Source organism: Martes martes (genome assembly GCF_963455335.1).
Source record: "Martes martes genome assembly, chromosome: 4".
Lineage (NCBI taxonomy): Eukaryota > Metazoa > Chordata > Mammalia > Carnivora > Mustelidae > Martes > Martes martes.
This window is the reverse complement of record NC_137891.1, coordinates 164,992,286-165,054,577: the sequence shown is the minus strand read 5'-3', so window position 1 is coordinate 165,054,577 and position 62,292 is coordinate 164,992,286. Positions and strand designations below refer to the sequence as shown.

The 62,292-nt window shown below is 40.7% G+C and overlaps 1 protein-coding gene and 2 pseudogenes across 7 annotated transcripts; 1 reads left to right on the top strand and 2 right to left on the bottom strand.

The window, feature by feature from the left end:
• Nucleotides 1–7,894: 7,894 nt before the first annotated feature.
• On the bottom strand, nt 7,895–53,737 carry SFPQ (splicing factor proline and glutamine rich). Of its 5 annotated transcripts, none has more exons than XR_013966789.1 (12): nt 52,823–53,737; nt 51,919–52,107; nt 51,268–51,569; nt 51,073–51,168; nt 50,005–50,201; nt 49,816–49,900; nt 49,365–49,482; nt 48,977–49,025; nt 48,776–48,897; nt 39,919–39,966; nt 38,365–38,451; nt 7,895–8,884 (listed from the first exon to the last, which is right to left on the bottom strand). XR_013966789.1 is itself a non-coding variant. In XM_080802907.1 (11 exons), exons 1-10 carry the CDS (start codon nt 53,627–53,629, stop codon nt 39,943–39,945), a joined length of 1,989 nt encoding a protein of 662 aa, XP_080659033.1. In that variant the 5' UTR covers nt 53,630–53,737; the 3' UTR covers nt 38,312–38,451; nt 39,919–39,942. The 5 variants fall into 5 exon arrangements, 2 of the variants coding, with proteins under 2 accessions (XP_080659033.1, XP_080659032.1); XR_013966790.1 differs by lacking the exon at nt 7,895–8,884 and adding an exon at nt 30,701–32,311; XR_013966791.1 differs by lacking the exon at nt 7,895–8,884 and adding an exon at nt 36,293–36,983.
• On the bottom strand, nt 8,224–9,072 carry LOC308342470 (ER membrane protein complex subunit 2-like; annotated as a pseudogene). Its single transcript has one exon. The product of its transcript is annotated as an ER membrane protein complex subunit 2-like (transcript).
• Nucleotides 10,652–15,185, top strand: LOC308341719 (large ribosomal subunit protein uL6-like; annotated as a pseudogene). Its single transcript has 2 exons — nt 10,652–10,692; nt 14,630–15,185. The product of its transcript is annotated as a large ribosomal subunit protein uL6-like (transcript).
• Nucleotides 53,738–62,292: the final 8,555 nt, after the last annotated feature.

Sequence of the window (62,292 nt, the reverse complement as noted above, 5' to 3'; positions counted from 1 at the left end):
ATATTACAGAGCAAGATGAAGCTCTCTTGCAAATCTTTTACTGATAGCATTCCTCTTCTGTTTTCCCCAGAAGCAATGATTTTTGTTGTGCTTCTTTCCATGCTTGTTTAATTTTTATTTTTTTAGTTTTTTTTTTAAATTAACATATAATGTATTATTAGCCCCAGGGGTACAGGTCTGTGAATGGTCAGGCTTACACACTTCACAGCACTCACCATAGTACATACCCTCCCCAATGTCCATAACCCAACCACCACCACCACCACCAACCCCACCCCCCCAACCCTCAGTTTTGTGAGATTAAGAGTCTCTTATGGTTTGTCTCCCTCCAGATCCCATCTTCTTTCATTTTTTCCTTTCCTAGCCCCCAAACCCCTACATTGCCTCTCAAATTCCTCATATCAGGGAGATCATATGATAATTGTCTTTCTCTGATTGACTTATTTTGCTCAGCATAATACCCTCTAGTTCCATCCATGTCGTTGCAAATGGTAAGATTTCATTTTCTTTTGATGGCTCATGCATGTTTAATTTTGTACTTAAAAGATAGCCTTGTTTTGTATTTATAAGCTTTATATAAAACTCTAGGTTGCATTGTACATACCTTTCAGAAATTTGCTTTTTTCATTCAATGTTGTCTTTGAAATTTATACATGGATTTCATTTATTTTAGCTGCTGAATAATACCCCATTATATGAATATAGATGTTCATCCTTTCTCTATTTAAATGGACATATTATACTCTTTGATTTTGTACTTTTATAATACTCCAATGAACATTTTTATATGTGGTATGCCTTTGCACATTCAACAAATATTTTTGAGCAAGTACTGTATACCAGACACTTCTAGCTGCTGGAGACCCAGCAAAGAATAAAATATGGCCCTGGCTCCAGTGAAACTCAGCTTTTTAATGTGGTGATGGATGATAATACAGAAAAGAATATAGGCTCCACTAGGATAAAATATGAGACTTTGGATGCTGTGGCCAGTAAAGGCCTTACCCAACCACCTATCCCTGGCATAACGGTTGAGAAAGTCTGCTTTATGGTACTTAACTAGAAGTAGACTTGATGCTTAAAGGCTATGTTCATCTTCCACTTTAATTAAACCTCTGTTGTAAATTTGTTTCTTTCCCACCAGTATCTGAGTCTCTGTTCCACACATCCTTACCAACATTTGGTACTATCATTTTACTCTCTTTTTTTTAATTCATTGGTTTCTACTTTACCTTTTTTTAAAAAAAGAAAATAGAAGGCAGTTAGTTAACCACTAGTATTGGATGCTTCTTGTGTGTATTTCCATTCTTTTCTATTTTGTAATGAAAGTGCTTGGTACTATGAACTCTCCTCTGAAGTCACCTTTGTCTACCATGTGTTTTTCTCATTTTCATTATTTTCTAGCTGTTTGCAGTTGTGGTTTCTATATTGTCATGGAACCAGGAATTAATGTCAAGAGGTTGGGGTTTTTTTCTTTTAAATATTCAAATTTTGCTTTTTACTTCTTTGTCCCTATAAAGTCAGAAACGTAAGTCATGGACCTGAAAAAGAAAACTACAGTAATTAAAACAGCTATCTTGGCTGAATACTTACTATGTAATATAGTAGTTTGTTCAGTGCTTTACATACAATGTTTAATTTAGATCTCTCAACAACCTGTTCTTTTACACAGGAAACAAAGACACAAAGGTTATGGATCGCACAGTAAATGGTGAATGCAGGATTTGTAACCAGGCGGTATGACTCCAAAGCCCATGCTCTCAGTCACCATGCTCTACTAACTTATACAAACTATTATCAGAAATACTCCCAAATAGCACCTGGGTGGGTCAGTCATTAAGCATCTTGCCTTCAGCTCAGGTCATGATCCCGCAGTTCTAGAATTGAGCACCACATCAGCCTCCCTGCTCAGCAGGAGGCCTGCTTCTCCCTTTCCCTCTCCCTCTCCCCCTGCTTGTGTCCCCTCTCTTTCTCTCTCTGCCAAATAAATAAAATCTTAAAAAAAAAAAAAAAAGAAATCTTCCCAAATAAAAGATTAATTACCAGAAGTACATTAAAGAATAGAAGATCACATTGGGGCGCCTGGGTGGCTCGGTGACTTAAGCCTTTGCTTTCGGCTCAGATCATGGTCTTGGGGTCCTGGGATCGAGCCCTGCATCGGTCTCTCTGCTTGGCAGGGAGCCTGCTTCCCCCTCTCTCAGCCTGCCTCTCTGCCTACTTGTGATCTCTCTTTCAAATAAGTAAAATCTTAAAAAAAAAGAGAGAGAGAAAACAGAAGATCACAGAGATAGCAGTATAGTTTTTTGATTTCCCCTAATCCATTGAGGCAGAAATCATGCACAACATCTACAACAAATCTCGATGACAATGAATCCCCATTGTCCCAAAATAAGTTTAGGTAATGACAAACGCTAAGACCTGAATGGTACTGGCTGTCTGTTTAGAAAGCCATGGAGAAAAAGCAGTGGGACAACAGATAACTTTGAGAATTAAGAGATCCCCTAAATCAACAGGTTTCCACTAGAAAGCATGACAGGCTAATCAGAAAACAACAGCCCAAAAAGAAGGTCCCTACAGATGTCAGTTAGCTGGTGAATTAGAGGGGACTGTGCTAAGTTCTGAAGATGTTGGAGTAGTCTAGGTCTTTATGAACTCTTTTTTTTGTTGTTGTTCCTTATGAACTCTTGCAGCTAGCAAATACAAGCTTTATTCCCAAACAGCTCAATTAAGGAGAAACTGCTGGCTATAGACACAAAATTGATCAGAACAGGGATAGTAGGGACAAAAGAAAGATAATGTACAGAAAAATGCAGGAGAGACTCAGAAGAAGCAAAATCTCAAAATGAGGTCATTTTGTGAAAATAAGAGAATTTCATGAGCCCTGAGGCTAGAAAAGTTATTTTTATCCTTTCTACCTTCTAAAAGTACAGGAAAATGTATTTCAGTAGACGTGAATAACAGAATTGTAAAATTTAAAACAAAAATAGAGAACAGAGTTATCTTTACAAAACACAAAAATGTTTTAAACCAAGTTACATGAATTTAAGAAAACTATGAAAGCTAGAAATGAAAGGCTCAGATTAGTGGATGAAATATTTTAAAAGGTCAGTGACAATTCAGCAAAGTATTAGAAATTAAAGGGAAAAAATCACTTTAAAACTGAAAACTCGGGGAGCGCCTGGGTGGCTCAGTGGGTTAAAGCCTCTGCCTTTGGCTCGGGTCGTGATCCCAGGGTCCTGGGATCAAGCCCCGAATTGGGCTCTCTGCTCGGCAGTTAGCCTGCTTCCCCCTCTCTCTCTGCCTGCCTCTGCCTACTTGTGATCTCTGCCTGACTTGTGATCTCTGTCTGTGAAATAAATAAATAAAATCTTAAAAAAAAAAAAATGAAAACTCAGGTGCCTGGGTGGCTCTGTCAATTAAGTATCCAATTTGATTTTGGCTCAGGTCTCAGTCTCAGGGCTGTGATTTCAGGCCCTGTGCTGGGCTCCACACTGGGCATGGAGCCTACTTTTAAAAAAAGAAAAAAATGAAAACTAGACTAGAAGAGATTCCAAAATAAATAAATCACAACTAATAAATTCCTAAGAAGAGGAGCATAGAAAGGAAGAAAATGTTTTCCATCATAATAAGAGACTTAAAAAGGATTCAAGAAAAAGTGTTACAAAATATAGAAGACTTGATACCCATATAAAAGGAATCTTCAGAGAAGAAATTGAGGCAATGGAAAAGAATATTTAGAAACTATACAGTAATCCAAAGCAATAGAAAAGAACAAATACTTAAAACCAAATGCCAGTCATTTAGGTTATTTCTCAGCTCATAGACATCCAAACCACAGTTTTGGCTGGGTCTTTGTTAGCCTGTACTAATAGGGGACAATAGAAGACGCTGCAAGCATGAGGGAGAAAGGATTTGTTCCTTCCTATCTGCTTCCTGGGCTTTATGTCTGCTTGTGGTTGTGAGCATCATTTCAGAAATGTTACTTCATTCTGGAAGCATCACCTCTTTCCCTAGCAGGAACTCATTCTAGCTGCAATTTCACAACACTTACAGAGCCACTTTCATCATGCCCCCGCTGTGAGACACCAGCAGCCCCTCTTCAGTGACCTGGGTCTTAGGCCCAAGCTCAAACCAGCACAAGCATCCTTCCTCAGAGGTCTGACTCAGTTTCATGAACTCCTATCTCCTTTATTTTGTTCTCTCATTCCTGAGAATTTAAGTCACTACTTCTACGACATTTTGGTGTTTATTCTTTCAGAAACCTACTTAACTCTATACTTAATTTGTTTTCATATTCCCTCTGCTCAAATAACCAACATGGCTTCTCTGACTTTACTGGACCCTGACCAATACACTGTAATTCAAGGGAGCTTCCCTGAAATTAGAAAGACTTCATGTATTGGAGCCCAGGGGTGGCTCAGTCGGTTGAGCGCCAGACTCTTGGTTTCAGTTCAGGATCATGGAATCAAGTCCCAAGTTGGGCTTTGTGCTAAGTGGAGAGTCAGCTTGAGATTCTCTCTCTCTCTCTCCCCCCCCCCTACCCCCGATCCCTCCTCCCACTCACATGCTCACTAGCTCTCTCTCAAATAAATCTTTAAAACAAAGAAAGACTATATATTGAAAAGATAAAGTGTGTGCCTAGGCATTTGACCCAGAATAGTCATGGCCAGAAATACTTCTATTGTTTAAAGAAAAAAATTCCTTTGAGAATCCAGGCCAAAAAGCCAAGACACTTCTAAAGGAAGGTAAATCGGATGATTTTCATAGTTTTTCATAATGACATTCTATACCAGAATACAAAGAAGTAACATAAACTTACTCAGGATTTTATATCCAAAGAAATTGACTTTTTATTTATTTTTTATTTTTTAGATTTTTAAGATTTTATTTATTTGTGAGAGAATCAGAGAGAGCACGAGAGGAGGGAGAGTCAGAGGGAGAAGCAGACTCCCCACTGAGCAGGGAGCCTGATGCGGGACTTGATCCTGGTACTCCAGGACCATGACCTGAGTCAAAGGCAGTCACTTAACCAACTGAGCCACCTAGTCACCCTGTTTTTTAGATCTTTTATTTATTTATATGAGAGAGAGCACAAGCCTGGGGAGTGGCAGGCAGAGGGAGAAGCAGGCTCCCTGCTGAGAAGGGAGTCCTTGATCCCAGGACGCTGGGATCATGAGCCAAAGACACACATTTAACTGACTGAGCCACATAGGTGCCCCACGAAATTGACTTTCAAGTATAAAAACCACAGGCAAACTATCATCAATATGCAAACTCATGGAACCTTGTTTCCATGATCCTTGGACCTGAGTCATCTACTAGAGAATGTGGTTCAGATAACTAGATTGATTGGAAGAGCATTAACATGAAAGGTGATAGTTTTATCAAGTATCAAGAAGGAATAATAAAATTAGAATCCCACTCTTTTGAATTAATAGATCTAGTCAGTGATCATCTGTGGTTGCTACTGTCACTACAGGAAGCCAGGCATTCTATACTTCCCAATGGGAAGCATAGCACCAGCTGAGCACTGCATCTCCTTGGAGGTCTGAATTTTAATTCCACAGGATTCTTCCAGGCTTTTAAGGATTAAGAATTTCAACCTCTCCTCTTCTTGTCCCCCTGACCCACCCACTCCTAGTGCTAGAGGTGGTAGAAGCTCTGGAATTGCTGCTTCTATAGCACCTTAGTGTTCTCACTGTGCCTTCTTAGCTCTAGAATTCAAATAACTCATATGGTTTCAGTCTCCCGGTCGATATAGAACCACCCATGAAGTAATCTTGCCAAAATAATTCAATCTTTAACTTCATCAAGACCCTAGATCTAATACTCTGGTTTCTCTTCAGATCAAATGAATCTTTTCCTTTAAAAAAAAAAAAAAAAAAGTTAAGGGGCACCTGGTTGTTAAGCATCCACCTTTGGCCCAGGTCATGATCCCAGGGTCCTAGGATCGAGCCCTGCATTGGGCTCTCTGCTTGGCGGGAGGCCTGCTTCTCCCTTTCCCATTCCCCCTACTTGTGTTCCCTCTCTCACTGTCTCTCTCTGTCAAATAAATAAAATCTTTTTTTAAAAAAATGAAACTTCTTTAAAAAATTTTTTTTTAAAAACCTAGATCTAACTGCTCATTTCTGGAAAGACACGGGTCAGAGAAACATATTAAACATCATTAGGATGTAACCAGCAAAACCCAAATCCTGGAAGACTGTACAGAATAAACAACAGTTTAACAAAAACTTACAAGGAAAAAGTAAGATATGACAAAAGATTCTGTAGCTTAAAAGAGAAGTCGGAGTCATGTCAACAGATTGTAGTATGTGAAACTTGTTTGGATCCCACTTTAAACAAATGTGAACACTGGATATTTGATAGTATTAATGAATTGTTAATTATGAGGGTATAATAGTGACATTGTGCTTATGTGTGTTTTAAAAAGTCACTGCCTCTTAGTAGATGAAATTATATGAAATCTGGGACTTTAAAATACTTTGGTGGAGGAGGAGGAGTATATGAGGGCTGAGATGAAACAAAATTGGCCATGATTTCATGGTTGTTGAACCTAGGTGATACGTACATAGGGACTCATTGTATTGTTACTCACTTTTGTATGTGAAGTTTTCTATAATTAAAAATATTTTAAATGATGAACTATTACCCATTGGTGTTTATGCCAGGAATGTAAAAGTGTTTCAATATTAAAAAACTATAAAATATATCAAGTTAAGAAAGTAATATCAATAAATATAACATTTGTACCTGATTTTATTTTATTTTATTTTAATTTTATTTTTTTAAGTAGGCTTCACACCCAACGTAGAGCCCAATTTGGGCTTGAACTCAAAACCCTGAGATCAAGACCTGAGCTGAGGTCAAGAGTCAGACGTTTAACCCACTGAGCCACCCAGGTGCCCCTTGTACCTGATTTTAAAACATAGGTAAAATTAGAATAAAAAGCTATTTCTTATCAAAATGTAAGTAATATTAGTATTAATATATACATATAGACCTAGCCAATAATTAGAATATTAGGAGCACTGTTCCCCAAAATATCAGAAACCTACCAACTATCAACCTTATGTAATATTTTTTTTTAAGATTTTATTTATTTATTTGATAGACAGAAATTACAAGTAGAGAGGCAGGCAGGGAGAAGAGGAGGAAGCAGGCTCCCCACTGAGCAGAGAGCCCGAATGCAGGGCTCGATCCCAGGACCCTGAGACCATGACCCGAGCCGAAGACAGAGGCTTTAACCCACTGAGCCACCCAGGCGCCCAACCTTATGTAATATTTTTAAATTAGACTATATTTAGGTAATTGTAGATTCACATCAAGTTGGAGGAAATAACAGAGATCACACATACCATTCACCCAGTTTTCCCCTATGGTAACATCTTGCATAACTATGATACAGTATCACAATGGGAAATCAAACATTGATACAATCTCTTATCTAGGTGTACCAGTTTTACATGCACTTGTGTGTATGCAGTATTATCATGTATAGACTCTTGTAGTCACCACTATAATCAAGATACAAAACAGTTCCATCAATACAACAATCTTGTATGACATTCTTTTATAAATACATCCACCTTCCACTCCCCTTCTCCTCTTCCTAACCATTAACAACTACTAATCTATTTACCATCTCCATAATTTTGTCATTTCAAGAATGATTGTAATCATACAGTATGTAGCCTTTTGGGTTTTTTCATTTGGCATAAATCTTAAAATCTGTCCAAGTTGCTTTGTGTATCAACAGTTTGTTCCTATTTACCCAAGTAGCATTATTAATGTACCACAGTTTAACAATCCATGCATTGAAGGACATTTGGATTTTTTCCTGTTTTGGGTTACTAGAAATAAAGCCACTGAGGACATCTGTATACATGTTTTTGTGTGAGCATAAGTTTTCATTTTTTTGCAAGTTTAATAAATCACATGATTTTTAATGGGATTTCTACATCAGGTTGCAGTTTAAAAGAAGTTATATGAAGAGAATGATGTACAATCAATATGAATCTTGTTAAATCTCTCTTCCATGGACTTTCTCCATCTTCCTGCTTAGCAATAAAAGGCATTTTTAGGTTTATATAAACATTCTTTACAATTGTCCTCTTAACAAAAAATTAGTCTATAAGTAGCACTAGGCATTTAGTAAATAATTCACAGGCCAATAAGTTTAATTGTGCAGTTGGGAAATGTAATGTGAAAGAGCTTGAAACCTTAAGACTGGGTGATCTGCAGTGTTTCCAACATGTCTTTGACTGCCTTAAGAGAGTATTTGGTTTCCTTCTTACTTCGACCTACAAACTGATAAGCTCTGTTTATTTGACCAGCTGCCCAACTAGCGTATTTCATGTTGTCCTTTTTTGTTTTTGCACTTGCTTTTGGAATAGAAGCAATATGACTCGCTGACATGAAAAGCCCAAACAAAGCTCTCATATTTCTGTTGCTCAGTTTCAGTGCCTCTGCAAAATACTTTCTTGAAAGTTCTAGGTTTTCAAGTCCACCTCGGGTATATTTAACTTCAGCATACTGCTGACAATATAAGTGATTATGTAGATTAGCCATCATTAGCTCCTCTAAACAAAAGGTTGCCTTAGCATAGTCATGTTCATTGATATAAAGCTCTGCAAGTTCATGCCAGGCTTCTTGGCCCCCAGCAATTTGTTCCAGATACTCATTCAGTTCCCAAATGGCCTCAACGTTTTTCCCCTGGGCTTTTCAAATGACAATCAGGTGTTCTTGCAGCAGTGTTAGTTGGATCTTCTTGTAAAATTTTACCATGTAGTTGTATAGCATCATCATATCTTTCCATGGCTTCAAATCTCATGCCAGTTAGTCTCTTGACTCCGTGACTGCCAGGGAACTGTCTTCTCAACTCCTGAAGACAAAACAATGCCAAGTCATCTCAACCATAGTCTAGGGCTGCAATCATCACTTGCTCATAAATGACCCAAATATCATCTCCAAGCTTAGATCCATATTCATTCATTAATTCTTCTAAACTTCCACAATTTGCTCACTGTTTCATGAGTTTTCTTCTCTCCATTTTCTCATTTTATCTCGCATTTCTTCCCAAGTGACATCTTGGGAAGATGTCACAAAGCTCTAAAACCTTTGCCATCTCCTCAGAACCTGGAGGCAGAGAATAACTTTTCATGGTTCTAGTCTAAATGCCCAAGAATACAGCTGCTGTGTTGTATGGTAATTACACAATTAGTTTTATAAGAAACTGCCAAGCTTGGGGCACCTGGGGGGCTCAGTCGGTTAAGCATTTCGGCTCAGGTCATGATCTCAGGTTCTGGGATAGAGTCCCGCCATCAGGATTCCTGCTCAGCAGGGAGTTTGTTTCTCCCTCTACCCCTCACTCTACTTGTGATCTCTCTCATGCTCTCTCTCTCGGTCAAATAAATAAATATTTTAAGAAAGGAAGGAAGGAAGGAAGGAAGGAAGAAACTGCCAAACTTTTCCAAAGTAACTATACCATTTCATAGTCCCACCAGCAATGTATAAATAATCCAGTTTCTCTGCATCCTCAGCAGCATTTGGTGTTGTCACAACTTTGTTTTTAGGCATTCTTACAGATGTGTAGTTCTATCTCATTTAATTTGCATATCCCTGAGGGTAATGATGTTGAAAACATTTGCATGTGGCTATTTGTCATCTGTGTATTTTCCAAGATGAAATATCTCTTCATTATTTTTTTTTCTTTTTAGAGTTTATTTATTTATTTGACAGAGAGAGACACAGCCAGAGAGGGAACACAAGCAGAGGGAGTGGCAGAGGGAGAAGCAGGCTTCCCGCTGAGCAAGGAGCCTGATGCAGGGCTCCATCCCAGAACCCTGGGATCTTGACCTGAGCCAAAGGCAGAGGCTTAACCCACTGAGCCACCCAGGCACCCCATCTCTTCATTCTTTTGCCTGTTTTCAAATTTGATTGTTTGTATTATTGAGCTTTGAGAATTCTTTATATATGTAAATATTAGTCCTTAATTTTTCTATTTATGGATTGTGCTTTTGGTGTCACAACTAAGTTCTCTTTACCAGACTGTAGATCCCAGAGATTTTCTCCTATTTTTTTTTAAAGATTTTTTTTTATTCCTTTGACAGAGAGAGAGAGAGCAAGTGAGCACAAGTGGGAGGCAGAGGGAGAGGGAGAAGCAAGCGCCCCACTGAGCAGGGAACCCAATGTGGGGCTCAATTCCAGGACCCTGGGTCATGACCTGAGCCAAAGACAGCCTCTTAACCAACTGAGCCACCTAGGTGCCCCCTAGGTTTTTGTTTATAAAGGTTTTAGACTTTAAAAATAAATAAATAAATAAATAATAAAAAAAATAAAAAATAAAGGTTTTATACTTTTACATTTTACATTTAAGCTTGTGAAATATTTTGAATTAACATTTGTATTTAGGTCAGAATTCCTTTTTTTCCCCTTATGGATATCCAATGGCTCCAGCATCATTTTTTGAAAGGCTATCCTTCCTCCATTGAACTTATTTTACATCTTTGTCAAAAACAATTGGTTAGACACAGACATTCAGCAAACTAGAAATAGAAGGGAACTTCCTTAACATGACAGAAAGCATTTATTAAAATACACACACACACACACACACACACACACACACACACAGCTAACATTACTCTCAATGGAAAGCTTAAGAGCTTTCCCCTTAAGTTCAGAAACAAGGTAAGAATGCCCACTTTCATCACTCCTACTCAAGATTGTACTAGGAGTCCTAGACAGAGCAATTAGGCGAGGGGTGGGGGAAGGAAGGAAATAAAATGAAAGAGAAAGAAAGAGAAGGAGAGGAACAAAGGGAGGAAGGGAGAGGGAGAGAGAGAAAAATCCATTTTATGTTTGAGAAATTGTAGATAGTACTGTCTTTCATTTTGGTTTCCACATTTTCATTGTTCATATAAAGAAATACTATTGGGTTTTGTATATTTATTTTATATCCTGCAAATCTGCTAAACTCACTTTGTTCTAGGAAGTTTTCTTGGTAAAAATCTCTGAGATTTTCTACATAGACCTTGTCATCTGCAAATAAGGACAATTTATTCATTTCTAACTGGTATGCATTTTCTTTCTTTTTCATTCTATTCTGGAAGTATAAACTTTTGAAATACTACACAATATTATCAAATAGAAGCACAAAAATATTTACTGAGTACACCAATATGTGCCAGATAGCTATTGGGAATATATCCTCGAACAGAATAAAATCTGACCTCACATGGAGCTTGCATTCTAGTGAGAGCTGATAAACCATAACTAAGCAAATAGGTCAAATATATACTGACTTTGAAAGTGTTAGATAATGTGTAGAAAAGATTCTGGAGTCATGTCTTTGAGAGGAGAGGGGATCTAGTTCACAAATGGAGGAGTTGGCCTTTGCTAGAAATATGGACATTTCATCCATTGTAATAGAAGGAAAGAAATCAGGTACAGGTACAGATGTAGGTAGGTCAGAAGATATGACTGTAGAAGCTTGTGGAACTTATTTTCTAAGTGCTTCTGTTTTCTCAATGAAATAGGAAGCAAGGTTATCTGCTGAAAATGAAGATGAAAGAGAAAGCATTAGACATTTGAAGAAAGAGGATATGACATGAAATAGATTTTAATAGATTAAAGAAAAAGTGTGTGGTTTTTGGGCAGCAGAGAAGGATCCCTAGAGATTAATAAACAGAATCTAAAGACAGCAGTCAATATGTATGGATTAGATGGAGAGTTGGATTTGAGATGATTTTGATTTTTGCCAAATGAGTTCCATTAATCAAAAATGGGGCAGAGGAATTAGAACATTTGCAATTCTAACTTAAAATTATCAGTATTAAGTACTGTCTATTTATTTATTTAAGATTTAATTACTTGTTTCAGAGAGAGATCACGTGAGAATGCCATGTTTGGGGGAGGAGCAGGAGAGGGAAAGAGAGAATCTCAAGCAGACTCCCCACTGAGCATGGAGCCCAATGTGGGCCTTGATCTCACAACCCCAAGATCATGACCTGAACTGAACTCAAGATTTAGCAGCTTAACTGACTGAGCCACCCAGGCATCCCTTAAGTACCATTTTGTTAAGTGCTTACCATCTACTAGGAACATTAAAAAGGAGAAAAATAAAAAGTAAGTTTTTTTTTATATTTACATGATCTCATCCATTCTTACATTATTTCTAGGAAATGATGTTGACTCTTGATTCTACTCCCTGTTTACACAGGCCAGATTTTCTAGGAAGATGGGAAGGGAAGTGAGCAAGCTGGAAGTGGTTTTCTAGATTAAATATAAATGGTTTAAACTTTCCCACAAAAAGACAGAGATTGGCAGGATGGCTTTTTCTTTTTAACACCTTTTTTGAAAGATTTATTTGTTTATTTATTTATTTTTGAGAGAGAGAGAGAGCACAGGCAGGAGTGTGAGGGGGAGAGGAAGGGAGAATCCCAAGTAGATTCTGTTCTGAACATGGAGCCAACATGGAGCTCAATCTCACGACTCTGAGATCACAACCTGAGCTGAAACCAAGAGTTAGATGCTTAACCAACTGCAGAACCCAGGTGCCCCAGAATGGCATTTCTTTTTCTTTATGATTTTGTTTGTTTATTTATTTATTTGAAAGAGAGAGAGCGAGAGAGCAGGGGGAGGAGCCGATAGAGACAGACAAGACTCCACACTAAGCACAGAGCCCAATGTGGGGTTCAATCCCATAACTCTGAGACCATGACTTGAGCCAGCATCAAGAGCTGGATGCTTAATTGACTGAGCCACCCAGGAGCTCTGGCAGAATGGCTTTTTTAAAAATATGCAACAATATGCTATCTTAAAAAAACTTATTTAAGATTCAAAGATGCAGGTTGAAAGTGGAAAAATGGAAAAATATATTCTATGCAAATAACAACAAAAGCAGAACAGTGGTGGCTATACAATATCAGACAGAATAGAGTTTAAATGAAAAAGTTTACAAGAGGGGCACCTGGCTAGTTCAGTCAGTGGAGCATATGACTCTTGATCTACGGGGTCATGAGTTCAAGCCCAAAATGAGGTGTAGAGTTTACTTTAAAAAATGAATAAATAAATAAATAAACAAAAAATTTTAATTAAAAAAGTTACAAGAGACAAGCACATATATTAATGGAAATGTCAAATACAGCAAAAAGATATGATGGTAAACATTTTTGCACATAATGAGAACATAAAAATATTTATGAAGCAAAAATTGACAAAATTAAAGGGAGAAATGGTTTTACAATAACAGATGGGAACTTCAATATCCTACTCTCCATAATGGATAGAACAACCATACAGAAGAGAAGAAGTAGAGGATTTGAACAACACAGTAAGTCAGAACTATATTTAATAGGCATATACAGAACACTTTACCCAACAATAAAATACACATTTTGCTTAAGTACATGTTCTCCAAGACAGACTGTTAGGCCACAATTAAGACTTAGCTGATTTGAGGCACCTGGATGGTTCAGTTGGTTAAGAGTCTGCCTTCTGGGTATACACACAAAAGAACTAAAAGCTGGGTCTTGAAGAGATGCCTTTACACTCATGTTTATAGCTAAAACATGGAAGGAACCAAAGTGCCCATCAATAGATGAAGAGATAAGCAAAATGTGGTATATATATACAATGAAATATTATTAGCCTTAGAGGGAGGAAATTCTGACACATGCTACAACATAGATGAAACTTGAAGACACTGTGCTAAGTGAAATAAGCCAGTCACTGCAAAACAAATACTGTATGATTCTATGTATGTGAGGTCATCAGAGTAGTCATAATCATAGAGACAGAAAGTGGAATGGTGGTTATAAAGGACTCTATAAAATAAATTCCAGGGACACCTGCGTGACTCAGTCGGTTAAGCCACTGCTTTCGGCTCAGGTCATAATCCCAGGATTCTGAGATTGAGTACCACATCGGGCTCCTTGCTCAGTGGGGAGCCTGCTTCTCTCTCTGCCTCTGCCTGCCACTTTGCCTGCTTGTGCTCTTTCTCTCTCTCTCTGACAAATAAATAAAATCTAAAAAATAAAAATAAAAATAAATTCCAGAAAGGGATTGGAGGGCGGGTAAATAATTTTCCAAAATAGCACTACAATCAAGTAGTTGTTTTCTCAAAACTATTACATGTGTAATATATACCTGTATGCCCAGAAAGAGAGCACTCATGATCAAGTAAATGGAGTAAAATGTTATCAGTAGGTGACACTCATTAAATGATGCTATATGGATGTTCTTTGTATTATTCTTTTTTTTAAAAGATTTTATTTATTTATTTGACAGACAGAGATCACAAGTAGGCAGAGAGGCAGGCAGAGAGAGAGAGGAAGGGAAGCAGGCTCCCTTCTGAGCAGAGAGCCCGATGCGGGGCTCGATCCCACGACCCTGAGGTCATGACCTGAGCCGAAGGCAGAGGCTTTAACCCACTGAGCCACCCATGTGCCCCTTCTTTGTATTATTCTTATTCCAACTTTTTGTAAGGTTGAAATTATGTACAGATTTTTATTAAAAAATGTTTTTAATTTCCCAGATTAGAGAAAGATATATAAATGCTAGAAAGGGTTGATTAAAAATGCCTTACAAGATAGACTTTATAATTCTTTCCCACGTCTATTACAAGACTGAAGACTCTTCAGACTGTCAACATTCGAGAAAGTGTCAACATTACTCTGAAAGAACACACAGTTATGGTGCAGGGCCCCAGAAGAACCCTGCAGAGGGATTTCAATCACATCAATGGAGAACTCAATCTCCTTGGAAAGAAAAGGAAGAGATTCTGACAAATTCTGAGGAAACAGGAACTGGCCGCTATTCCCATGATTTTCATTAACAGAACATGATCCTAGGGGATCACACTGAGCTTCCATTACAAAATCAGATTGTTTATGCCTATTTCCCTATCAAGCTTATTATTCAGGAGAACCAGTCTTTTGTTGAAATCTGAGATTTTTATGGGTGGAAAATACATCCTCAGGTTTCAAATGAGGCCAGGTGTTCCTTGTCCACTATCTCAAGCCCAGAAAGATGAGTTAATTCTTGAAGGAAAGGACATTGAACTTCTATTAAATTCAGCCACTTTGATTCAGCAAGCCACAACAGTTGACAAGGATGTCAGAAACATATTTTATGGTATCTGTGTCTCTGAAAAAAGAACAGTTCGGCAGGCTAATGATTAAGGTCTAAGTTAGCTACAGAAACAACACGATGCCAAATGATTCCTAAGACCTATTTTAGTAAGTAAAAATTGGGACCTCCCACTACAAAACACTTAGATCCTATAATATACACATATTTTACATACACAAAAGTCAATTCAAAATGGATTTAAGACTTGAAAGTAAAACCTGAAGTGATAAAACTCCTTGAAGAAAACATAGGTGGTAAGCTCCTTGACATTGGTCTTGGCAATTCTTTTTTTTTTTTTTTTTTCGGATTTGACACCAAAAGCAAAGGCAACAAAATACAACAGACACGAGGAGATGTCTCATAATGATAAAAAAATGAGAAATAAAGTATAGAATGAAAATGTCTAACATAATCTAACCAAAGTCTCAAAAGGTGAAAAATCAGAGAATGAAGAAAAGCCAATGTAATAGAAGAGATAATGGCTGATAATTTATTGGAACTGTTAAAACTATAAATTAAGAAATACAAATATATATATCAAGAAGTATGATAAAAATACACCTACATCTGGAGCACATGGGTGGCTCAGTTGGTTAAGCATCTGACTCTTGATTTTGGCTCAGGTCATGATCTCAGGGTTGTGGGGTCAAGCCCCACATGGGGCTCTGTGCTAAGCGTGGAGCCTGGTTGAGATTCTCTCACTCTCCTTCTGCCCCTACCCACCTCACTCTCACTCTCTCTCTCTAAAAAGAAAAAATAAAAAACAGAAACCTACATCCGAGCTATAGTGTCATACAGAATTTTTTTAAAAAGACCACAATGAAAAAGTTCAGGTACAAAGGAATGACACATTGATAGCAGATTTCTCAATGACAACAATGGACAGAGGACAAATGGAATACTATATTTAAACACCAAGAGAAAATTATTATCAACCCAAATTTCTGTAGCTAGAGAATTATTTTTTTTAATAATGCAAATACAAACATTTTTTTAGAAAAATCAGAGTTCATCACTGAGAGGTCTTCACTAAAGAAATTACTAAGGGGCACCTGGATGGCTCAGTCAGTTAAGCAACTGCTCAGGTTGATCCCAGGGCCCTGGGATTAAGACCAGAATCAGGGGTCACCTGGGTGGCTCAGTGAGTTGAGCCTTTGCCTTTGGCTCAGGTCAGGATCCCAGGGTCCTGGGATCAAGCCCCGCATCGGGCTCTCTGCTCAGCAGGGAGCCTGCTTCGTCCTCTCTCTCTACCTGCTTCTCTGCCTACTTGTGATCTCTCTCTCTGTCAAATAAATGAATAAAATCTTAAAAAAAAACAAAAACAAAAACACAGAATCAGGCTCTCTGCTCAGTGGGGAGTCTGCTTCTCCTTCTCCCTCTACCCTCCCCCTCACCACCCTGCTCATGCTCTCTCTCTCTGTCTCAAATAAAATTAAAAAAAAAAAAAAAACACACACACACACAGAAAAAATTAATAGAAAATAAAAAAAATTTTTTAGAAAACCAGAAATTACTAAAGAATATACCTCAGGAAAAAGGCAAAAAATAATTTCAAAAAATTCTCAGGTGCAAGTAATAATGGTAAACAAAGGAATTGGTAAATATGCAAGTATATTTAAACAAATCCTATTCTTTTTTAAAGATTTATTTATTTATCAGATAGAGATCACAAGTAGGCAGAGAGGCAGGCAGAGAGAGGGGGAAGCAGGCTCCCCGCTGAGCAGAGAGCTCGATGTGGGGCTCGATCCCAGGACCCTGGGATCATGACCTGAGCCGAAGGCAGAGGCTTTAACCCACTGAGCCACCCAGGTGCCCCAAGGAAATTATTTTTTTAAAGTATACATTTTTAGGGGCACCTGGGTGGAATAGTTGGTTAAGTATCTTACTCTGGCTCAGGTCACAATCTCAGGGTCCTGGGATCGAGCCCTGCATCTGGCTCCCTGCTCGATGGGGAGACAAGCAGACTACCACTTCCCCTGCTTGTGCACATGCACTCTCTCTCAAATAAAATCTTTTTTAAAACAATTTTTTAAATTAAAAAAACAAAACAAACAAAAAAAATTAAATATATGTCGCTGACTTCAGCTTCTGTTAATTGTGAATTTGGAAATTTGGATCACTACTCCAGCTGAAAACAACTAAAAAGATCAAATATAATATATATATTTTTTAATCTTCATGAAAGGATAAAATTGCTGAGGAAATACCAGGCCAAGACTGAACTCAGGGCAAAAATGTGAAGAGTTTGAACTTAACATTTGATATCAGTCATGCTCCAGTGTACAAATGCTAATCAAAAAGAGCTAAGAGTAATTTTTTGACACCTTTCCAAGCCGAAAAAGACCAAATTTGAAGTCCAGAGCCTACCAAGAGTGAGAAAATAATAAAACCCCTAATCTTATAGCTGGAATGGCAAAGGGATACAGCCTAAGAGTAAGAGGGTACTGCAGGTAAACCGGACCTTGGATATCCTGAAGCCAAGCACCAAGTCAAGACTGAAGTTGGATTAAAGGGAATTAACATCCCAAAGCCCAACTTTAGTACCCTAGGTACCTAGCAAATGCAAACAAAAATCCTTGGAAAGCTTTTCTAGTACAAAAGTTCTTTTTACAAATAACTTTTCAAATACAATTATCAACATACAAGCATAAACAGACACTTGAGGATGCAGGACAGCAGGAAAGTAAGCAGGTACAAGGGTGCCTGGGTGGCTCAGTGGGTTAAAGCCTCTGCCTTCAGCTTAGGTCATGGTCCCAGGGTCCTGGGATGGAGGCCCACATTGGGCTCTCTGCTCAGCAGGGAGCCTGCTTCCCCCTCTCTCTCTCTGCTGCCTCTCTGCCTACTTGTGATCTCTGTCTGTCAAATAAAAAAGTCTTAAAAGAAAAAAAAAAAAAAAGAAAGCAGGTACAAACAACAGAAGTGGGGGAGGGGCGCCTGGGTGGCTCAGTCAGTGGAGGGACCCATCTTGGTTTCCACTCATGTCATGATCTCAGGGTCAAGAGATCAAGCCCCGAGTCAGGCTCAGCACTAAGGAGGGAGTCTGCTTGAGATTTTCTCCCTTTCCCCCTTCCTCTGCCGTCTAGAAAAATACTGTAAGTAAAATTAGGAACCAGATAAATGAGTAACAGCAGTTTAGATAAGCCCTAGAGAAAATTAGTGTACTGAAAAGTAGATCAGAAGAAACCATGCTGAAGAAAGCACAGAAAAATAGACATAAAAATTCAAGAGAAAGACAACCACAGAATGGAAGAAAATATTTGCAAATCGTATCCAATAAAGGTATATTATCCAGAATATGTAAAGAATTCTTGAAGCATCTGGCTGGCTCAGTTGGAAGAGCATGGGACTCTTGATCTTGGGGTCATGAGTTCAAGCCACATGTTGGGTGTTAAGATAACCTAAATAAATAAAAACTTTTAAAAAAAGAATCCTTACAACTCAACAACAAAGAGACAGTCCAGTTTTAAAATGAGCAATGGATTTGAGGGGTGCCTGAGTGGGACATTTGGCTAAGCATCTGACTTTGGCTCAGGTCATGATCTCAGGGCCCTGGGATGGAACCCCACGTCAGGTTCCCTGCTTGATGGGAGTCTTCTTGTCCCTCTCCTTCTGATCCTTCTCCTTTCCCCTACTTGTGTCTCTCTTTCTCTCTCAAATAACTAAATATAATCTTTTTTAAAAAATGAGGCTGGCTTAGTCATTAGGAATCTGCCTTTGGCTCAGGTCATGATCCCAAGGTCCTGGGATCGAGCCCCACATCAGACACCTTGCTCAGTGGGAAGCCTGCTTCTCTCTCTCCCACTCCCCCTGCTCGTGTTCCCTCTCTTGCTGTGCCTCTGTCTATCAAATAAATAAATAAAATCTTCTAAAAAAATAAAATTAAAAATAAATTTAAAAATTTAAAAATGAGCAAAGGACTTGAATAAACATGTTTTCAAAGAAGATGCACAAATAGTTGATCACCAAAAGAAAAGAGGCTCAATGTCATTAGTCATTAAGGAACTACATGTTTTTTTTTTTTTCAAAGGTTTTATTTATTTGAGAGAGAGAGAAAGAATGAGATATTGACAGAGAGCACATGCAGGAAGGAGAGGGAGAAGCAGGCTCTCCACTGAGCAGGGGATGTGGGGCTTGATCCCAGGACTCTGGGATCATGACCTGAGTCAAAAGCAGATGCTTAACCAACTGAGCCACCCAGGCACCCCAAGGAACTGTTTTTTAAAATCACAATGAATTACTTTAGACCCACTAGATGGGCCATAATCAAAAAATTAAAAATATAAATGTGAGAAATTAGAACCCTCATACATTGCTGGTGGGAATATAAAATTGTATAGCCACTGTGGAAAAGTTTGTCAGTTCTTCAAAATGTTAAAAAGTTACCATGAGGAATCGCACTTCTAGGTATAGATCCAAAAGAACTGAAAACACATAGTTCATACAGAAACTTGTACATGAATGTTCATAGCATCACTATTCATAATTGCTAGAAAGTGGAAAACAACCCAAATCAAATGATAAACAGATAAAATTGGTATATCCATACTATGGGATATTATTCAGCCATAGAAGGAAATGAAATATTGGTACATGCTAGAACATGGATGAATCTTGAAAACATGCTAAGTGAAAAAAGCCAGACACAAAAGGTCACATATTATATGATTCCGTTTATATGAAATGTCCAGAATAAGGAAACCCAAAAAGACAGAGTAGATTAGTGATTGCCAGGGGCTGGGAACAGGAAGGAATGGGGAATGACAATGTAGAGTTTCCTTTGGGATGATGAAAAAAATGTTCCAGAATTGGATAGTAGTGATGGTTGTACAGCCTTGTGAATATACTAAAAAACACTAAGTTTGGTGGTATGTAAATTATGTCTCAATTTTAAAAGAGTATTTTTTTAAAGTCATCTCTACTGCTAATGTGGGGCACAAACTCACAACCCCAAGATGCAGAGTTGCATACTCTACTGATAAGCCAGCCAGGCACCCCTAAAATAATGTTCTAAAAATAGAAGAGAAAAATAAAAGATGTAAAGTAGTCATACAGCATGGTGGCTTAGGCAATCCAGTTTATGCCCATTGTTCTGAGGTTAGTACTTATAGTTACTACTAATAAGTTAAGTGTTACTATAAGTGTCCCAGGATGGACATTATTGTCCAGGATGGGCAATAAATTAGTCATCCTAGTCATAGAGGATTTTTTAAAAGATTTATTTTATTTTATTTATTTGACAGAGATCACAAGTAGGCAGAGAAGCAGGCATAGAGAGAGGAGGAAGCAGGCTCCCTGCCGAGCAGAGAGCCTGATGTGGGGCTCGATCCCAGGACCCTGGGATCATGACCCAAGCCGAGGGCAGAGGCTTTAACCCACTGAGCCACCCAGGCACCCCAAGGATTTTTTTTAAAGATTTTATTTATTTATTTGACAGAGATCACAAGTAGGCAGAGAGGCAGGTGGGGGGTGGGGTGAGGAGCAGGCTCCCCACTGAGCCTGATGAGGGGCTCTATCCCAGGACCCTGGGATCATGACCTGAGCCAAAGGCAGACACTTAACTGACAGCCACCCATTTAATTCACTTTAAATTAACGATATAAGAAAAATATTTGTCCACCAATACATTTAATTTTTGTAAAGATTTTATTTGAGAGAGAGAGAGCACGTGTGGGAGGGGGTGCAGAGGGGCAGAGACAGCGAGAGAAGCAGACTCCCTGCTGAGCAAGGGGCCTGACATAGGGCTCAATCCCAAGACCCTGAGATCACGACCTAAGCTGAAGTCAGATGTTTAACTGACTGAGCCCCTCAGGTGCCCCCTGAGAATTTTTCTAATGAAGAAAGACATTAATTCAGAGATTCAAGAAATCAAACTTTCTGGGGCACCTGAGTGGCTCAGTCAGTTAAGCTGGAGACTCTTGATTTTGGCTCAGGTCATGATCTCAGGGTCCTGGGATGAAGTTCTACCACCATCCCCCTCAGCCCCAGTACTGGGTTCCTCGATCATCAGGAGTGTGCTTGAAAAATTCACTCCTATCGTTCCCCCATCTCTAAAAGTAAATAAATAAATCTTTAAAAAAAATAGTAACGGACAACCTAGAATTCTATATCCAGTAAAAAAATATCCTTCAAAAATGATGCTGGCATAGGGGCGCCTGGATGGCTCAGTCAGTTAAGTGTCTGCCTTCAGCTCAGGTCATGATCTCAGGGGCCTGGGATGGAGTCAGGCTTCCAGCTCAGCTGGGAGTTTTCTTCTCCTCTCCCTCCCCTCTCTGCCCCTCACCCCCACTCATGCATGTTCCCTCTCAAATAAATAAATGAATAAAATATTTTAAAAATGAGGATGGCATAAAGATACTTTAAAGACTATTTACGGAGACCATATTTGCCAATTTACCTACTCCTTAAAATTTATTTATAATTCAAAAAAATCAACACTTCAATGGGATCGGGAGGGAGACAAACCATAAGAGACTCTTAATCTCACAAAACAAACTGAGAGTTGCCCGGAGGGAGAGGGGTAGGGAGAGGGTGGCTGGGTTATGGACATTGGGGAGGGTATGTTCTATGGTGAGTGCTGTGAAGTGTGTAAGTCTGACCATTCACAGACCTGTACCCCTGGGGGTAATAATACATTATATGCTAATAAAAAATAAAAATAAAAAATTCCAAAGAGTGGAAAAAAACAATACTTCAACTTTTTCACAGTCCTTTGAGGGCATGTGGACATGTGTAGACACACACATTCCCAGCTAAAGTCAAACGAGAGGACAGTATGCCTTCTTGTGTCCACTCTCCTGCAGAATGGACCCAAGGGCGGCGATGGCAGGGAATAGCCCCATGCAGCGCAAGGAGCTCCAGCTCTGGGGCCCGCTGGACAGGGTTTGGATCATAACTCTGGCACCTATTAGCATGGCAGCCTCAGGCAAGTCCCGGAGCACTTCTTTTTGGTCAAAGAAAGAAAACGGAATCTACCAGGATAAGTTGCTTTTAGGATTTAAAATTATAATCTATGTGAGCTCTATGTGTGCGTGCATTTTCATTGAAAAAAAAATTTTTTTTTTTTTGCAAACTGGGTCATATTTTCCTCCTTTGCATACCTACTAAACATCAACTGAATGGCAGAAATTGTTAATCTACTTTGTTGAGCACAGGATATTCTTATACTTTCATAAACCTCCTTGATCCTTGTTCTGATTCAGTTAAGTTACTTGTAGATAGTTTGATCCTTTTTGTCCTTGTTTTCATAATGGGCTTGGTGGTCTGAAGCGGTGCTCAGTCTAGGGCTAATCAGACTGAGGCAAGACCTTCCTGAGTGTTCTCCCAGTGAGAATTATGAGATTTTCTAGTCCGGCTGGTGGGACCTGGCACTATTTTCAGCCCTACGTGAGTGCGAGGCACTGTTCTCTAACCCATTCTAATGGTTGTATCTTTTTTTTTTTTTAAGATTTTATTTATTTATTTGACAGACAGAGATCACAAGTAGGCAGAGAGGCAGGCAGAGAGGGAGGGGTAAGCAGCCTCCCTGCTGAGCAGGGAGCAGATGCGGGGCTCCATCCCAGGACCCTGAGATTATGACCTGAGCAGAAGGCAGAGGCTTAACCCACTGAGCCACCCAGGCGCCCCCTAATGGTTGTATCTTGACCTCAGGAAGATTCTTCCTGATTAGTACTCTGCTGAATATTTGAGGGAGACCTCTACAAACATCCAGAGTTTCCAGGCTAACGCACAAAGAGTTTAGAAAGCAATACTCATGTCCCCACAGCAAGAAAAAGCTCAACATACTGACAGTCAACAGCTCTTCTTAGATCCATCAGAAAGTTGAAGTCAGAGGGCAAACTGCCGCCCCCGTATTGGAGGGAGTGACAGGAGACAGACAAAGTCACAGAGCAGAAGCCTGGGAGGAGCAGCCTGCCGCTGAAGCCAGCACCCGTAGACACTTCAAACTGTGGACAAGCTTGAGAGTTCAAAACTCCAGGGGCCCACCCTCCTGCTCTTATGGGGAGGTTCCATACTTTTGTGAGTTTTACCTCCGGGATCCCACTGGTTCTCAAAGAGAAGACTAGAGAAAAATCCCTCTTGTGCTTCCAGCACGAGGAGGGGGAAGGTAACCATTCTGAAATTCTTCCAGATCCTTCTGTTCTCACTAACAAGGCCTGCCCTCAAGGGAAACCATTTTGCCAGAACCTAATTGACTAGGGTTTTGCCAAGGCTTAACCGACTTAGGGAAAGGAAAATACCTAACCCGGGCTCACTGACTGAGACCTAATCATAGGACTACAGAATGCCTCCTCTGCCCCCATACCTCACCACCACCTCAGTAGTGTTCCCGTGTAATAGCAGAGGATTACAGCTGAAAGGACTGCAAGCCCAGACCCTACTTAAGGAGTCTCTAGGAATACCCAAGACAGCAAGGGAAAGAAAACAAGGACACCAAGGGAATTTCAGCCTCTAATACCACAGCTGCATGAAACAGTAAACACAGCCTAACTCCTAGCCAGGTAGACCTAAAACATCACACTAAAGAACTATCTGCTTCAGTTCATTTTATCGAGTGTCTGGGGCTGTCTCTCTGGGTAAGGCTGTCTTTCTTTTTCTAGCCACCTGGGATGCTCAGCTGCATCTCCCGTAACTCACAGTTTGCTGACCTCTGCTTGGTTCCTCTTCCTGCACCAGAGGCTGGAAACTCTTCCAAGGCAGTGTGCTGGGACAACTAGGAGCTTCTCCTCCTTTGTTTCTCATTTCTCAGCAACTCTTGTCCTTTGACAATGGTCAAATGGTTTGAAAACCATTATTTTGATATGCCGCCTGAGTTTTCGTTTATTTTTTGTTTTTGTTTTTGTTTTTTTAATTTTATTTTCGTTTTAGGCAGTCGGGTAAATCTGTTTCCTGTTGCTCCATCTTGGGCATAAGGGGAGGTCTTTTTTTTTTTTTTTTAAGATTTTATTTATTTATTTGACAGAGAGAGACACAGTGAGAGAGAGAACACAAGCAGGGGATGTGGGAGAAGGGGAAGCAGGCTCCCCGCCGAGCAGAGAGCCTGACACGGGGCTCGATCCGAGGACCCCGGGACCACGACCCGAGCCGAAGGCAGACGCCCAACGACCGAGCCACTCAGGGGCCCCGGGGGAGGTCTTTTTAATCTTTATATTTGGAATGAGTTCTTTAAAAGCGTGCTAAGGGCACCGGGTGGCTCAATCGATTAAGTGTCGGACTCTTGGTTTTGGCTCAAGTCATGATCTCATGGGTCGTAGGACTGAGCCCCGCATTGGGCTCCACATTCAGCTCAGAGTCTGCTGGAGGATTCTCTCCCTCTGTCCATCCCCCTACTCGTGCTCTCTCTCTCTCTCTCTCTCTGTCTCTCTAAAATAAATAGATCTTTTTTAAAAATAGTGCCAGAGACTGTCCATCTTAAACAGGTGGTACTACACAAAACCTTGTCACCATATGCAGAAAGTACCTTCTTCAGAGCTAAGTAACAGAGGACATTCCATCCCTACACAAATGGCTCCAAACTACTCTATTATTTGAATTGATTTGTTTTCCAGTTTTGTGTTCTGATTGCCTCTGCATTTCATTTAAACATATATATATTTTAGGGCTTACAAATACCTGCCACTGTACTAGGCTATGGTAGCAAGACGAGTATAATCTGGTCACCTCAAAACATTTAGAAACACAGATTTACAAAACAAACTTTTTTTAAGATTTTATTTATTTGGGGCTCCTGGGTGGCTCAGTCGGTTACGCATCTGCTTTTGGCTCAGGTCATGATCTCAGGGTCCTGGGATCGAGCCCCCGCATCGGGCTCTCTGCTCAGCAGGGAGCCTGCTTCCTCCTCTCTCTCTGCCTGCCTCTCTGCCTACTTGTGATCTTTCTCTCTGTGTCAAATAAATAAAATCTTTCAAAAATTTTTATTTGTTTGTCAGAAAGAGAGATAACACAATCGGGGGATCAGCAGGTAGAGGGGGAAGCAGGCTCCCCGCTGAGCAGGGAGACCAATACGGGACTCGATCCCAAGATCCTGGGATCATGACCTGAGCCAAAGGCAGACGCTTAATGGGCTGAGCCACCAAGGTGCCCCCACAAAACAAATTCAATATGTTGTATAAGAACTATGTTTAAAGCATTATGGGGATTGTGAGAAGCAATCACTTGATATACTTGCTAGACAAGGGGTAGGGGGTGACAAATAAGCATTTGGAGAAGGTATTAAAAAATGGTGACCCCTTGGGGTACCTGGGGTACCTGGCTCAGTGGGTTAAAGCCTCTGCCTTCGGCTCAGGTCATGATCTCAGGGTCCTGGGATCGAGCCCCGCATTGGGCTCTTTGCTCAGCAGGGAGCCTGCTTCCTCCCTTCTCTCTGCCTGCCTCTCTGCCTACTTGTGATCTCTCTGTCAAAAAACAAACAAACAAAAAATCTTAAAAAAAAAAAAAAAAATGGTGACCCTTGAGGCAAACCTCTAAGAGCCAATAGAAGTTCCCTTGGTAGGAAACAAGAAGTTCTCCACAGAGAGAACAACCTCTTGGCAGAAGCAAACACTTGGCAGGTGTTCTTCACCTTCAGCATGCTAAATCAAAGCAGCTCTTTTCCTGTTTTCTTTTCTTTTTTACTTTTATTCAAGTAATCTCTACACCCAACATGAGGCTCAAACTCATGCTTCAAGATCAGGAGTGACTGGGGTGCCTGGCTGGCTCAGTTGTTAAGCATCTGCCTTTGGCTCCCGTCATGATCCCAGGGTCCTGGGATGGAGCCCTGCATCAGGCTCCCTGCTCAACGGGGAGGCTGCTTCTCCCTATGTTCCTCCCCCTGCTCCTGCTCTTTCGCTTTCTCTCTCTAAAATAAATAAAATCTTAAAAAAACAAACAAACCATACTTTCAGACCACATTTTACATGTAATCTACATATTTAAAGAATATAAACTTCAATATGAGTTATGGAATTTAAGCACCACTATAAATGACACAGGAATAGAACTTGGGGAGTCTGAGTGGCTCAGTCAGTAGAGCATGTGACTCGATCTGAGAGTTTCAGTTTGAGCCTGAAGTTGGGTGCAGAGATTACTTAAAAAATAAAATCCTTCAAAAAAAAAGGAATAGAACTTAATCCTATTAATACATATTCAGAAGGATGGATCAAATTCTAAAGGTTTCCAGATAAAGGATACAAAAATTCTAGAAAAATCTCCAGCAGTTAATGCTAGCCCGCTCTGGGTCATCCTCCTTCTCCGCTTGACAACTATGTGAACCAGGGTGATTTACTTCATCTTTTCAGATTTCTGTTTCCTTATCTGTAAAACACAGCTAATATAGGACCCTAACTCATAATGTTTTTATAAGAATTAAATGGATTGATGTGTGAAAAGTTTTTTGCTAGGTACATTATAAGGACTCAACAAATGTCACCTATTTTTTATCACAACCTGAGTTGCCACTGTCTTCACATGAGCTTGCCAAATTCATTTTTTAGCAGAGAGAATTTTACTTCAGAGGCAAGTAAAATTTTTCTCTCCTCTTTTTTTTTTCTAAGATTTTATTTATTTATTTGACAGAGAGACACACAGTGAGAGAGGGAACACAAGCAGGGGGAGTGGGAGAAGGAGAAGCAGGCTTCCACGGAGCAGGGAGCCTGATGTGGGGCTCGATCCCAGGACTCTGGGATCATGACCTGAGTCAAAGGCAGACCGCTTAACCGACTAAGCCATCCAGGTGCCCCTTTCACCTCTTTCTTTTATTGCCCTAGAAGATCAGTTCCCAAACCTGGCAAGGCATAAGCTATTCAGATGGAGTCCCATCTGTCCTACCCCTGGAGGCTCTGATTCATTAAGTTTTGGGAAAAGCTAATGAAACCGTAGTTGTAAAAGCTCCTCAGGTGATTGTGAGGCACAGTCACCTTTGGGAATCACTATGTTAGAGCACAACTTCTAAATTCATTATGTTCTTTCTGCTCTAACCAGCTTGTCTGAACATGAGCTGAAGAAACGGACTCTGTGCAAACACTAAACATAGCAACTTGTTGGTTGGCACCTGGTATCTTTTCTGGGTCTCAGTTTCCTCATAACCAAAAGGAACTAGATGGATGAGATGGTATTTAGTGGTTCTGTAAGCCACTTCTTGGAGTATCTTATAAAGAAACCAGGCTCCAGTAATGGCTGTGTAAAACAAGACATGATAAGAAAAAAAAAAAGAAAAAACAAAAAAAGGGGGCGGGGAGGAGAGAAGGAGAAGAACGGGAAGGGTATTTTTTTTTTTAAGATTTTATTTATTTATTTGACAGACAGAGATCACAAGTAGGCAGAGAGACAGGCGGAGAGAGAGGAAGGGAAGCAGGCTCCCCGCCGAGCAGAGAGCCCGACGTGGGGCTCGATCCCAGGACCCCGGGATCATGACCCGAGCTGAAGGCAGAGGCTTTAACCCACTGAGCCACCCAGGCGCCCCGAACGGGAAGGGTATTAAGTGAGGATGAAAACCCACAAGCTAGAAGGGGGTTAGGAAATGAACACAGTGGCTACTTTCCAAAAAGATGAACAGCTTTGTCCAGGGAAGAAAAAGAAAATGGTAGAAGAGAAGAACCGCAAGCAGCCTGTGGAAGTGAAGGCACCCTACATGGATCCAGAGGAAACTGAGGCTCAAAAGAGAAGGCCCAATAGTCAGGAGGACAAAGGACAGGAAGCAACATATGCAGGAATCTGAAAGATGGAAGATCTCACAGGACACCTGGGTGGCTCAACTGGTTGAGCATGGGACTCTTGGTTTTGATTTGAGTCATGATCTCATGGGTCCTGGGATTGAACCCTGTGTCAGCCTCCACGCTTGGGGGTCTGCTCGAAGATTCTCTTCCCCTGCCCTTCCCCTTATGCACATGTGTATGTGCCCTCTCGCTCTAAAATAAAATAAAATGGAATAAAAGTTTAAAAAAAAAAAAGATATGGAAGAGCTCTCCCCCAAAAAGAATCAGATCAAATATATAAGATTACAACAGTGTTACATTTATATAAAGCTGTGCTATAAATAGATTTTAAAACCTGCAAGTTCATGGACTAGGAAGATGTGCTGCAAAAAGAGGAACAAGCTGGATGGAAAGGAAGACAATCTAAAAGTTTTGAGAACTTTTGTTTTGTTCTTCTTTTGTTTTTGCTCTCGTTGTTGTTTTTATTTTAATTTTTTATTAACATATAATGTATTATTAGCCCCAGGGGTACAGGTCTGTGAAAGGTCAGGCTTACACAATTCTCAGCACTCACCATAGCACATACCCTCCCCAATGTCCATAACCCAACCACCCTCTCCCTACCTTCCTCCCCCCAGCAACCCTCAGTTTGTTTTGTGAGATTCAGAGTCTCTTATGGTCTGTCTCCCTCCCGATCCCATCTTGTTTCATTTTTTCCTTCCCTACTCCCCAAACCCCCCACATTGCCTCTCAAATTCCTCACATCAGGGAGATCATATGATACTTGTCTTTCTCTGATTGACTTATTTCACTCAGCATAATACCCTCTAGTTTCATCCACATCGTTGCAAATGGCAAGATTTCATTTCTTTTGATGGCTGCATAGTATTCCATTGTTGTTTTTAAAGTAGGTTCCACGCCCAGCATGGAGCCCAGCACGAGGGCAGGGCCTGAACTCATGACCCCAGGATCAAGACCTGGGCTGAGATCAAGAGTCAGACACTCAACTGACTGAGCCACCAGGCGCCCCTGGCAAAGATTTCTTAAATAAGACACGAAAAGCACAAACTATAAAAGAAAAAATAATAAACTGCATGTAATCAAAGTAAAAACTTTTGCCCTTCAAAAGACTGTTATGAAAATGAAAAACTATGCCACACATTGGAGAATATTTGCCAAACAGAACCAACAAAAACTTGCAGCTACAATATATGAAGAATTCTTAAAATTTATTTTTTTTAAGATTTTATTTATTTATTTAATTTACAGAGAAAGAGAGCAAGCACAAGCAGGGGGAGCGGCAGGCAGAGGGAACAGCAGGTTCCCCGCTGAGCAGGGAGCCCCACATGGGACAGCTGAAGACAGCTGCCAACTGACTCAGCCACCCAGGCACCCCAGAATTCTTACAGTTTAATAAGAAGATAATCTAATTTTTTTTTACTTTGCAAAAGATACAGATACTTCCCCAAAGAAGAGATATTGATGTTAAATAAGTACATGAAAAGATAGTCAACATCATTATTAGAAAAATGCAAATTAAGACCTCAAAATTATACTACTATACAATCTACTAGAACACGTAACACTAAAAAGACTAGCAAAATTTACATGTCAGCAAGGATGTGGAGCAACTAGACTTCTCATACACTGCCGGTGAGACTAAAAGATGGTATGGGCACTTTGGAAAACAGTCTAACAGTTTCTGTAAAAATGTAACATATAGGGGCGCCTGGGTGACTCAGTTGGTTAAGCAACTGCCTTCAGCTCAGGTCGTGATCCTGGAGTCCCAGATCGAGTCCCGCATTGGGCTCCCTACTCAGCGGGGAGTCTGCTTCTCCCACTGACCTCTCCCCTCTCATGCTCTCTCTCTCTCATTCTCTATCTCCCAAAAAAAAAAAAGGTAACATATATCTACCATATGACCTGCTATTCTGCTCCAAAGTTATTACCTAAAAGAAATGAAAGCCTCTGTCCACACAAAGACTTGCACACAAATATTCATAGCAGCTTTATTATAATACCCCAAACTGAAAACAATCCAAATGCCCACTGAATTAGTCACAGTTCTTCAGAGAAATATAACCAATAGGAGATACAGACATAATATAATTTACTATTAATATTTTATGTATTACTATTCAATGTATTAATTTAGTAATATTTGTATTAATATACATGAGATTTATTATAGGAATTGACTCACATAATTATGGCAGCTGAGAAGTCCTACCGTCTGCCATCTGCTAACTGGGGAATCAGGAAACCCGGTGATCTGATTTAGTCCATGTCCAAAAGGCCTGAAACCTAGGGGAGCTGATGATGAATGTCCCAATCTGAGTTTGAAGAACCAAGAGGAGCTCCAAAGGCAAGAGTGTATGTCTACTCAAGCAGAGGGCAAATTCACCCTTCCTCTGCCTTCTCTGAATAGAGGCTTCTGTTCATGTCCTCAACAGATTGGATTGATCCCCAATTGCACTGATGAGGGTGATCTTTTTACTCAGTCCACTAATTCAAATGCTAATCTATTCTGGAAACATCTTCACAGACACACCAAAAAGTAATGTTTTTTACCAGCTCTCTAGGCATCTCTTAGCCCAAACTGACACATAAAATTAACTATCACACCCATCAAGTAAATGAATAAACAAATCATATTATATCCATACAATGGAATATCACTCAACAGTAAAAAGGAACCAACTACTGATACTCAAAACTACATGAATGAATCTCAATAATTTTGTTGAATGAAAGAAGCTGGGCTGAAAAAAGGTAAATTCTGTATTACTTCATTCATATAAAATTTTAGAAAAGGCAAACTAATATAGAGTGACAGAAAGCATCCCAGTGGTTTCCTGAGTGAGAAAAGACTGCGTTACAAAGAAGCAATAGGAACTCTGGGAGGTAATATATATGTTTATTATTTCGATGCAGCTATGGTTTCACACATGATCACACACTACCAAAACTCACCAACATATACACTTCATATATGTACATTTCATTGTGCCTTAATTATATTTCAATCAAGCTGTTACATGTTGGCTGAATTAGGGAGTCTCACATACTAGGAATTCTATAGACATTTAGGTATACTGACAAGTAATACAAGAACATCTGTTACATATCCAAATCACATTCCTTAGAGACAGAATGGATGAGTTTCTTAGTTTTTTCTTTTGTTTTGTTTTGTTTCCATAGAAGCAGAGCCTGAAGACAAGGGCTTGGATGTATGTAGTTCATTTGGGAGAAGCTCCTGGGAAGAAGTAAAGGAGTGGGGAAAGTGAACTAAGGAGAAAAGCGGACCAGGGGTTGCCTGCAGATTGATAGGGGAAAGGACAGTAATCAGACGACTAAGGGGCTCAAGAAAGATTCTGGGGGTGGGATGGACACCTTCGTTCACTCGATTGTGGTGATGATTTCATGGTGTATACATATGTCAAATCTTATCAAATTTACACTTTAAATATATGAGCTTGTTAGGTATCAGTTATACTTTAATAAAGCTGTTTTTTAAAATATTCATCATGTTTTCCAGTGTAAAACAGACTTGTGTGAATATTTTGTCCAACCTGTTCTGTCCTCTGGTAAAACAAATCTGTTGGATTCAGCTTCTAGCTCAAAGATCTAGTACCAGATCTGTCCTTCTGCTGTAAACAACCAGAGAACTACACAAAGTATATTAAATGACTATTGATCGTACATTATGCATTAGTTTGCTAGGGCTGCCTTCATAAGATACCAGATTGGATGGCTAAAATACCACAAATTAATTTTCTCATAATTCTGGAGGCCAGAAGTCCAAGACCAAGGTCTCACGAGGTTTGATTTCTTCTGAAGTCTACTTTTTTGGCTTGCCAATAGCATTGTTTTACTGTGTTCTCACGTGGCCTTTGCATATGACCTTTGTATCTCTTCCCCTTCTTTTAAGGCCACCAGTCTTACTGGTTTAGAGCCCGAACTTTTTTTTTTTTTTAAGATTTTATTTATTTATTTGACAGACAGAGATCACAAGTAGGCAGAGAGGCAGGCAGAGAGAGAGGGGGAAGCAGGCTTCCTGTCGAACAGAGAGCCAGATGCGGGACTTGATCCCAAGACCCTGAGATCATGACCTGAGCTGAAGGCAGAGGCTTAACCCACTGAGCCACCCAGGTGCCCCTAGAGCCCAAACTTATGACCTAATTACCTGTTTAAAGGCCCTGTCTCCGAATACAGTCACATTCTGATATGTACTGGAAGATAAGATCAATATATGAATTTGGGAGGGATACAAGTCAGTGCAAAACAAACTGGAAAACAGACTATGCAGTACTGTGATCCACGAGAAAAGAGTAATAAATGAGGTAAGTGCTTGTCACAGCCATCTGCCTGGAGGCATTACTCAATTCGCTGCATAGGAAGGAGGCCCCAAGCAGAGCGTGATGGTCTTGCTGCTTTGAGAAGAGATGGGTGTTTGATGAGGCTGAAGCAGCTGGAATCTGTGGAACTGACTACTAGAATGGAGGGAGCTATGCAAAGAAAGAAATCTGTGTAAGGCTTTTTAAAAAAAATATTTTATTTATTTATTTGAGAAAGACACAACGAGAGAGGGGAACACAAGCAGGGGGAGTCGGAGAGGGAGAAGCTGGCCTTCCGGCCAAGCAGGGAGCCCAACGTTCAATCCCAGGACCCTGGGATCATGACCTGAGCCAAAGGCAGACGCTTCACTACTGAGCCACCCACGCGCCCCTATATAAAGCTTCTTTTGCATTCTTGGCAGAACACTAAACTGTGCACATATAGAATGAGACTCCATCAGGTCAGTCAAAGAACAACTATTTAAAATTGAACAGCCAAGGAACTGTAAGACGAACCTAGGGCTTCCACAGACCTGGGAAACACTGGCATTCTGTCTATCCAAAACGGAAGAACCTTGTTACACACCTGGGGCATCCAGCAAACACTAGAATTAGCTCTTGGGAAAAGGCCATATATACATATATATATCATTTTCCCTAATATTCAGATTTGTTTAAAATATATTTGAGTATTTAGGCAAAAATAGTATTTTTCTAGGGGATATAACACAAGTAGAAATAAAGTATGACAATAACACAAAGGATGGGGAAAATTTGTCTTAAGGTTCTAACTTCTCTGTGAAGAGGCATATATTTGATGGTAAGGAGTGGTAAGTTAAAGGCGCATACTGAAGCTCTAGGGCAACCACTAAGACAAACTGAGAGGAATAACTAGTAAGTCAACAGGAGTAAAATGGAATACTAAAAATACTCAATGTAGCCAAAGGATAGCAGGAAGAGAGGGAAAAGGAAACAACAGAACAAATAGAAAACATAGTAAGATAGGAGACTTAAGTCTAACCATATTGGTAATTATATTAAATATATGGCCTAAAGTAGACTCCAACTGAAAAATAAAGATTGTCGAATTGGTTGAAAAAGCAAACTTCAATATACTGTCTGAAGAAATGAACTTTAGGGACACCTGGGTGGCTCAGTCAGTTAAGCGTCTGGCTTCAGCTCAGGTCATGATCCTAGGGTCCTGGGACTGAGGCCCACAGTGAGCTCCCTGCTCAGTGGGAAGCCTGCTTCTCCCTCTGCCTCTGTTACTCTCCCCCTGCTTGTGTTCTCTAGCTCTGTCAAGTGAATAAATAAAATCTTTAAAAAAAGAGAGATAACTCAAATCTTAGCGGATGGCGTATCTTGACAGAGGAAAGATGACTAACAAAACAAGCTCAGGAGCTTGCCAAAATTCCATATGTGCTAAAATTGAAACTCAATGGATCCGAATGAGACACTCAAGTTTTTTTTAAAGTAAGCTCTAGTGGTGCCGTGGTGGCTCAATCAGTTAGGTGTCTGCCTTTGGCTTGGATCATGAACTCAGGCTCCTGGGATCAAGCCCCACTCAGGCTCTCTGCTCAGCAGAAGCCTGCTTCTCCCTCTCCCTGCTGCTCCTCGTGCTTGTACTCTCCATCAAATAAATAAAATCTTCCCCCCAAAATTAAAAAATAAAAATAAAGTAAGCTCTATGCCCAACGGAGGGCTTGAACTCAAATCCCCAAGATCAAGTCGCATGCTCCACCGACTGAGCTAGGTAGACACCCCAAGACAGGTTCTTTTTACTCACAGCACATCAAACAGCAGGGTAACACCAGATGCCCTCCCTTCTCCTCCCTCTGGTTTCAGAGAAACAGAAAATCCTCCTGCCAACGGTGATCCAGCTGCTTGCACTCTAGACTCTGACACTTTCCTCTGCCGTCAAAACTCCAAACTTTTGTTTTACAGAGTCACTTCTTGCCTATCCTTAGTCTCTTTCATGAGTTTTTTTTTTTTTTTTTAATGTATTTATTTGAGGACCCTGGGATCTTAACCTGAGTCACCCAGGCAACCCTCTTTCATGAACTATCATCTAACAGAGAGAGACACAGTGAGAGAGGGTACACAGGCAGGGGAGTGGGAGAGAGAGAAGCAGGCTTCCCAGCTGAGCAGGGAGCCCGACGCTGGGCTCGATCCCAAGACCCTGGGATCATGACCTGAGCTGAAGGCAGACACTTAAGAACTGAGCCACCCGGGCACCCCTCTTTCATAAACTCTTAGTACCAGAGTCCTAGTGTTCTCAGAGGTGCATCCTTGGATTCTTCATCTTATAGATGCTCCCTGGACAATCATACTTTGGCACGTGACTTCAACTGTTACCTATAGGCTGATGAGCCCCAAATACATATCGCAAGCACACTAGTCTTCCCTGAGTTTCCTGTGAACATACGGAGTTTGGATTCTGGTATGCCACCAGACACCCCTTTCAGAATTGAGTCCCTTGCTCCCCTAACTTTCCTACAGGCTCATAATTCTATCCCTTTCTGGGAATTTCCTCAATTGATAGGCCTCTTCTGAGTTTATGCCCACCCTTCCCCACATTCCACTAGAGACAGTCAATATCCAGTGAGACAAAAAGGCTCAGCCCCTTACATCAATTTGGGACAACTCTGAAGGGCCATTTCATGGATTGGCTGAGACCTGTTCTATGTCAACTTCAACTTTCCCATCTAAGCCTGTTTCCTTTTTACCCCTTACATGTGTTACTGCTGAGTGCATTGCTTGTTAAGTCTCCATCTATAACAATACCCCAGGGGATCCTGCTGTCAGATGAGCATGAGACCCTAATCTTGGGGTCATGAGTTCAAGCCTTCTGTTGGGCATAGAGCTGAGAAAAGTAAAAAATACCCAACTGCCTACTACTACTACATTCCATTTCCATGCTTCAGCGTATGTCTAGGACTAGTGAACGGTTGTGACAATAAATTAAACTTACGTGACCTACATACATAAAGGCTCCGACATGTAAGTAGAACATACAAATATATTAAGTTTCTCCCCCTTTACACCTATGTAGACCTCCCCACCAGAACATCTTGAGGACAGGACACCTTTTCATCTCTGTTATCTCCATTTTAAGTATGTATCTGACACACGAGACAAAACGTCTTGCAGATAAATGTTTGTCCTTTTGGCTAAATCAAGTGCACTGCTGATAAATGAAAAAAATGAACAAATAACTAGCCTATGAATTTCAAGACTCTAATGGTCTCAAAACATTATCTGTACTTTTAAAATAGGGATGCCTGGGTGGCTTAGTGGGTTAAGCCTCTGTCTTTGGCTCTAGTCATCTCAGGGTCCTGGGGTCAAGCCCCGCATCAGGCTCTCTGCCTACTTGAGATCAAATAAAATCTTTAAAAGAAATACATACATACATACTAAAGAAATAAAAACCCCAAAACTGTACCTACAAATTCTCACACTCCTTCCATTGAGGTGGGGGTATTTCCCCTCCCCATTAATCTCATTGGGACTGTGACTGTTTCTACCAAGTGTAGAAGTGACAAACCTACGTCAGAGAGGTCACGTCATGCAGCTTCCATCAGGGTTTCTTGGGATGCTTACTTTAAGGGAAGTCAGCTGCCACCTAAGTTTGACTACCCAGAGATAATGACCCGAGCTGAAGGCAGACCCTTAACCAACTGAGCCACCAAGGAGCTCCAACTCCTAAGTCTTTATATTCATGAACATGGGATTTTTTTTTTTTTTCCATATGAACCTTGAATTTCTTCCCAGTCTTTTTCATGCTCAACCTCTTGGTAGTTAAGTGCTAGGCTTCCTCTTGCACAGGTTTTCAAAGCAAATCCCATGGGAGCAGTGACTGCTTTGGCTTTCAACTCTCTTCTTTTGTGCTTTTTCAAGTAACACTGAGCAAGATGTTCTAAATTCTGAGCTTCCTCTATTTAATTACAGCAAGCTAACAAATTAGTGCTTTCTGAAATTCTGCACTATAAGTAACGTGGCCCACAGAGACAAAGCAACAGAATTACCATTTAAACATGTGCTCCATACCTTTTCCTGAACAAATGCTTAATTAAGCTGGTGCCAAACAACCCTTTGACTAACCTTGTCAAGTTTCAACAAAATAACTAGAGTGAAGGGAGAAAAGCAGATTTTACTTCCAAATTTCTTTATTAAGCCGATTTTACAGTCGATTCCAACAATCCTTCCCTTCCACTTCTATTCAAAGAATCTACTCATATTTCACACTGCGTATGAAATTCCAATTCATTTTAACTTCAAGAAATTGCTACTCAGGGTAACCCAAACATGATTGTTTGGCAAGACGTAATTCTAATTCTGTCTGTGCTTCTTTGTGAAGTAATGTCAATACTCCAAAACTGTCATCTGACAATTCTTTGGGGAAATACAAAAGCAGGATACAAAATGGTATTATGCCTGAAGCCCAATCAAGGAGGGGCATGTAGTTATAACTGCTGTATTCATTACATGCTGATTTTAGGAATAAAACCTATAAAGAATCAAGGCAATTTAAAAATATTGATGGCTTAATCAGTTAAGTTAGGACAAGAGCCAAGGAAGGGCCATCAAGCTGATCAGTAATTAATGTTGAAGCAGCTAAGCCAGAAAGCCCAAGTCCTGAATGACCATGTTCCATGCCCATGTCACCTAAAAACAAGGTGATGACATATAAAGAAAATATTAGAAACAAAAAGTCCTACTTAAACACAAAAACCAAAACAAATAAAAGCACAATCTGATTTAAAAATGTCTTTATTAACAATTAGGCTGCTCATTCCTCTTTGCCCTGTTCTTCATTGGTTTTCTGGACAGAGTTCACCTGATCCTGCCAATTAAAAGAAACAATTACTCCAAAAGATGTTAAGAATCAGAGTTGTCAAACACTCACCGTTTAGCACCAAGTAAACTTTTTAATATCAAAGTAATACTAATCAAGAAATGGGGTATTAACAGTACTTAATGATCATTAAGTACTGTTAATCATAAGTATTAATAGTACTTATAGATCATTAAGTACTATATAGTTAAGGATTAAGATGCAGATTATTTTACCACCAGCCTTTGTCACCAGCTAGTTGATTCACCTTTAATTCCATTTATTAGAACTTTGGTTGCAAGCACTGAGAAGGGAGATCTCTTAAGACACTCCACTACCTGGCACCTCCCCTAGGTTTAAAATCCAGTCAATCACTTAACGCTATTTCTACCTTACTCTTAAATGATTATGACAGCCCTTTAACTGAGCTATAATCTAACTATATATCCATTTGTATTAGATGATGAGACAACAGGCTACTATCTACCTACTACTTTTTTGTAAACTCTTGGCACGCAGCCCTGTCCCTTTGTCTACATACAGTCTATGACTGCTTTCCCAGCTACAACAGCAGAATTGAGTTGCCCTTTAGAACTGCCAACCCTTCCAGGACATCATCAATTCTAGATGACCCCATCTTATAAGTATTCGGTTAAAAAATCGGCAATTTCCAATTTTCCAAACCCTCTTTTGCACAGTTCTATGTATGGAGGCAGACAGACATACAAACTCTTACAGAAAACTAAAGTCCGTTTTCTTCTTCTTCTTCTTTTTTTTTTTAAGATTTTATTTATATGACAGAGACAGAGAGAGTGGGAACATAAGCAGTAGTGGGAGAGTGAGAAGTAGGCCTCCCACTGAGCAGGGAGCCCGACGTGGGGCTTGACCCCAGGACCCTGAGATCTTGACCTGAGCTGAAGGCAGATGCTTCACAACTGGGCCACCCAGGTGCAACCCCCCTTTAAAAGATTTTATTTATTTGACAGAGAGAAACACAGCGATAGAGGGAAATGAAGCAGGGGGAGTGGGAGACAGAGAAGCAGGCTTCCCACTGAGCAGAGCCCGAGATGGGGCTCAATACGGGGCTCGATCCCAGGACCCTGGAATCATGACCCGAGGCAGAGGCAGCCGCTTAACGACTGAGCCACCCAGGCGTCCCTACAGTCCCTGTTTTTTCTGAGGGTTGAGACAAACCACCAACAAGGCCTACAGCCTAAAGAGGGCTGTTAAAAGGACTGTATAAATATTTTTAGTAGTATAAAAACATTACTTCCTACATAGTTTCAACACACAGTAAGTTAAAATTAAATATTCACACACAAGTAGTTACATCTTAACACCTAGGAGTTCTTCTGAAGGGAGTTTACAGACTAAGAAACATTCAACTTACCTAGATAGTTCCTCAGTCTAATAGGCTGTGGCTTTCCTTCTTGGTTCACGTTGTGTGATGTCGTCTTGAGACTAATAGCTTATCCACCTATCATTAAAAATATCATCTTATTAAAATAACATGTATAGCATACTACATTTTCATTAACTATAGTGTATACATCTTATTCTCAGTATCACCAAGAGGCACATTTTTGGGCCCTCCCAATCAATGGGTTTTTTCTTTTGTTTTGCTCTGTTATTGCTTAGAAAAGACCTGGTCCACACTACAGTTATAATCTTCTAAATTTCCTCACACACACTCGGGATTTTTCCTCCTACCCAAGACTGGACTGTTCTCTACTATTTGCTGGGTAAGTAAAAGAATTTCTTTTTTTTTAAAGATTTTATTTATTTATTTGACAGAGATCACAAGTAGGTAGAGAGGCAGGCAGAGAGAGAGGAAGGGAAGCAGGCTCCCTGCCGAGCAGAGAGCCCGATGCAGGGCTCGATCCCAGGACCCTGGGATCATGACCTGAGCCGAAGGCAGAGGCTTTAACCCACTGAGCCATCCAGGCACCCCAATAAAAGAGAATCTTCAGGGAGATTCTGAGTGGGTCAAGAATGGAATTTAGAGTTCTAAAAATATGGCATTTCTCCACTAATTCAAGTTGGTTTCCCTTTACATAATCTTGTATCTCTATTATTTTTGGATTTACTTATTTATCTGACACAGAGAATGTACAAGCAGGGGGAGAAGCAGGCAGGAGAGGGAGAAGCAGGCTCCCCACTGAGGAGAGAGCCCAATGCGGGGCTCAATCCCAGGACCCTGAGATCATGACCCAAGCCAAAGGCAGACGTTTAACCAACCAAACCACCCAGGTGCCCCAATCCTTTATCTTTTCTTAAAACTGAAACATAAAACACACAATAGTCTATTAGTTTCAGGTATACAACACAGCTTCATCCATGTACCTTTTGTCAATTCTATTGTCTGACACTTTTATAAGTGAAACAGTCCCCACTTTCTCAAGCTCACACACCCAATTTTTTTTTAAAGATTTACTTGAGAGACAGCATGAGCACGTAAGAGAGCATAAGCGGGTGAGGCAGAGAGGGAGAAGCAGGCTTGAACTCAGGACCCCAGGATGACCTGAACAGTGGGCAGACACTTGACTGAGCCACCCAGGTGCCCTCTGCATGTTGTTTTCAAAAACAAAAACACATGGGTATTATCTCAGGAGAAGTAAACCTCTTAAAAATCAAACACATTTGGGGCACGTGGGTAGCTCAGCCGTTAAGCGCTGCCTTCGCTGAGGTCATGATCCCAGGGTCCTGGGATCAAGCCCCGCACTGGGCTCCCTACTCAGCAGGGAGCCTGCTTCTCCCTCTCCCACTCCCCTCAACCCCACTTGTGTTCCCTCTCTTGCCGTGTGTCTGTCAAATAAATAAGATCTTAAAAAAAAAAAAAAATCAAACACATTTCACCCCACACAACTAAATCACATTACTTAACCGTTTTTAACAAATCACACTCGGAAGTCTTCTACAGGTTAGGACTTCTAAGGAAACTTACTTGAAGTGAGTGAGTACTCCAGTATCAGCCAACCTCAATCATTCTTACCTAAAGAATAATAAGAGAAAGTTAATATAAAAGACAAGGGTATAAAGGTTTGAAAATGCTAGTTAACTTTAAAATTTAGAGAGTAAAATTCCAGAGACAAAGATTAGGGGCAAGTTACAGCATTTAAAAAAAAAAAAAACCAAAAAAAAAAAAAAAAAGAAAAAAGAAAAAAAAAACAAAAAAGAAAACAGGAAGAAACTTGATGGGGGGGAAAATCTAAAATTATTTTTATGTAAAGCAATAAAGTAGACAGCTCAATTCAAAGAATAAAAACTGTATCTTATTTAAAATACAAAAGCCTATCTGCTATTTTCACCAGTCTGAGCACAATCAAGTTTGACTGCAACCCAAAATATACTATCCCTTATGTGAAGGTATGTGACAACGTTTACCTTACCAAATGAGTTTTAACATCAGCTCTCTTTTCATATAAAAGCACGTACCCTGCTCCCCATTCAAGTATGTCTTCCGGTCTCAGGTGGACTGACCACCTGCAGCAGGAGTCCTCCAAGAGTGCCCTCCCCCATCCACAGTACACAACAATGCAGTTGTTATCCTGCAATCCTCTGTATTTGCCTCGTTCTTTCCCTCCAAGTCCTCACTGAGTTTTCAGTTAGGGCAGGGAAGCTAGGCCTTATTCGGGACAGCAAGGAACCTGAGTTTTTCTGAGGGAGAAGACATTCACCTTCACTATATATGCCTGGCAGGGCCACGGTGCACAAAAACCAGAAAGATCAGCCTTAATTCAAGTTCCAGGTTTTTCTTCCTCCCTGATTATCAGTTACTGCCAAGGGGATTAAAAAAAAAAAAAAAGAGCTCCCTGTTGCACATGTACCATCCATAAGGGATACTATATCGTTTGCATTCTCCCCCATTCTCCAGATTATCCTATCCTGCATCCAGCCCCCTTCTCACCCTCCAAATAAAATCTTTTCAGCACTGGTGTTCAAAAGCAACATTTTTATGGTTGATGGTTTACCAACTGTGAGATTTCCACAGTTGAGTCTTAAAAATTGCCAATCATTATCTAGCAGCAATGACAGATGATTAGGAACAGTCAAATCCTCAGAATTCTTTCCCTAATAGGCAGCCATTTGAGAACTGCACTAGCTGACAGAACACTGAAACATTATCAGCTAAAGCCAAAACCAAATAAAGGCCCAGAACAAACATCCTGGCTCTCTCAAACCTGTCCAAAATCATTAAGGGAAAGGCAGTAAATGCAGGACTGTGGATCATGTCACTGCAGCTGACAATGATTAACAATAGGAGACATGCAACCCCCATTTAGGTTAAAAGTCCAAAACTAGTCACACACATCTCTTCTCTAGGGGAAAAAATGAGACTATTATGCATTCTTTGTAGGTTTTGCAACCTGTGTGAAGAGCACCCATTCCATTTCTTTCATCTTTCAGAAAGCACCGGTATCTGTTCCAAGGGCCTAACAGTACGAAAATGCATTCTGGCATCACACCTCTGAACCTTAGACCATTCTCTTAAAAAGAATAATTTTGGTTTGTAACAAGAAAAGACTATGAAATACAATGCAAGCACCTCGGTATAGTGTTGTTACTGCAACCCATTTATTCCCAGCTTTTTGAGTGAGTGAGACCCTCTACACTAAGATTCACAAATTATAGCTACATACAAATCGAAACTATTAAGAATCGGCTTAAGTCACAGGTTTCTCATTTCAAAGTGCAAAAACCTATTCATCTTGAAATAAGCAGAAATGAAGCAAAATTAACCGCCCTCCCCAGTAATATTCCTGAAGTCCATAGATTGTGACAAGTACGTTCTCTCAAAATTGTTACTGGCTGTTAGGAAATAAACCTGAGCTTTTATTTCTAAGCACTCGAATCACTAAATCACGGCAGCAAGTGTTGGCCACCGATTTAATGAATTATGCCACAGGAAAACCCCATCAGGGTTGTATGTCAATTTAGTGACACTCTCGTCACTAATACTGAGCATTGTTTGCACTGCATTGTACTATCAATATAGAACTAATCTAGTCACCATTTGCTTTTTTAACAGGAGAGTCAAGTTATTTGCTTGAACAGACTACATATTAAGTACCAATTTGTCCCCACCTTGTGAACTGCTTGCCAAAGAACAAGCCATTTTTCTTGATAGAGTGGAAGAAAATTCTCATAGTCATGAAGAGTTTTCACCGGCATTTATGCAAAGTAAACCGAACTTTCCAGTTACAGAGCAGAAAAGCATTATACATGATAGCTGTTTCTCATGCATGCTAACTAAAAACCAGCTCAGAGACCAAAGTTAAATTGAATTGAGGTCTGGAACAACAGTTGATGCAAAGCTTACAAAGCTTAAGTCCTAAGCAACAAAAGAAGGTGCTTTTGAAGACTTTTTTCTTTTTCTTGGGTGAACATTTTGGATTATATAACATCACATCCCTAAAGCTAATAAGGGAACCAAATTTGAAAAGCTACTCTGAACATGTGCAGTTATCCTACAGAATACGACGAAGGCTTAGGATTGGGAAATGATTCCCAACATGTATTCAACTGCAGGCAAATCAACATGCCACACCACTTTCCCCCAAGTTTAGAGCAGAGACATATTTAGATAAGTCACGTAACTTGAACTATACACATTGGATTCCCACCTAAGCCCACATTAGTAACAAAGGTATTCCCATGAAGCCCATTTAAAAAAAAAAAAATTAAATCACATTATAAAAAAAAAAACTGTACTTTGTCTTAATTCACTCAACCTACAGAAATTACCGAGATTGCATTCTGAAATCGATATTGCTGACCTATGAGGTCAGTTTGCTACAACAGAGACTCAGTATCACATGCTATACAGTCGTGTCAAGATGCTTAAAAGCACTCTACTTGCCAAGTATGGTTTGATTCCCTCTCCCCCACACCACTGATATGCTCCAGGTTCTCTTCAGTTACAATGCAACTAAAGGAAACCACGCAACTGAATCAGACATACCAAAGAATCAAGTTTGCACTTTTTATCTGAGAACTGCAACAGCACTGAATTCTGCCTGACAAATTACAGCTCTAAGCCCAAACCCACGCAGTTTTGATAGAAACTAGCTTTACCATACAAGTGTTAGGTGCTGCACTGTAATTTCATTGTCAGAAGTGTGATGTCAGAATGCCCACGGAATAAAAGTACATAGCAAGTCACCAAGTTAGATTATATTGCTTGTTACCTACCTGTATGCAGTCGGCAATGAGAATCTTGGAGCAAGCAGGAATACTACATCCGGGTCCTAATGTCCATTGCCATTTGCGGTACTACGTTCCTCACAGTTACGCACTGCAGAAATGCTGGCTAAACGCAGTTATGTAGCAGGCCACTACTTTTAATAGTGCATAATTGCAGTCCAAGAACACCAGAAAACATTCCGCCACAACATAGTGGCGCCCAAGAAAAGCCAAGTATCTAAATTTTTGTCTGCCATAATATGCCACTTATAAAAAATTGCACAGGCGTACCGTTACAATTTCCCAAATTATTATCTGTTTATATTAGTGGTATAATACATCTATAAAGAGTGGTGGGGTTTATAGTACTTCTACTTAGGAGTTTAATTAGTGTTCTAAGCCAAGAGGATTAGGGTTTCACTGAATGTGAGCCATTGGGTTAATCTTAGAAGGTACCTACTAAATACACTGGGGTCTCTTAGAGAATGCAGTTTTTTAAGATTAGGAGTAATAAGCTTAAAACGATCAGTGTTCCTCTTAACACAAAATTATGAGAGAAAGTGGAGGAGAGGAAATGGGGGCAGGTGGTTACTTTAAATGAGAAAAATGACTAAAATACTTCAAAGGTACTACACTCCCTTTCCCACCCCACATTTCATTATCAGCTTTTAGGAAATTCCTTTTTAAGATGATTTAAATTCACATTAGTCTAAAAACTATCATATGCATTCCAAGACTTATTGAAAGTCTATTTGAGTAGCTTACAACCCTTGGTACACTGCTGTTTCAGTGATGAAAGGCAAAACTTAGTTGGAACTAGGCAACATTACTTGCTAAACAATGTTTAGCAATTCTACAGCCCACAGTAAGGCTATCAAAGCCACAACTTTCAGGAGATTATCCATTAGCATCCTTCACCACTCTTCAAAGGTACAGTACTAACAAAAGCTTATTTTAGGGGTCTGTGCCAGCATCCCTTATAAAGAAAGGCATGTAATCTGAAAAATAAACTGAAACATTAATTTTATAGGCAGATTTCCCACTTCCCCACCAGCCCCCGCCCACACACATTCAAGTTCACCCTCTGTGGGTGTCCCATGAACACCCCTTATTTTATCATTAGTGGAGTCCCTACCATACAATTCAATCAGATTGTAATGGATTCCTTTCAAATCCACACCCTTGTTTCCATACAGATAACCTCATACATATCACCAATTGATGACTTAGGACAAAACTTCCTTATTGATAGAACAGTGGTAGAACTACTACCCATTTCCAAGTGTCTTGATGAAGAAATGATGATTTTCTAAGGAAACTCTCTTCCTTAATTAGCACACCATGTACCTGTCAGTCACACAAGCAGAACTGGGTGACACGCCTATAATTATATTCCACTAGTGTTTTACTTTTAGTATTATCCAGTTTCCTATGCAGAAAGTGCTCAACTGTTTCAACAATAGGTTTCCCTTTGTACTCAGGCACAATACTAAACTTCAGCATTTTAACCAAGATTTGATTTAGAATTTTACTTTTGCCAATTAGCACCAAGAACAGAGGTGAAAAAGAGGAAGACACATTCCATAGTGAGAGCTCTGTAATGTACAAATTTGAATGGAAACGTAACTAAGAACAAGCCAAACCGTTCAATTACTTTACCTACTTTTAGGAAACTGTTCCTCTGCTAACATATATGCACTGGGAAAACAAGTTCCCGTTGTACTAACAGACAACAGTAACGATCTACTTTAATAAAAGTCAAAATGTCTTTCCTAATGGAAGGAGATTCAATGAAGTTGACAATCAACTGACAACACCATCGAAACACTCCAAAACTTTATGGTGGGAAGAAGGGCTATTTGTACTGTGTAGCATAAGCAACTCTCTCCAGAATTAGTGCTACATCAAAAGTAAACTATGGAAAAACAGGTTAACAAATATTTTACAATAGGAATGGTTATCTGCAACCCTATTTGTCATTAACAGTCACCACTAGTTCTTAGACAAGAGAACAAGTAGATTGTTACAGTCCTACAGATTTTGCCCACCAGCAGTAGCACAAGGAGATGTAAAAGTTACAGAGTACAAATGCATACATAGCTAAAGCTACTTTATGGTTACTACGCTTCTTACTTTCCAGTTGCATTTTTCAGACTAAACCCCATCTTCATAAATCACTTGAAGTAATACATGAAAAGGCTTCATGTTTAACAATCTTTAATTCAAATGTGAAAGTTCAATACAAGCCATATGTAGGGCTTGGGACTTGTTCTTTTAAAAACAAGAATGGAGAAATGCAACAGAATGATCTTTCCACTTTTTCTTCAGAAACTTTCAAGGAAAGGATAGATCATAGGGCCATAAAGATCCATTTAGTCATACCCACTTTCTCTCCCTACCAATAGTCTTTCACCCATTCCATCATCTTAATACACATTCCCGAAGGAAGATTTACAGTTCAGCTTGCTTACATAACCATTTAAAAATACTTAGCACCAGCTTGCTTCCTATAATGCCAAACAAATCAAATCATGAAACTACTTCAATATGCATTTCTTCTTTTTAAAACAAGGGGGTACTTGTTTGTAGAAAGCAATACTTAGCCTACAGATACATTTCCCAGAAATGGCAGGTGCCATTTGAAGGCCTAGACACGCTCATGCTTTCAAAGTGGAATACCTAGCCTAATGTGCATAGAAGCATGAATGGCAAAGTTGAAGATCAATATTATAACTATTTTTTCTATTTATTTGAAGCACAGTAAAAAAAAAATTGGTACACTTTGGAAATTCAGTGGCACAAGGTACACTGCCATAACTTGAGGGACATTATACAGTTAAAAAAAAAAGGAAATAAAAAGAAAAAAAATTCCCGTTTGAAACACTGCATTACATAATTTTACCTGCCCAAACAGACCATTTACAAATATTAGGTCAATAAACTGCTAACATCCATAAAAAGGTAGCTTTCTTACTAAAATGCAAGAATTTAAAAGATTGGTATCTAAACAAGAAAAGACAAAAACAAACTGGAATGAAAACCTAGGTATCACATCTAAAATCGGGGCTTTTTGTTTGGGCCTTCATACTCTTCTCTCCCTCTACCATATCCTGCTGGAGTTCCAGGCCCCATTCCTCTAGGACCCTGTCCACCCACAGGTCCCGCACCTCCCTGCCCAAAGCGCTCAGTACGCTATTGGAACAGTAAATTAACAGTTCATTATATGTAGTTGATGTCCATGTGTGTTAAGTAAATATTTTAGAAGGTTCCGTAGTCAACGTTCGTCGATACAATCACCAATGAGTCGATCCACAGGTACCGGGAACATAGAAAGGAAAAAAGGGTAATTTGAAAATTAGTTTACGATAATACATGCCTTGTGGTATGTTCCCACTTGAGCCATTCTCATACACCTGTTTCAAAGAATAGGTCTTCCCTGTAGTGCTAAAAAATTTAAGAATTAGTGCAGATGTGAAAACCCATTCCAAAATGAGTTTTAAGAAATTTCACATCAGATTAACCCACTGGAAAAGCTTGCAAACTTCTCACTTTCAAGGTCTGAACAGGAAATTTATTTTCCAAGTAAGCCTAACAAGCCCAACCAGACAGATTCAATGCACTCAATGAAGTGACAAAGACCTACTCACCAGTTAGTGGCATGAGCTGCATAAGAAACCTTGTGCTTTTCAAGATCTTAAGACACATCTGCTAACTTGCAGAAATCTTTAAAGGTTCAAAGTTTTAATAAAATGCTACCAGACTACAAAAAGAAAAAGCATAAAAGACTAACAGATTTAGTCACTTAACCGGCACAGTAACTTCATTAAAAAGTGTTGCCATATTCTCACAGGTATACCACCTTCAGAACCATCACTACGTAACCAGAGACAATTATGTTCACAGTAGTCTGTATTGCTGCAAATTGATTGAATATACAGCCCACCCCCATACCGGCCCAGCTTTTTCTTCAGGTCTTTGAAAGTCCACTGGTTAGCTATGATTCCACGTTTTGGCTTTCTCTCAAACAACCTAAACACCAAGCTCAAGTAACTGCAATAAAGCAGGATTTCATGATTCCACATAGTTTTAAGTACTTCTAATCTGAGAAACCTATATTCCCCAAACAGAAAAACCCTATAGATATGCAAAGCACAGAAGCCTCAACTATCTTTCAAATTCCATTCAAAATAAATTACTGAGAGCATCACTCCAAAAATGCAGGGGGGGAGCATCAGGATTTAACTGTTCCTATACATATTTCCAATAGGTTTCCCACTAAATACTATAGAACTACTTAAAAAACTAAACCTCAACCCTCTAAACTATTTCTCAAAATCCTAAAAATTTCAGGGTTTTAGCACATTATGCTGTGTATCTCAAAAGCTCTAAGAAAATTTTTGGGTTTCACGATTATGTTATTACATCATCTTAAAACCCTACTTGTTACAAGGGACATACAAAGAACCTCAATTGTGGGAACATCACGTCAAATTAGTTTTACAAATCTGATACAGACCTACAATCTACCTTTCAGAAAAGCATATAAACCAAAATGTTACCCACAGTATTTTTAAAATTTAATTTAAAGAAAGCTAGTAACACTATGTTTTAACCCAACCAAGTATTTATGATTCTAATTCTCAAAAAACCTTATGTAGATTTTAAATAGACTAGGCCCCATACTAAATCCTTATACTCCTATACGTAAAATGAATCTAATGAGCTTCGTGCTGAAGCTTCCCTCCTTTGCCGAAAGTTTGCAGGTGAACCAATCAGATTCAGTTCAGTTGTGAAAATGCACTCTTCTCTAAACCCACCTCTAAATCCAATATTCAATTTTCCTATGATTTGTAAAGCCTTAACACAGCCACTCAGACCAACTCACTTGGTGGTTCTAAAGCATCCTGACAGGCTATCTGTACAGTTAAAATATGAAAGCATCAAGAAGGTTCAGATCAAATGCATACAACTAGTATGCTTAAAACTGTCAATGATTTTTGCTATCCTGTAGCAAAATAGAGATGTCAGTTTATTTTAGAAGGTGCACCTATTGACAGGCCCAACAAGTGGGAAACGACGAGTCAAAACAGTGAACAACTCCCTTTTCATGGGTAGAAACCACACCAAATATAAATCAAAGTCCTACACATCACTAGAACATGCCTAAAACTAAACTACAAGTCTGATTCATACTTATGGCAAATATCAGCTTAATGAATGACAGTTTGCCATTTGATTACTCTCACTTGGATGTAGAATAATCAGGTACATCATCTAACATTTAGAATTTGAATTTGCCATGCGCTAGAGTGCAAAGTACACAAGCAATATAATAGAAAGCACCTATGTCTACTTATTGCCAAAGAGAACTCCAACATACTACTGACAGCATTGACTTCTTGTTGGCAACCATTTCTGTTTAGGTTACCACACACTGAATTCTTCTATGTTGCCAAAGTACTCCTCGATATTATGATTTACATGATAAGGGAACTAAAAAGAGGTCCAGTTACCTACTTAAAAAAGAAAAAAAAACAAAAAACAAAAAACAAAACACACACACGTAAGTTGTGAAAAATGAGAATTTCCTTCGTACTACGTCATACAGGATACATTACCATGTCGCTTCCCATCATGGAACCACTCATGGTTGCTGGTGGGACTCCAGGATTAGCTTCATAACCTATGCCACCTCCACCACCTAGAGGTGGAAATTTCTGGCCTCCTGAACCATAGGGATCTAGGAAACAAAAATGCTGGTTACGACTCAACCAGGACACTGCCCTCTAATGGTATTGCTAATTTGATTTTCTGCTTACCTCCCATGTTCATTGCTCCTCCACCACCCATTCTCATGTCTCTTTCTCTCTGCAAGAAAAATAAGTAAAAATAAACCCTTTCATACACCTGTACTACACCTAAAAAATTTCCAAAACTTAAAAATAGGTTAAGACTACACGTAAAACCAATATTCTGAACCAAATGTTGAGAACTCAATTATCAGAAAACCTGTAAGGCTTCTTCCCAACCAGTGAAATCTTTAGGCCCAGCAAAGAAAATAAAACTTAAAAGTGTATTAATCATAATAACACACTTGTATAAAGAACGGCCGTGAAGTAAAATGTCATCATTTGAGTAAAGTTTCATTTTAGGTACCTCCAAGTTTTGCAGACAACTCCAATTACATTTCAAAAGAATTTTACTTACTGGATCCATGTAGCCCATCCGGCTATAACTTTCCTCTCTTTGGCGTCTCATTTGTTCTTCCATTTCACGCTGACGAATCATCATCTCTTCTTCCCTTCTACGTCGTTCTTCTTCTTGCCTGGAAATATTCATCAAGCATATAAACTAAAGTGTCATACACATCTTTTAAAAGCCAATTTAAAGAAAGCTAGTAATGTGCCTCAGAGCTTTACGAAGTCTAGATTACAGCAAACACACATGAAAGCGTGGAGTGTAGAATAGACTTAGAAGCATTCTGGCAAAGAAACCAGACGTCATCAATCAAAACCTTACATTCTACTCCAACTTTGTGTTAAACCAACACTGACACAGTATGTAACCTCTCTGTAGTCCATTAGACTTGCCCGCAAAATTTAGGCCCATCTTTTCCTCGAAATGTTAATCCAGAAGCAAAGGCTTAACAAAATTTTACCTTAGTTGCATTTCTTTACGTTTCTGCATCTCTTGATTGTGAAGTTCTTCCATGCGTCTTAATTCTTCCTGGCGTCTCATCAGATCTGAACATTAGAAAATTGTTTTGAATTCACTTCAATGGGACTATAAAAAAATTTCAAAAACCAGCTGATCCTATCAGTGAAATTTACACAGAAGGGTCTTTTACCTTGACGCAAAAGATTCGCCTGATGCTCATGATAGGCATCTTCCATTTCACTTTCCAATTTGTCTTTTGCATCTTTCATGTTTTTTTCAACTTGTTCCCTTTGCTGTTTTTCCATTTCATCCAGGGATTTCCATCGCTGAGAATATTCATACTCAAATGTGCCATGCTGGGCAAAACGAGGAGGCGTTTCTCTCTCCCTGACAGTATTTAAACATGAACCAGTTTGTGGACACACACAAGAGATACTACCCGATTGCCCTAAAAACACAGATGTCCCCCCTGGCCTATCACATGTAAGAAATCCCAAAAGGCAATGGCCCCCCCTGGCTCATGTAAAAATGGCCATGTTCCAGGGGAAGCTGGCTGGCTCATTCTGACTCTTGATTTTGGCTCAGGCCATGAGAGTGAGCCCTGCCTCAGCAGAAGTCTACTTAAGATTCTCTCCTTCTACCCCCACCCACCACCACCCCACACGTAACCTGCTGTGCTAATAAATCTTCACAAAGTAATAAATAACAGATCCCAGGACAATAAATCCTGGGAGATAAATACCACCTTCCTCATTTCCTAATTTTATTTCCTCTAACCAAATTCCTATTCAAGGACTTTTTTTTTTTTTAAGATTTTATTTATTTGTCAGAGAGAGAACACAAGCAGGCAGAGTGGCAGGCAGAGGCAGAGAGAGAAGCAGGCTCCCTGCTGGACAAGGAGCCCGATGCGGGACTCGATCCCAGAACACCGGGATCATGACCTGAGCCAAAGGCAGCAGCTTAACCAACTGAGCCACCCAGGCATCCCTCAAGGACTATTTTTTTAATCCTTAAAAAGATAGGTATTCATCATGCAGTTGTTCAAAGGCCAAACAAAACTGCATATAAAACATACCTATCTCAGCAACAAACATTAAGCATTTGACTATCTCTGCTTCAAAACCTCTAAACCTCCTGATCCCTGTATTTCTATCAAGCACATGCATTTCAAAGAATTTCTCATTCTCTAAGCCAAACTGAAAAATTACTAAAAGTTCTCATTTGCAATTTAAAATTGCTCAGATTAAATCAATCTTACTTTTGATACATTGGATTCTTCTGTGCAAGTTTTTCAGGAAGGCCATCTTCATCATCTAATTGTTCAAGTGGTTCCACAATGACTGGACGAGGAGTTCTAGTAATAGAAATGGTTCCATCTTAACTGCTTTCAGTTTTATCCCAACTTCTTCATCCAAGTTAATAAATAAAAATTAGTATAAGCATATGAACTTACGTTGTCAGTAAGAAAACACCTTCACTGCATCTTTCAAAGGCTTTTCTTGCTGCTGGTTTAGAAGCAAATTCAACAATGCCTTTCCCTGTAGATCTCCCACGATCATCCACAATTACAACAGCCCTTTCAATAGGACCAAATTGGCTAAAGGCTTCTTCCAACAGTTCATTGGAAACATAAGGTGAAAGATTTCGAACGGAGAGGGCAGCAGCATGTGTGGCAAAACGAACCCGAAGCTGTCTACCTCTCATGGGTGTATCATCAAGTTCAGCTTTGGCAATTTCAGCCAATGCCCTAGATTCCTGAAAGTATCAGACATACTCATGTTAATATAACTTCAACATCAGTTAACACCCACTCTAAAACTGTCAAAAGCTTAACTCCCATTCCCTTTCTCCAGCTCAGCTCAAGATCCACAGGCAGCTCTCCCTGACACCACCCAGGGTAGGTAAAGGTCTTACCCACCCACTCCTCTCTTTTCTTAGTACCAACAATTATTCATAATACAACAGTTGCACCCTTTTTATAAAAAAACAGTGAAAATTTTAAAGACCAACTTACTGCTGTTGGCTTGAACACTAGAGTTTGCAGTAGCAAAATACAAAGGAAAACCCCTCTAAATCCACATTAAAAAGAGAAAAAAAAACTCACAAGTTTAATAAACCCAAATCCTTTGCCTTTATTGATAAAAACTTCTCCTGGTTCTCCATATTTAGCGAAAAGTCTTTTGAATTCATCCTCTGTGATATCAGCAGGTAGATTCCCAACAAACAACCGACAACGCTGAGTGTAAGTTTTCTCTCCAGGCCTCCTCAAGAGAGACAAGTTGGCTTTAAATCCCTAATGAAAAAGGAAGGAAATTTTCAGAAACCAGTGACCTTAGCAAGTAGAAAAATCCAGTAATAACGTTCGCTGTTCCCAGACTGGGTAATACCACCAACCGGGTTGCTTTTCTGTTCTATTTAAAGTCAAAGTCAAGATTCCGTATCCGAGGGATTTCCAACGTATTAACTGTCTAAACATCGACTAACCCAAACCATCCCGAACACTCGAGAATAGACCCACAGCCCTCTCCAAACTCGACTCTACACAATCAACATCAGATGTATATGTTAAATATTCCTGGCAAATCTAAATCGTAGCACACATTAAGTTAAAATGGCCATCAACTAATAAGTGAAAAAAAGGATGTGATGAAAATCCTATCACCCGTACCTTTGTGCCTGCGCTTTTAAGGTCTCCCCCGACCTGGCCAACCCTGCATTTCACGTCCTACTACGTCCCCAAGATCCTCTAGTTTTAACAGGGCCCAGCACAGCTCCTCATCGCTGCCTCCTCAGGCCACCCACCCTCGGTCCTCAGCCAGCCGGGAGTCTAGCCCGGGGCCAGGAAGAGGACCCACGCCTTCCGCCCCTCGCTCTGGCAGCGGCCCCGCCCTTCGCCGCCCGCGCGCACGCGCCTTCCGGTCTCCGACAAAATGGAGGCCGGGAAGGGAAAGAGGAGGGGGCCGCCGCCATCTTAGAGAGACCGACGCGTAGCTCCGGGAGACACTCACCTCTGAGTCGGAGATCTTCTCCTCGCTGCGGCCGCCTGGCCCGCCAGGCGGGGGCCCCTGGTGATGCTGCTGGTGGTAGGGCGGGTGGTGCTGCCGACCTCCGCGGGGCTCCCCGCCGCCTCGGTGCGGCGGCTTGGGGTGGCCGCCAGGAGTGCTTAGGCCCGGGCCACCACCGGGCTTCGGCCCGCCTGGCATTTTGCCGCCTTTCGGGCCTCCGGGTCCTGGGCCCTGCTTAGGCCCGGGGCCCGGGACCCCTGTGGGTGGAGGCGGCGGGCCCCCGGTCTGAGGCGGGGTGGTGGGGACCCCGCTGCTCGGCGGCGCGGGCGGGGGAGCCCCGGGGGGCGCCGAGGTGACAGCGGGCGGTGGGGTCGGGGTGGGGCCCGGCCCCGTAGGGGCCCCGGAAGTCGGAGGAGTGGCAGGCGGTGCCGAGCCGGAGGCCGGCGGAGCGCTGCCCACTCCGGGAGCTGGGCCGGGTCCCTGAGGAACGACGGGCTTGGACGAGTCCTGTGGCGGCGGCGGCTGCTGATGCGGCGGCTGATGCGGTGGCGGCTGAAGCGGCGGCGGCTGCTGTGGTGGCGGCTGTTGCGGCGGTGGCTGCTGCTGTTGCTGATGCGGAGGCGGTGGCGGGATCGGGGGCTTGGGACCACCCTGGCCCGGGCCGGGCCCCATGGGTCCGCGGTTCTGATTGAGGCCCATGCCGGGTGGCGGGGAGCGGAAGTCGTGGAGGCCGCCGCGGCCGCCGCCTCCTCCGCGCCGGTGGAAGCCGCCACCGCCACCGCCACGGCTCCGGAACCGGTCCCGAGACATGTCTGTGATCAAGGGGCGGTCGAGGCAGAAGCGGAGAAGACGCTCAGGGAACGTGGAGGCCACCTTGCTTCGCACAAGATGGCGGATGACACAGGCGGCGCGCCGCCTTTGTCCTCCTCTTATATAGACCAGCTGGTATGGCCCCGCCTACTTCTCGATCGGTAGCTCCAATAGCCAATTGCAAGTACGGTACTTGATGACACTAAATTACGGAGCGCTAATCTTTCCGATTGGCTTCCGGATGAGAGGAGGGAGGCATGGGGGGAGGGGCTGAAGTTTCCAGTTGGCCAATGAGCGGAAAAGGAGTTGGCTGTAGGCCACTGTGATTTGCTGTGAGAAATTTGAATGGGTTCGCCAGAGCAATTTTCCCTGATAGCCAGGGCCCTATCAGCTCCTGGGGAGAGATGTTAGAGGACCCTTTTCTTCTCTTGATTACCCCCCAAGAGCTGCCTGCCGGTATTCTTGCCCGAAAAGAACAGATGTTCTCCGGTTCAAAAGCATAAATTACTTGTGCTTACTACCTACTCTACCTTGTGCTGGGCCAATTAAATTAGAGAAATAAAATCTTACCGATTTCACACACAGTCTTACTGATTTCATTTTGGAACCTCACTGGAGTACAGGTTTGTTTTAGCAATATAAACTTCGAAATAGGCTTAAATTAGTGCACTCTTTGTTCAAAAAGAAAAGTTTTAATTGTGTCCATGCGTGTGTATAGACTAGTAATTTACAAACACAAATCACAGGAGGAATATAACATTTTCTTTAATTCCACTAGTACTGGGGCATCTGCATTCGACTTGGGTCATGATCACAAGAGTCCTAGGATCGAGCCCCGCGTTGGGCTCCCTGCTGGGCGGGGAGTGTGCTTCTACCTCACCCTCTCCCTCTGTCCTTCCCCCTGCTTGTGCTTTCTCTCCCTCTCTCTCTCAAATAAATAAAATAAAATAATCAACTAGCACTCAATACTTTGTGAACAGATTAAGGTACTTTAAAATTACAATGTTAAAATATCTATATGGAATCAAACAATGGACAGTATCCTTCTTACTTCAAACTCTAACTTTGGGGGCACCTGGGTGGCTCAGTGGGTTAAAGCCTCTGCCTTCGGCTCACGTCATGATCCCAGCTTCCTGGGATCGAGCCCCGCATCTGGCTCTCTGCTCAGCGGGGAGCCTGCTTCCTCCTCTCTCCTCTCTCTGCCTGCCTCTCTGCCTGCTTGTAATCCCTGTCTGTCAAATAAATAAATAAAAATCTAAAAAAAAACCCAAAACACACAAAAAAACACCATTGGCTAAAAAAACAAAACAAAAAAACAAACAAAAAAACCCTCTAACTTTGAAGTACCCCAGCCATGTCCCTTAATACCCTTCCAAGTTACTGTCATTCATGGACCTTTTGATGGATCATTCCTTCCTTTATTAATACTAGCTCATGGCTCTTTGTCTTCCTTTCCGTCTCTACTTCTGCTCATCATTCAACATCTATTTGGATGACTGCCGGATATTCTGTTAATTCTTCACTTCCAACAATCTTCCCTTCCATCCTATAGTATCCACCTAACCCTTCTCATAGTTATCCGGTGTTTGTTATTGCTAGTAACTATACCGTCTCTAAGATCTCCTTTTAAGCATCTCAACTGTCTGAACAATAGTAACTCTGATTTTTTTGACGTCCTCAAAACCTTCGGTTCATTAAATGTATTACTTTTTCACTTTCACATTCTTATATTCATAACATCTGTCACCAGGCTTAGATGTTATGATTGCTCACAAATACAATTCTTGTTTTTCTCTTTCTCCATTGTACTCACTTGGTAAAACCCCAATTCTAAGTGGACCCAACAATTCACTTTCTTTAAAAGAGCTGAGGCTTTCACTTTAAATTCTTGACCACAAGCCTCAAAAGGGCATTAGACTTTTCTGGCAATCTTACTGAATCTCACTAGTAAATTCACTTTCCCACTTCCCTACTTCCAGAGATAGTGTATTTCATGCTTTCTCTCTTCAAACTCTTACACCTTCTTCTCTCACTTCACCATAACTAATTTTCCTATTTTCTTTGAGAAAATACAAATCATCAGAGAGGAACACTCTCATCTAGATGGAAAGCCTCAAGCCTGCTTGTATTCGTACCCATCCTCTCTGTCTTTCTTCCTGATACCACGAAAGATGTGTCTTCGCCCCTATCAAAAGGCAGACCCCTCCTCTAGTGCTGTGGATACCCATCTCCCGAATGTCTTCTCAAGGATTTTTCCTTGCTGTATCATCAGTTACTTCTACTGAGACAAGACACAACCATCTTCAAAATAAACAAAACTTTTATCCTTTCATCTCATTTCTTCATTCTCTTTTTTAAAAGATTTTATTTATTTATTTGACAGAGAGAGATCACAAGTAGGCAGAGAGGCAGGCAGAGAGAGAGGAGGAAGCAGGCTCCCCACTAAGCAGAGAGCCCAATGGGGGCTCAAACCCAGGACCCTAGGATCATGACCTGAGTCGAAGGCAGAGGCTTTAACCCACTGAGCCACCCAGGCACCCCTTCATTCTTCTTTACAAGAAAACTAAAACAAGTTGTCTACACTAGAGGTCTCCATTTCCTCACCTCAATTTCCTCTTAAATCCACCCTAATCTGTCCACCCTTCTTTCTCTCTTTTTATTTATTTATTTATTTAAGATTTTACTTATTTATTTGACAGAGAGATATCACAATTAGGCAGGGAGACAGGCAGAGAGAGAGGAGGGAGCAGGCTCCCCGCTGAGCAGAGAGCCCAATGTGGGACTCGATCCCAGGAGCTTGAGATCATGACCCGAGCCGAAGGCAGAGGCTTAACCCACTGAGTCACCCAGGCGCCCCTGTCCACCCTTCTCTTAAAAGATGCCTTGCCAGGGATGACAGTGATCCACATGTTGCAGAATTCAATAAACACTTCTCTATAATTAACTCTTTTTACCTGTTAGTGATCTTCCACATGGATGGCCCTTTGTCTTTCATGAAACACTTTTCTCACTGGCCTGTGTGACACCACACTGATGATTTTTCTCCTGTTTCAGATATCCCTCTCCGTCGTCACTGACTCCTCCCTTATAGCACTTCTAAATGCTGAGATATTTCAGAGCTCATTTCTAGACACTCTTTAAGAACTAACTGTTCTCTCCTTATGTAGATAATCTCTTCAAGACCAAATACCACCTAAATGTTAATAATCTTTAAATGTATAATTCCATAGTAGGGAAGGTCTGTCCTCTGAGTTCCTATGTCATATATTTAACTACTTCTTAGACCTCTCCACTTGGAGGTCTCCCTGCCATATCAGATACAGTATATCTAAACTGGACCTGTTGATTTTATCAACCTAACCTGTTAGGGCGCCTGGGTGGCTCAGTGGGTTAAGCCTCTGCCTTCAGCTTGGATCATGATCTCAGAGTCCTGGGATTGAGCCCCGCATTGGACTCTCTGCTCAGCGGGGAGCCTGCTTCTCCCTCTCTCTCTCTGCTTGCCTCTTTGCCCATTTGTGATCTCTCTCTCTCTGTGTCAAATAAATAAATAAAATCTTAAAAAGAAAAAGCCTAACCTGTTCTTCCCCACAATCTTCCCCAGCATACTAAATAGCATCACCTAGTTAAAAACAACAAGGATTTATCCTCTTCATAAAATCCAGAACTCGGTTCTACCTACTAAGTATATCATGAATCTATTTACCTCTCTCCATCTCTACCACTATAACCTAATCTTTTTTACCTCCATCTCTCAGCTAAATTACTGCAACCACATTTTAATTTGTCATCTTGCTGTCTTTCTGGGTGCTCTCTAATCCATTTTCTGTACGGCACCTAGGGTGATCCTTTAAGAAATATAATTCAGGGGTGCCTGCATGGCTCAGTTGGTTCAGTTTCCCACTCTTGATTTCCACTCTGATCATAATCTCAGGGTCACAGGATCAGCACCTCATGGACTCGCTGCTTAGTGGAGAGTCTGCTCAAGATTTTCTCTTTCCCTCTCACTCTGCCCCTCCCCCCATAAATAAATAAAATTTTTTTTTAAATATTTTATTTATTTATTTATTTGAGAGAGAGAAAGTGCCCTTGTGAGAAAGCATGGGGGGAAGGGGCAGAGGGAGAGGGATAAGCAGACTCCCCACTGAGCAGGGAGCCACCCAGGCACCCTGTATATAAATAAATCTTTTTTTTTTTTTTAAGATTTTATTTGTTTACTTGACATACAGAGATCACAGGTAGGCAGAGAGGCAGGCAGAGAGGAGGAAGCAGGCCCCGTGCTGAGCAGAGAGCCCAATGTGGGGCTCGATCCCAGGATCTTTGGATCATGGCCTGAGCCAAAGGCAGAGGCCTTAACCCACTGAGCCATCCAGGCGCCCCTATAAATAAATCTTTTTTAAAAAACCATAATTCAGGGGCTCCTGGGTGGCTCAGTGGTTAAGCCTCTGCCTTTGGCTCGGGTCATGATCCCAGGGTCCTGGGATTGAGCCCCGCATCAGGCTCTCTGCTCAGCGGGGAACCTGCTTCCCACTCTCTCTGACTACTTGTGATCTCTCTCTGTCAAATAAATAAATAAAATCTTTAAAAAAAAACAAAACAAAACCATAATTCAGATGTCATTTTCTTCTCTTATTTAAAAGCCCTGCAGTGGCTTCCCATTGCTCCTAGAATAAAATTTAAACTTACCAAGTTTATATAAAATTTATATAAAGTTAAAAATTATAAAAATTTTAAATTTATAAAATTATTTAAAAATTTAATATAAAAATTATAAAATTATTTAAAAATTATAAGAATTATAAAAAATTATATAAAGTTAAATAAAATTTAACTTTCCAAGTTCTAATCTGATGTGACCCCTGTCTGCTTTCCCAGTCTTTTTTTTTTTCCATTACGTAAACTCTACCCCCAACATGGGTATTGAACTCACAACCCAGAGATCAAGAGTTGCATGCTCTACTGACTGACCCAGCCAGGCTCCCCAACCAAGTCTTATCTGTCTAGTTGCCTGACAACATCCACTTGTTCTTAGGATTTATCAGGTTACTTTGTCTGGATGCTTTTTGCTTCAGGGTACTTGGACTTGCTGTTTACTCAGCCTTGGAGTGCTTTCCTCCCCCCCCCCCACCCCGCCCCCAACTTTCCACAGTTATAGCTTCTTCATTCTTCTATCTCAGCTTGAATGTCACCTCAAAAAAACTTCCCTGCCAACCACATCTAAAATAAGCCTCTGTTACACTATGCTGTACATGGTGTCATGTACAGAACAGCTCTCTTCACACATTGTATTTATCTTGTGTGTTTCTTCACTTGTTTATTGTTGATCTCTGTTAAACTGGGATTGGGAGCCTGAGGTGTTTTCTTGTTTGTTTGTTTTTCTGAGAGAGAGACAGTGAGAGAGAGCACCAGTAGGGGGAGGGACGGGGGAGAGAGAGAAGCAGACGCCTCACTGAGCAGAGAGCCCCATAGGACTCAGTCCGGGCTCAATCCCAGGGATCCTGGGATCATGACCTGAGCCAAAGACAGATGCTGAACTGAGCCACCCCGGCGCCCTTTTTATTTTTATTTTTTATTTTTTTTAAAGATTTATTTATTTATTTGACAGGCAGAGATTACAAGTAGGCAGAGAGGCAGGCAGAGAGAGAGAGGAGGAAGCAAGCTCCCCGCTGAGCAGAGAGCCCGATGCGGGGCTTGATCCCGGGACCCTGGGATCATGACCTGAGCCGAAGGCAGAGGCTTCAACCCACTGAGCCACCCAGGCGCCCCCGGCGCCCTTTTTAGACTGGGATTCTGAGTCTGAGTTCTTTAAGGCTGTACCACTGGTATCTAACACAGACACCAGTACAGGGATGCTTCATAAACATGTGTTGAATGAATGAACGAATGAATGAAATCATAACACTGAAAAACAGGCTCTGGTTCATGTCCAGGGCTTTGTACCAAGATCCTTCACTTTTCTCTCTCTCTTTTTTTTAAACATTTTTTTTTTAATTTATTTGACAGAGAGACATCACAAGTAGGCAGAGAGGCAGGCAGAGGGGGAGGGGGAATCAGGCTCCCCGCAGAGCAGAGAGCCTGATGCGGGGATGGATCCCAGGACCCTGAGATCAGGACCTGGATCAGGACCTGAGCCGAATGCAGAGGCTTAACCCACTGAGCCACCCAGGTGTCCCGATCCTTTACTTTTCTAACACACTCCCTAAGTGGTACCTATTGCTTAGGGAACTTAGGAGGATTATGCAGAGTGTTTAGCAGTTTCTTAGCCCTCAGTAAATCCTAGCTATTGTTGGGGAAAAAATCAGGGATCTCTAAAGGCATTTGAGTATTGAAGACAAGTGGAGTTCAGTAAAAAAAAGTCTTGTTAGTGTATTCTTGAAAGGCAAAGAAGTTTGGAATGATTTTTTTTTTTTTTTTAAAGAATCTGAACTTTATTTATTTGGCAGCTCCTGGGTCGCTGGGTCTGTTAAGCATCCCACTTTTTTTTTTTTTTTTTTAGCAATCGACTCTTGATTTCGGCTCAGGTCATGATCTCAGGGTTGTGAGAATGAGCCCTGTGTTGGCCTCCGTGCTGTGCTTGGAGCCTGTTTAAGATTTCTTTTCTCCCTCAGGGCGCCTGGGTGGCTCATTCGTTAAGCTCTGCCTTTGACTCAGGTCATGTCCCAGACTCCTGGGATCAAGCCCTGTATTGGGCTCCCTGCTCAGTGGGAAGCCTGCTTTTCCCTCTCCCACTCCCCCGTGCTTGTGTTCCCTTTCTTTCTGTGTCTCTCTGTGCCAAATAAGTAAATAAAATCTTAAAAAAAAAGATTCTCTCTCTCTCTGCCCCTCCCCACCCCTGTAAAAAATAAATAAAATAAAATTGAGTTCTATTTTATTTATTTATTTTTATTTATTCTTAAGTAGGCTCCATGTCCAGTATGGAGCCCAATGCAAGACTTAAACTCACCACCCTGAGATAAAGACCTGAGCTGAGATCAAGGGTCAGACGCACCAAATGAACCATCCAGGCACTCCTGTTTTATGTATTTATTTATTTATTCAATAAATAAATATTTCTTTATTCAGTAAATATTTATTTATCTAAGACTTTATTTATTTGAGAGAGAGATAGGAAGAGAGAGCATGAGTAGGGAGGGGGCAGAGGGAGAGGGAGAAGCAGGCTCCCTACTGAGCAGGGAGCCCAAAGCGGGCTTAATCCCAGGACTCCAGGATCATGACCTGAATCTAAGGCAGATGCTTAACAGGCTCAGCCACCCACGCACCCCTATTTTATTTATTTTAAAGCAAACTCTATACCCAATGTGGGGCTTGAGCTCATGACCCCAAGATCAAGAGCTGCATGCTCTACCAAATGTGCTAGCCAGGAGCCCCTTTCATACATTTTTCAAGAAAGTCTATTCTTGAATTCAACAGTAGACTAAAAGAATGATCCACCCCAGCTAAGTAGGGGTTTTCTTAGGAATAGTGGGATGTCTTAACATCAGGAAAGTTATTAAGGTATCAGAAGAAAAGTATTAAGATAATACATCCCATCAATAAATAAAAACCAGGTGTAGGGGTGCCTGGGTGGCTCAGTTGGTTAAGTGACTGCCCTCGGCTCAGGTCATGATCCCAGGGTCCTGGAATCAAGCCCCACATCTGGCTCCTTGCTCAGTAGGGAGCCTGCTTCTCCCTCTGCCTGTCTGCTGCTCCCCCTGCTTGTGCTCTCTGTCAAATAAATAAATAAAATTTTTTAAAAACACAGGTGTATGCTGAAAAGGCATTTGATAAAATTCAACACTCATTGAGTTTTACACATTTAAAAAAATTGAAACAGGAGGATACTTCTTCTAGAAAGTCTTTATTTTATTATATTGAGGGAATTCAGGTTATACCAACCACATTCGGAAATGGAAAAGTAATAATTTCATCCATTCTACATATTGGGATTATCTGCCAGTTAGTGACCACTTGCTTGGTACCAGACACTCTATTATCTCATTCATCTTAACAATGCTATGAACGAGATACCACGATTATTTCCATTTTACAGATGAAGAAACTGGGGCCTACCGAAGTTTAGTGACTTTCCCAGCATTGCACAGCTATAAATGAGCTGGTATTTTAATCCGGATCTCTCTAACTTGACATTTCAAGCTCTGAGCCTTTTAAGCGTCAAGCCTCTATCCTTCCTCCTCTTTCATTCCAGATGTTAATGCTTAGGTTCAATTTTAAGCTTAGTTATTAATTTTTAAAAAGTACACGAATAGTACATTCACACATGTTAACTGTAAAAGATTCAGGTAATGAATACATTTCTAGAATAAAATCTGACCTTCATTCACTCTTTCCCACTCTATTGTTAAAAATACCACAAAGAAATTTCTTTAATATAGTAAGAAACAGCTGCCTCAAATAACAGCCAGTATCATGACAGTAGCCAAAATTAATTGGTCATTTACCATATGCTAGACACTTGTGTAAATATTTAATATTGAATTACCATTTTAACTATAAGATTGATGGTATTGTTTTCCTCATTTTACGGATTAATACACCACTGTAACCCCAGCGAATACAGTAACATGATTTTTCACCTAAGCTTCTTAAATGGTGCTGTAACTGCCCTCCTCCTTCCTATTTTCCAGGCAGCAACCAAAATCAGCTTTTAAAAAAAGCAAGACTGATGG

Excerpts from the sequence above, each read along its gene's own strand:
- SFPQ (XM_080802906.1), bottom strand. The coding sequence starts at position 53,629 with ATGTCTCGGGACCGGTTCCGGAGCCGTGGCGGTGGCGGTGGCGGCTTC. Across the intron at positions 51,169-51,267 it reads GGTGTTTTCTTACTGACAAC|AACTCCTCGTCCAGTCATTG; the intron begins GTAAGTTCATAT and ends TTCTATTACTAG. Across the intron at positions 49,901-50,004 it reads GGCGAATCTTTTGCGTCAAG|ATCTGATGAGACGCCAGGAA; the intron begins GTAAAAGACCCT and ends TCTAATGTTCAG.